This window comes from Chlorocebus sabaeus, chromosome 16, assembly GCF_047675955.1.
Source record: "Chlorocebus sabaeus isolate Y175 chromosome 16, mChlSab1.0.hap1, whole genome shotgun sequence".
Taxonomy (NCBI): Eukaryota; Metazoa; Chordata; class Mammalia; order Primates; family Cercopithecidae; genus Chlorocebus; species Chlorocebus sabaeus.
Genome location: NC_132919.1, coordinates 68143472 through 68214068, shown reverse-complemented (window position 1 = coordinate 68214068; position 70597 = coordinate 68143472). Strand labels below are relative to the sequence as shown.

Sequence of the window (70597 nt, the reverse complement as noted above, 5' to 3'; positions counted from 1 at the left end):
GACCTTGTTTCTACAAAAATTAAAAAAAAAAAAAAAAACTAGCCAGGTGTGGTGGCACATGCCAATAGTCCCAGATATTCCAGAGGCTTAGGCAAGATGATTGCTTGAGCCCAGGAGTTCAAAGCTGCAGTGAGCTATGGTTGCACCACTGCAATCCAACTTCGGTGACAGAATGAGACCCTTTCTTACAAAAAAAAAAAAAAAAAAGAAAAAAGGTTGGATGTCGTAGCTGATGTCTGGATTATACACACAAAATACTGCATACAATTCTGGGATTTCAGGATCTCCCAAAACTCATGCAGTGGAGAGCCCCTATCTTGGATCTTGTCTCTTTTTGGTTCTCACTTTTTTTTTAACCACTCTCATCGGTGTACTTCCTCTCACGCCACAGATTCCAGGGCTGAGGCCCCCACCCCTAACACTCAGGCCCCTCTAGTTCTACTCTGAGATGTGATACATACACTCCGGAGGGAATTTTCTGGACTGTCCTCAAAGGACCACTGGGCAACCCTGGCATTCTGCATTTGTACCAGTTCTCTCTCCCTCAGGATGATGCAGCAGTCCCAAGAGAATCAAAAGTCTCCTGCTACCCCCACTCCTCCCATCCCCACTGCTGAGAACCTGTCCTTCCCGATGATGTCATATCTGGCACATGGGCCTTAGCTAGAACTAGCAGATGCGGGTCACCCACTGCAGGCTGCTCCTGGCAGGGGAGCAGCAACAACTTGGTCCTGAGCCTGAGCTGCTGCAGGATTTACTACTACCTGCTTTTCTTGGATCTGACAACTGCAGAAAGGGTTGGAGAAAGGATTTTGAATTTGTCCCAAGAAAATAATTCAAAAGAAGAAAAGCACTACAGGCAAGAACGTGTCCACTAGTATGGTAGTGACACTAATCACCAACAACCTAGAAGTCCAGTAATGAGAATAACCAACATTTGCCCTGCATTTCACATTACTCCGCCTGACTCCTTACAATTACCCCGTGAGCTAGGTAGGCACTTGGTTCAAGTTTACACAATGAGTGAGTAGCCAAGCTAGACTTTAAGCCTGAGCTCTCTCAACCACACTACACTGATGATATTCTCTCCCTCTGATTTAACCACTTGTTTTATGCAAGTTAAGTTAGTTACAAATGTCTTCTACTGATTGCTGGCTTACTCTGTGCAGGGCATTGTACCAGATGTGCTACAGACGGGCTCTCATCAAGTCTTTATCCAAACCCTGTGAGATGGATATTATTTTAAAGATGAAGAAACTGAGGCTCAGAGTGGATAAATTATTTGCCCAGATCACAGATGTGTTTTAGGTTTTGTCTGATTATTTTAACTATTACAATGATGATTACATTTTGATTCCAGCTTTTTTTTCTTTCTTTTTTTTTTTTTTTTTGAGGTGGAGTCTCACTCTGTCGCCCAGGCTGGAGTGCAGTGGTGCAATCTTGGCTCACTGCAAGCTCTGCCTCCCAGGTTCACGCCATTCTCCTGCCTCAGCCTCCCAAGTAACTGGGACTACAGGCATCCACCACCACGCCCGGCTAATTTTTTGTATTTTTAGTGGAGATGGGGTTTCACCGTGTTAGCCAGGATGGTCTCAATCTCCCAACCTTGTGATCTGCCCGCCTCGGCCTCCCAAAGTGCTGGGATCACAAGTGTGAGCCACCAAGCTGGACCCTTTTTTTTTTTTTTTTTTTTTTGAGACAGAGTTTCGCTCTTGTTGCCCAGGCTGGAGTGCAACAGCATGATCTCGGTTCACAGCAACCTCCGCCTCCCGGGTTCAAGCAATTCTCCTGCCTCAGCTTCCCGAGTAGCTGGGATTACAGGCATGTCCCATCACACCCAACTAATTTTGTATGTTTAGTAGAAATGAGGCTTCTGCATGTTGGTCAGGCTGGTCTTGAACTCCAGACCTCAGGTGATCCACCCGCCTCAGCCTCCCAAAGTGCTGAGATTACAAGCATGAGCCACTGCACCCCACCTCCAGCTTTTGTTTCTTTTCTTTTCTTTTCTTTTCTTTCTTTTCTCTTCTTTTCTTTTCTTTCTTTTCTTTTCTTTTCTTTCTTTTTCTTTTTTTTTTTTTTTGAGATGGACTCTCACTCTGTCGCCCAGGCTAGAGTGCGGTGTTGTGATCTCAGCTCACTGCAACCTCTACCTCGCGGGTTCAAGTGATTCTCCTGCCTTCCAAGTAGCTGGGATTACAGGCACGCGCCACCACGCCCAGCTAATTTTTGTATTTTTAGTAGAGACCAGGTTTCACCATGTTGGTCAGGCTGGTCTTGAACTCCTGACCTCAACTGATCTGCCCGTCTTGGCTTCCCAAAGTGCTGGGATTACAGATGTGAGCCACCGCAACTGGCTGGCTTTTTTTCTTTTTAAAAATTATTTCTTTGGAATAAATGAAAATTATTTCTCCTCTCTAAGCCTCAGTCTATCTGCAAATCGTGACTACTCTGTAGGATTATAGTGAGAATGAGGTGAGGTACCCTATATAAAAGGACCAGGCAAAGATTGGCATTTAATGAGTCTCCATCAGTGCGGGGTTCCTGCCTTCCTTTTGGGACCCTTGAGAGCAGCTTCTGTATTTGCTCATCATGTCAGTCAACAGGATAGTTCAGGGCTGGGTGGATGCTTGACCACGTATGCAGATGGCTCAGAGTTGGGGGAGTAAATGAATACAGCAGATGCAAAATAGCGTCTGCAGGGTCCTCACTTGGCCAGGACAGGCAGAATGACTGTTTTCTAGAGCTACTGTAAAGTCCTACATTTGGGTTTTGAAAATCAGTGGCACTGCTGGGCAAGGTGGCTCACCCCTGTAATCCCAACATTTTGGGAGGCCAAGGCAGGAGAATCACTTGAGGCCAAGAGTTTGAGACCAGCCTGGCCAACATGGTGAAACCCCATCTCTACTAAAAATACAAAAATTAGCTAGGTATGGTGGTGCACACCTGTAGTCCCAGCTACTGGGGAGGCTGAGGCAGGAGGATTGCTTGAACCTGGGAGGCGGAGGTTGCAGTGAGCTGAGATGGTGCCACCGCACTCCAGCCTGGGTAACAGAGAGAGACTGTCTTAAAAAAAAAATGGCACAATTATGCAATGGTGGGTGACTAGGCTTTCCTTACAGTTCATGGGGCATAGACTTAGGGGTTTTAGTCAACTACAAGATCAAAAGAAAATCATCTGTGAGATACATCCATTAAAATGCTAATGGCATCTTGGGCAGGAATCAGGGGCAATGTCCATCATACAGGCGGAAACAGTCCTGCTGCACAACCACATCTAGAGTGTTGTGACCCATTCTAGGGCCCATATTTTAGGAAGGACACTGATATATTGGAGTATATACAGAGAAAGGATGGGAAAGGTGACAGAGCAGGAGCACCGTCATCTCAGACAAACATCATCACTTTAAGTTCTAGCTCCCTTTCTAGCCTCATGCATTTCAAGGAAATCACTTCTTTTCTAACTACAAACAGCCAGAAAGAGCAGACAGTAAAACAGATAAGACAGCTCGGGCACAGAGGGAGGTGGGGGAAAGAAAGTCTCTTGGGTAACTGCCAAACTTCACCCTCATACAATGGGACCCCAGTAAAACAGTGGGCCTTAATAAGCACATTCCTTTCCCTTCAGGTGTACTAAGATAGGGAAACTAAAAGCAGACTCGGGGGTATGCCTGCAGCTGCAGAAAGATGTATGGGAACAGACACACAACTCTCCATCTGAGATAAGCACAACGAGACACAGAAGCAGTCCAAGCCTCTGATAAACTCTCCCACCCTGAATTCTTAAAAACTCTTAGTCTGTAAGACAGTGTGTCTCCAACCTAACTCAGCCAGAAGCTCCTCTCAGGTTTGTTTTCTCTAAAATAAACCTGTCTTGACTGGTGAGCCACCTTTCATGTTGCCTTCCTCTTTCTTTAATTCTTACAGAAGGGTCTGGAAATAAATGGAGGCTGAAGGAACTGAGATGCTGAGCTGTGTATTAGTTATTAATTGCTGTGTAATGGATTATCCCCAAACTTAGTGGCTTAAGAAACCATACACATTTATTATCTCACAATGTCTGTGGGTCAGGAATCTGGTATGAGAGCTCTGCTCAGCGTCTCACAAGGCTGCAGTCAGGGCTTTGGTCAGGGCTTTGGTTCAGGGGAGGAGGATTCGCTTCGAAGCTCATTCTCATGGCTGTTGACCAGAGACATTAGTTCCTGCCCTGTGCTCTCCATAGGGCAGCTCGACATGACAGTTGACTTCTCCCAGAGTGATGGCTCAAGGGACAGGAAGAGAGAGTGAGCAAGATGGAAATCACAGACTTCTGGTCATCTAATCTTGGAAGTGACAGCCCACCACTTTTACCCTGTTGTTTGTCAGAAGTGAGTCACTATGTCCAGCCCACACTCAAGAGGAGGGGGTACAAGAGGTTGGACTCCTTGGAGGAGGGGGTACAAGAGGTTGGACTCCTTGGAAGCCACCTTAGAGGCTGCCTACCATAGGGGAGGAGGGAATACGAGGTGGGAGGGGAGAACAGAGAATAGACATGCTCTTTATTAAGAAGGGGTGCCTGTTGAATTGAATGTGGTTTGTGGACATAGAGGGGAGAACTCATGAGTGAGAAATGGCAAGGAGGCCTATTCAGCTTGTGTGTCAGTTAGAACTGCCCGATAATGGAAAGGACTGCCTAGGTAGATAGTGAGCTCCCTGTTACTGGTTGTATCCAAGCAGAAGCTGATGCCCTGTCAGGGAAGTGGTGCAGAAGGCTCTGCTTTGGGTGGCAGGCCAGACTGTCAGGCAGGCCTTTGAATCAGGCAGGCCTCTGATTTTCTGCCGTTTGAACTTTCAGCTATTTGGAATTTAGGAATGATTACTGAAGCAATCTCTACCTAATCGTAGCAGAAGCTACTTAAATGGTAAGCTCTTTAACATTTTAAAAGTAGGATTTTCTACAAAGTGGTAGAAAGTGGGTGGGACTATCTTTTGAGCTTCTGTAATAGACCAGGTACTGTGTCACTTACTCCTGCTAACAACTCTCCCATCTCACAGTCAAGCTCCTGGGATTAACATGGTGGCTCCAGAGCGATGGGGCCCCAGGCTCCTTCTTTCTTGTTGCTCAGTCAGCCTTAGAGCATTGCCTTTGTCTGCATGGCCCAGGACAGCTCTCCACCACTTCTGTATTCCCAAGCAAGGATAAAAGAAGGGTGTAGGCCGGGCGCGGTGGCTCAAGCCTGTAATCCCAGCACTTTGGGAGGCCGAGACGGGTGGATCACGAGGTCAGGAGATCACGACCATCCTGGCTAATATGGTGAAACCCCATCTCTACTAAAAAATACAAAAAACTAGCTGGGCGAGGTGGCAGGCGCCTGTAGTCCCAGCTACTCGGGAGGCTGAGGCAGGAGAATGGCGTAAACCTGGGAGTCAGAGCTTGCAGTGAGCTGAGATCCGCCACTGCACTCCAGCCTGGGCAACAGAGCGAGACTCCGTCTCAAAAAGAAAAAAAAAAAAAAAAAAAAAAAGAAGGGTGTAGGAAAAAGTCTGACTCTATTTTTTATATTTGACTGCTGACAGCTCTTTTTTCTTTGAGATGAAGTCTCACTTTGTCACCTAGGCTGAAGTGCAGTGGCACGATCTCGGCTCACTGCAACCTCCACCCCACAAGTTCAAGTGATTCTCCTGCCTCAGCCTCCCAAGTAATTGGGATTACAGGCCCCTGCCACTGTACCCAGCTAATTTTTTCATATTTTTAGTAGAGATGGGGTTTCATCATCTAGGCCAGGCTGGTCTTGAACTCCTGACCTCGTGATCCACCTGCCTCAGCCTCCCAAAGTGCTGGGATTACAGGCGTGAGCCACCGTGCCCGGCAACTGCTGACAGCTTTTAAGCCCTACCCCTCTCTCTTCCCTTTGTGCCTCATGTCTAGCAAGCTGAAAAAGCCCAGGAAAATTAGCATGGTGGTACACTGGAGGCTGAGGATTGCTTGAGCCCAGGAGTTTGAATCCAGCCTGGCCAACATAGGGAGACCCCATTTCAAAACAAAGAAATCCCAGGAGTTCCTTTCTTTGGTGTTAGCAGGAAGTTCGAGTCACGAACTTGATCCCTCACACCAGCCCCACCCCCACCACCATTTTACGTCCACCATAAAAATGCAGCACAGGTGAGCCCCCAAATTGGGGCTTAGACCAGGATGGTGCTTAGCTTCACCAAAGAAAATTCAAGGGTGAGCCAGTGGTGTAGCATAGCAACTTCTTTTTATTTTTATTTTTTTTTGAGACAGAGTTTCACTCTTGTTGCCCAGGCTGGAGTGCAATGGCATGATCTCGGCTCACTGCAACCTCTGCCTCCTGGGGTTCAAACTATTCTCCTGCCTCAGCCTCCCGAGTAGCTGGGATTACAGACGTGTGCCACCACACTTGGCTAATTTATTTATTTATTTATTTATTTATTTATTTTCTTGAGACGGAATCTCGCTCTATCGCCCAGGCTGGAGTGCAGTGGCGCAATCTCGGTTCACTGCAAGTTCCGCCTCCCAGATTCACGCCATTCTCCTGACTCAGCCTCCCGAGTAGCTGGGACTACAGGCACCTGCCACCATGCCCGGCTTTTTTTTTTTTTTTTTTTTTTTTTTTTTTGTATTTTTGGTAGAGACAGGGTTTCACCGTCTTAGCCAGGATAGTCTCGATCTCCTGACCTCGTGATCCACCCACCTCGGCCTCCTAAAGTGTCAGGATTACAGGCATGAGCCTCCGCGCCTGGCCAAATTTGTATTTTTAATAGAAACTGGGTTTCTCCCTGTTGGTCAGGCTGGTTTTGAACTCCCGATCTCAGAGGATCCACCCATCTCGGCCTCCCAAAGTGCTGGGATTACAGGCGTGAGCCACCGTGCCAGACCAATTTTTTGTATTTTTAGTAGAGATGGGGTTTCACCATGTTGGCCAGGCTGGTCTTGAACTCCTGATCTCAGGTGATCCACCCTCCTCAGCCTCCCAAAGTGCTGAGATTACAGGCGTGAGCCATTGCACCCAGCCTTGGATAGCAACTTTTATTGAAGTGGTGGTGTACAGCAGCGGCAGAGACTGCTCCTTGCAGAGTAAGGCTACCCCGTAGGCAGTGTGCCCAGAGTGACAGCTCAGAGGCAGTTCTGCAGTCATATTTATACCCACCTTAGTCATATGCAAATTAAGGGGCAGATTATGCAGAAATTTCTGGAAAATGGGTGGTAACTTCTAAGTTGTCAGGTTGTTACCATGGAAAGGGGCAGTAACTTCTGGGTGTTGCCATGGCAATGGTAAAGTAACATGGCACAGTGGAGGCCATATCTTAAAAGAGAGGTACTTTCCCCTCCTTCCCTGTTTTAGCTAAATATTACTCAGTCTGATCCATCGCTGAGCCCCACCTCTGGAGTCAAGTCCCACCTCCTACCTCAACATGACCAAACCTAACTGCAAGCAAGGCTGAAAAATGTAGTCTCTCTTGGGCAGCCACGTGCTCAGCTGAAATTCTAGTCTGTCGTTAATGGAAGAAGGGGAGGATGGATATTTAGGGGCCACATCACCCTTCTGTTTAGGCAGATACTGAGACACAGAAAGGCTAAATAAGCTGGGCGCAGTGGCTCACACCTGTAATCCCAGCACTTTGGGAGGTGGAAGTGGACAGATCACTTGAGGCCAGGAGTTCAAGACCAGCACAGCCAACATGGTGAAATCCCATCTCTATAAAAATACAGAAATTAGATGGGTGCGGTGATGTGCACCTGTAGTCCCAGCTACTCAGGAGACTGAGGCACAAGAATTTCTTGAACCTGGGAAGTGGAGGTTGCACTGAGCTGAGATCACCCCAGCCTGGGTGACAGAGCAAGACTCTGTCTCCAGAAAAAAGAAAAGAAAAGAAAAGAAAAAGCCAGGTGTGGTGGCTCATGCCTGTAACTCCAGCACTTTGGGAGGCCAAGGTGGGTGGATCAGCTGAGATCAGGAGTTCGAAACCAGCCTGGCCTACATGGTGAAACCTCATCTCTACTAAGAATACAAAAAAAGGTAGCCAGGCGTGGTGGCACATGCCTGTAGTCCCAGCTACTTGGGAGGCTGATGCAGAAGAATCACTTGAACCGGGGAGGCGGAGGTTGCAGTGAGCCGAGATGGTATCGCTGCACTCTAGCCTGGGTAACAGAGTGTGACTTTGTCTCAAAAAAAAAGCTAAATGAATTGCCCAAGGTCACAGAGTCAGAACTCCATGCCGTCAGCCCTGGTGCCATTGCAGAGAGAAGTGCCAGTGTTACCAAAACACCGGGCATTTTGTCTCGGTCCTGCTGTTCGCCACACAGAAAGCCCATGACTGAGATGATGAGTATTACCAAGGAAGAAAGCTACAATCCAATCAAGTGCTACAGCTGAGAAGTTGGGCGCTCAGTCTCAAATCCATCTCCCTGGTGGACTAAAACTAGGGGTTTACATAGCAGGGAAGAAATGTAACAATGTGCAAGATAACAGGAACTAGCAGGAACTAGGGAGGAGCAAGGAAGCAATCATAATGAATAAGGGATAAGTATCTATCTCAATGTCTGGATGTGGCAATCTGGTGAGTTTCAGTTCCTTGATACTTTTTCTTTAGAGGCCTGAAGGTCTTTTCCTGAGGAAGGAACTCCAATAAAAACAAATGTAAGTTTCAGGCTTTAAGACCAGAAGGGGCAATTTCTATGTTTATCCAGAAAAACTGTTTATTGGGTAGGTCTCATCCCTTTTTCTCCTGAATGTCTCCCCCAGGAGACTCTGATCTCCTTGAGGACGGGGCATGTACCTTTCCTTTCTGGAAGGCACCTAGTAAATGCCCAATAAGCATTGATGGTTATTGTGAAAGAGCAGTAACTGATTCACAGCTGCTTCCATAGCACTTCCTGGAGTCCCGCACTCACTTGGAACCAGACTCAAGTTTCTTGATGGGTAGGAGGGCTGGCTGGGAACAAAAGAAAACAAAGGAAAGCTGATTTGGTTCTTTGTTCTGTGTAGCCCTGTGCTAAGCTTCCCCCTCCCCCAGCAGCTTGCACGACCCTGGTTCCAGCATTTGCTGTGTTAGAGTGTTACTATGCATTTCCATGTCTGTCCCTCCCCCTAGACTGGAAATGCTTCAAGGTTTCTTTAGTCCCAGCACCTAGATCAGTGCCTGGCACATACCAGGTGTCTTGTAAATGACCATTGACTTTATGAGTGGGTATTTTATCTTATTTTTATTTTATTTTATTTTATTTTATTTTTTTATTTTATATTTTATTTTATTTATTTTATTTTATTTTTGAGACAGCCTCACTCTGTCACCCAGGCTGGAGTGCAGTGGCATGATCTGAGCTCACTGCAACCTCCACCTCCCAGGTTTAAGTGATTCTTGTGCCTCAGCTTCCCAACATAGCTGGGATTACAGGCGTGCACCACCACGCCCAGCTAATTTTTGTAAGTTTAGTAGAGATGGGGTTTCACCATGTTGGCCAGGCTGGTCTTGAACTCCTGGCCTCAAGCAATCTGTCCGCCTCAGCCTCCCAAAGTGCTGGGATTGCAGGCATGAGCCACCACGCCCAGCCAAATTTTTGCGTTTTTATAGAGATGGGGTTTTGCCATGTTGACAAGGCTGGGCTTGAACTCCTGGCCTGAAATGATCCACCGGCCTCAGCTTCCCAGAGTGCTGTGATTACAGGCATGAGCCACTGCACCTGGCCTGCATGAGTGAAGAACTGAAGAAGTGAGGACAGGAGGAAGGATGGGGACAGGATCGAGGTTTAGCAGGGTATCAGAACCACCGTACTAGCCAGTTTTACTGCAATAATGCTCCATGACGAGCCCTCCCAAAACACTGGCTTACATCAACCAGTGTTTATTCACATATTTTCCCCACTCATGAGTCTGTGAGTGGGGAGTCGCCACTTACAAGGCTGACTCTGCTGGGGCTCAGCTGTATTTGGCTCTGGGCTTAAGCTCAGGTATGCTCCGTGTGTTTCTTCCCTTTCTTGGGCAAGTTGCTCTTTGGCATGTGCCCTTCTCATGGTGAATGGCAGGAGTGGAAACAGAGTGCCGCTTCAGGCTTTACCTTGTAACTGGCATGCTATTGCTTCTCACATCCCATTGGCCCAAACCGGTCACATGGCCAAGCCCAGTGCTGCTGGGTGGGGAAATATATTCCACCCACTCTCCTGCCCCAAGGTCATAAGGTAAGTCACAAAGAGCTGAAGAACAATCTACCACAGCTTCCCTGAAACAAAACCCAGAACCTCTTCTGTTCCTCCAGTGAGAATCTCTAGAAGAGTGGCTGCTGGTCCCTGAGTGCCACTTGTCCTGATAGCCCTTTCCTCCTGGGGTTTATGGCAGAAAATGACAATTGTCCCCATTGCCCATTGCCCCTTTCTTCTTTTTAGTAATAGAACACCCCAGGTTTTAGTTGGGTATGTGGTGCCCACTAGGGGTCACATTTCCCAGCTTCCTTTGCAGCTAGATGTGATCATGTGACTAAGCTGTGGCCAATGGGATGATGCACAAATGCCACAGGCACCTCCTGATGACAATTGTATGAGGAAGCTGCATGTCTTCCTCTCCTCTGTCCTCCTTGCCTTGGGCTGGAATGTGGGCTCACATGGATGGTGAGGTAGCCTCAGCCATGAAGACAAGGACAACACTCTAGGATGACAGAGTAACACAGCAGAAGGAATCTGGGTGTCCACACAAGCTCTTGGTGTTTGCCCTGGTTGCCTGCCTAACTCTGGTCCCTAATGTGAGAGGAAAATAAAATTCTCTTCTGTTATATTTTTGTTTGTTTCAGCATCTTAGCCTGTATCTTAACTCACATAAAGTCCCTCACTTGTCATCCCTTTGCCACCCCTGCTCTGGCACCCTTGCCTACCTTTTATCTCCTATTCACCAAAGTGTGGACCAAAATCCCTTTTCTTGATTTTCCTTAGCAAAATGGGGAAAGCATGGAGTTTTTAAAAAGTCGTGACTACAAAGAGTAGTCAACGGAGAGATAGAACCCAAGAAATGAAGCAGAAAGCAATCAAATTTCCATCACAGAGATACCTAGCCCCATCATGGCCATTACCCAGGGCAGTCTGATTGGGCTTTGCCCAGGGGGCTGGAAATTTAGAGGATATGGAATTTAAAACAATAATTGCAGAAAGTGATGAAAGTGAAATTGTTATGACATTTTTAACATTTTGACAGCACATGCACCCCTGCATGACATAGAAACAAAGGGATTTGGCCCTTCCATAGGAAGCTTCCAGAAGGCCTGTGGTTAATAACACCTCCTTTGTGATTCCTAGATGGAAAACCAAAGTTGGCTTGAGGGTGTGTTTCAGACCCTTGCCTGAGGCAGCCAAAGTGCCAGTTAGAGCTCTATGTCTTACCACAGGTGACTCACCCCATGGACTCTGCACCTTTTCACTCACACCTTTCAGAATTTCCAACTATTCCGACTTCATGGTCACCTTATGGAGCTTCTTGATCCCCAAACTTCAGGCTACTTCCCTCCAACCCGCATCATCTTATTTCCTGCCCTCTCTGACCTGGGCTTCTGGCCATGCCATTTCTTTCTTGGCCAAGACCAAGAAAGTTCCCCCTAAGTCTCTGGAACCCTTCTTCATCATTCTGGGTTTCATTCACAGTGACTTATGTCATTCCTAGGCCATTGCCAGGAATCTGATGATGAGTCCAGGAAATAACCTGTGACCCATATTTTCCAGAGTCCTGCAGGAATTTGACATTTGTAGATCCCAGAGTCTCACAAATTTTTTTTCTTTTTCTTTTTTTTTTTTTTTTGTCTTTTTGAGACGGTCTTGCTCTGTCACCCAGGCTGGAGTGCAGTGGTGCAATCTTGGTTTACTGCAGTCTTGAGTCTTAACCTCTTAAGCTCAAATGATCCTCCTGCCCCAGCCTCCCAAAGTGCTGGGATTGCATGCATGAGCCCTCATGCCCAGTCCAACAATTTCTTAATTATACTATAGCCTTTGCTTCCACAGGAAGGAAAGGAGGAAGAAATATTAAGGGAACATCTATCATGTGCTAGATATTTTCCTATTTTCTTTCTCATCTAGCTGCAAGATCATATAGTAACGTGAGACAGCAGAGAGGAGAAGATCCCTGTCTCACAGCCAGTAAGTGGTGAGGCTGAGATTTGAACTCTGGTTTCTCCAACCTCAAAGCCTGGGCTCTTTCCTTCATGCAGTCTCCACACAAGAACTTGCACAGGTGCTCAAGGGTGCTGAGGGGGAGTGTTTCGTTGGAGATGCAAGAAGAGAGAGGGATTAAATGGGAGTGAGCTCAGATGAGGGAGGAAGGAGATGATGGGGAAGGAAGGTGGCAGACGGACTGGCTGATGGAGAGGGGAGGTGGGGGAGGGAAGGGTCACAGGGTTCTGCTTTGACAGGGATTTGGGATCCCAAGAATGGAGCTTTTTTTTCCACACTGTGCCTTGCTGGAATCACCTCATGTCCCCGCATGCGATGAGCTCATCCTTCTCTTGGCACCAACTGCCTCTCATCTTGGCCCTGGCTGGGACGCACCAACATTTCTGCAGGAGGAATAAAGCAATAACAGGAATCTCATTTTTCTCCTTAAAATAATATCTCTCTGTTCTGCCAGCAAGCAGGGAGCTACTCCTGCCAGCACTCCAGTGGGAAGCCTGTTCCCAGTCCGATAGAATTAGTGTGATACTGGCTTCCCAGGAGCCCACAGCAGCCAAGGCAGCCCTCAGGTGACCTTGAGCTCCTGGCTACAGATCCCCTGATGTCCTTCTTGGCCCCTGGATAGTCACTCACCTGCATGTCTCCATCCCAGGCTCTTCAGGGCAAAGGGATGCTGTTCTCACCAGTCCCAGGCTCCCCTAGCTGGTGGCTCCTTCAGCATCTCTCTAGGACCTAACCAATTTCCTACAAGGAAAGGATCACTGGAAAAACCATTTTGAACAGGAGGAATTTCATTTTTTTGCAATAGGCTTTCCCCTCTTTAAAGAAAAGAAAGAAAAAAGAGTCCTCATTTACCTAAAGGTTTGAGTGCCTGGACATTTCTTCCCTGTGTGCACATTACCCACTTCCTGGCTGCAGGGATGGAAGGACTCGGAGAATTCGAAGGCTATTAAACAGATTCATAATGGACTCAGCAGTATAAACATGTCTCAAGTGCAGACAGAAATGCCACAAGCTCCTACTTAGTTTAATGAAAACATACACCAGTTGTGTCTGTGTCCCCATTTTACAAATAAACAAGGTGCGGAGATGGACTCAGAAATTGTCCCTGGGGAGCCAGGTGCCTCTGTTCATTGCAATTTCAATGGCTTCTCCTGCCCGCAAACAACTCGGAAAAGAACGCTTAATGTAGCCTTGCAGATCAGTGCCAAAAGGCACAGCAAATGGGAGACGCCCGGCCAAATGGTCCGCAGCCATTCCCGTTCTTTGTGGTGATGCCCCGAGTGGCTGGGGGCTCAGGGGCCCCGAAGAGGGTGTTACCAATAGAACGGCTCTGGGCAGCAGGATGTACACAGGATGGTGCCTTGGGAGGCCTGGGTTCAAATCCAGCTTCTGTTCCCGCTGCCAGAAGGCTATGCCATCCCAGGCACCTGACTCCACCCCTCTGCCTCCAGCCGAGTTTTCCTCATCTGTGAAACAGGGTAACAACCCCAGACCTGTGTCGCCTCATGATTGCGAGGGCTCTCTGAGACAAGGTGGGCCAATGTCCTGGGTTAAGATGTAAATGACTTCGGGAATGGCCATTTTTCCCATTTTAATTCAAAATCAGTATTTCCTATTACTGGTTCTTTCAAATCTAGAGCAGGAGGGACTGTGTCACTGTCAGAAAGCCTAAACAAGTCAAGGCAGGATCATTGACTCAAAGGCCAGCATGACTAATCTGGCCCCATAACTAGTTAGTTCGGTGCTAGGAACATCCACTAAACCAGAGAGCTGGCTGGGTTGACCCGTGGGTTTGGTCAAAACGGCTGCCCGGTTGTTCCAGCAGGAGCACGGCCCACATCTGGACAGGGAAGGAAGATAGACGTGGACATTGGAACCGGAGGCAAATTCTTGAACCCTCCTGTGTCCTGGGTTCCTCATCTGCCAAATAGGGACTAATAGAAGGCCCTCAAAGGGAACTTGGAGTATGAAATGGTGGAATTGTGTGAAGCGCTCTGGATGGTACCGGCCCCCAGCAAGTGCTCTGCAAGTGTTAGGTAATATTTGTGTCGGGGAATTCTAGGCATTAACAGCAAGATGTTTCTAAAGAATAAAAGAAATTCTCAGATAAGGAAACCGAGGCTCCTAAGTGGGGCACGATCTGAGGAAGTTCATACAAGTTCAGCTTGCATTCAACCGATATTTACCAGGCACTGTGATCACAGTAATCATCGCACGGTTAATATTCAGGGATCCCTTTCTCCATTCCAGGAACAGTGCAAAAAGTATCTTGTGCTTTAAAGAATCAAATCCTCATCTCTACTCTGTAGGGAAAACACCATTATCCCCATTTTACAGTTGAGGATATTGAGGCCCAGAGAAGGAAAGGACTTGTCCTGACCTCAGGCAGCTGGTAGCTGGGATTAGTCCACTTTTCTACCCCAGAATGCTCGCCAGGCCCTCTTTGGCCAGCCTTGGGCACCTGGTTCTTTATTCTTGGCTTCTATACTTCTATACTTCAGGCTTCCCAGGGCCTGGGTGTGCAGTCTCACCCAGTATGGGGACATGGGACGGGACGAGTTTGAGCTCAGCCTGGGGCCTGGATCTGTGTCCAGGTGGGCGTCACTGTGTCTCCCTTACTCTCCTTGTCCAGCACTCCATTTTTCATTGTGCTTGGTGAGTGCTTGCAGCATTCCCACCCCCAGGTTTTTGGCCATGCTCATGTCCAGGGCTCTAAGGATTCTCTGTTCTCAGATAATAAATAACAAGTTCCTAAGACTTCCAGAGAGGTGGGAAGGCAGATGCTCAGCAGCTCCAAGGCCTGAAGAGGCCTTGGATCTAACCCAAGAGTTCCTGGCATCCTGGTTCATTTGTCCCCAAAGAAACCTACTTTCCCACCTCTCTGACTGGCTGGTGTGTACATTATCCCCAAATTCTCCCTGAGGAAAATAAAAAAGAAGAGTGGAGAATCAGAGAGAGAGAGAGAGAGAGAGGAAAGAAATACCAAACCCTTGGGAAGAGAATAACTATTCCTCCTACTCATCATCACTTGATAGTGTAGAGCAGAACCTACTGTCCTAGACCTGAAAAGAGAGGCCCCTGGCCTGAGTCTTCACTTTATAACTGCTCTTGCTTTTGCCAGTCACGTCCCTCTCCATGGTGCGAGGAGTCCTCGGGGAAGGGATGTGCCCATCTGGAGCCAGCACCCACTGATACACCGTGCTGGATGTGCCTGAACCCTGGAATGTCCTGCCCCAATGGCCCTGAGCCCACTTCCAGGATCTGCATGGGCTTCTTCCCAGAATCCATCCTCCCCAGGCCCCCGCTACCCCACCCCCAGTGTGTGCACCTCTGGGCTGAGGGTGTGTGTGTGTGTGTGTGTGTGTGTGTGTGTTAGACATTAGGGCTAGGGCATCCTCACACATCTGCCTGAAGCCCTTGTGTGCAGTTCGGAGCTGAAAGGAGGAAGGCAAGGGGAGAATGGGCCGTGAGTAAGGGCCAAAGGCTGGCTTCTCCCCATGCTGGAATTCATGTTCTACATTGAATTCAATGTAGAACATGAATTCCAAAGAGTCCAGGAACTCCAGATTCAAACCTGGCCTTCCAGGGTGTTGTGATAGAATATTTGTGAGAGTTGGAGGATAAGACATTTCATTTACGAGTTTACTAAAGTTGATTTTTTTTTTTTAGCTCTTTAAGTGTTTAGACATATGTAGCTGAACTTCATCTACACTTTTGCCCCAGGCCCTGCAGTTGTTAGGAGTTAGTCTGGTTTCCACATCCCTTTTCATCTCCCTACAGACACAATCTCCTTTAGTCACCATAGCTGGGTATAATCACTTGCACTTACAAATGAAGAAGGCTCTGAGGCTCAGGGAGGTTAAGAACTTGCCTGACTTTGCATAGGTGAGAAGTGGCAGAAATTGGACCCAAAACCAAACCCCCCAACCCCACATCTGGTTCTTTTCACCCCCCGACCCCCGCCTCCTGCTTTGGAGACTCTTTCCCCTCTAGGAGGTGGTACCTTCCTCCTCTGTGGGTGCCCAGGCCGAGTGACCAGTCAAGTGGAAGGGGCACATGAAGGCTTGGGGTGGATATAATAAAACACACTCACTCCAGCCTGGGGGGAGAGAAACAAGGCTCTTGTTTTTCTTTCTTCTAACTAGGTGCTCTTCCCCTGTCTTAATTGGGGGCAACCGAGAAGAGCACCTACTTAGAAGAAAGAAAAACGACAGCCTGTTGCTCCTTAGACTGGTGATTCCTGACAGCTCCTGTTTCAAAACCATAACCTCATCAGGCCCCCCTTCCCAAAGCTCCCCTCTCCCAACAAACAGAGTTTTCCATTGTAGAGAAGGGAAGAAATGCGGCTCTAATCCCCTTCGTTCCATGATTTCATCTCTTTCTCTCTGTCTTCCCTGGGGACTCCAGGCAATCACTTGGAGGAGGGAAGGTGGGGCAAGGAGGGGAGCCAACACTTTCTTCGCATGATCTGGGGGGTCATCTGGGGCTTTGGGCAGAAGTGGGGAGCTGGAAGATATAATCCATCCCCTCCCCAGCAGCCAAGAGAGCTGGAAAACTGGGAGGCTTCCATGAGGCCACCCTCCTCTTCCCTCCCCACTGGCCCACATGCCACTGATTTCACCTCCTTGCCTCTGTCCCCAGTCATGTATCATGAGTACATGTGTCATGGATACTCTTGCTGCCTGAGCGCAGACCTCATCACTTCTCACTGAATTTTGCAACAGCTGCCTCAGTGGGCCTCTCAGACTTCAGTGCTGTCTGCCTTGGGCCCGTCCTCCACCCAGCTGTCTCTGTGATTCTCCAGGTCATGCCTCAGGAGTTCTGCAGCACCCGCAGGGTGAAGCCCACACTCCAAATGGTGCCCAAGGCCATCCTTGTCCTCTCCTCACCTTCTCTCCAACTCAGTCATCACAATCTCCTCTTGCCACTTTCTTTTTTTGAAACAGGTTCTCACTTTGTCACCCAGGCTGGAGTGCAGTGGCATGATCATGGCTCACTACAGCCTCAACCTCTACATGGAGGGTTCAAGCAATCCTCCATCCTCATCCTCCCACATAGCTGGGATTACAGGCGCATGACACCATGGCCAGCTAATGTTTAAAATTTTTTGTAGAAATGGAGTTTTGCAATGTTGCCCCAGGCTGGTCTCAAACTCCTGGGCTCAAGTAATCCGCCCACCTTGGCCTCCCAAAGTGCTGGAATTACAGGTGTGAGCCACCGTGCCTGGCCTTCCTTTTGGCATTTTATGATCAGTAACCCCAGATTCCATAAGGTGCTGTCCTGGTCTCTACAAGGCTGCTCCTGTTGCTTTCTCTTCTCCAGGAAACCTTCATACACACATGCACACACACATGCACACACACATGCACACATACACATGTATGCACAAGGGGGACCACCACTTCTCCTTGGGGCTTCTGTAGAGTCCCCTGTGCTTCTCTCTCTCGTGTGCACTGACCACGTTTTCCTCCAATCATCCTCTTGTCTTTCACCCACTAAACTCCTTGAGGGATACATGGTTTCTGCATTTTTACATTTTTGCTTTCCCAGGTTCTAGCAAAGCTCTTGACCGATCAGCCTTACCCCATGCTCCCACACACTTCAGGGAGGCAGCCAGGCTCTCTGCTTTTAACCCTGTGCTTCCTATCCACACCTCCCTGCCTATCCTGCTGCCTGGCATGACCCCATTTGCAGAGCCCTTCATTTCTTCCATCTAAAGATGACTCTGACCCTACCCCTTCCCTGGCCCCACCTCTTTCTGCCCCGTTCTGCCTGGGGCCTCCTCCAGCCCGATGCCCGCCAACCCTGGCTCTGCTGACACAGGGCTGCTATGTGTTTTACAGACTTGCAGTCCTGGTTTGAGGTAATATAGAGTTTCCAGGAAAGAGCCACATAGAATTGAATCTCATACACACACACACACACACACACACACACACACACACACATATATTATTTTTTATTTTTTATTTTTTGAGACAAGGTCTCACTTTGTCACCCAGGCTGGAGTTTTGCAGTGGCACGATCTTGGCTCACAGCAGCCTCTAGCTCCTGGGCTCAAGCGATCCTCCCACCTCAGTTCCCAAGTAGCTGGGACTCCAGGCGCATGCTACCACACCCAGCTAATTTTTTTTTTTTTTTGTATTTTTGGTAGAGATGGGGTTTCACCATGTTATCTAGGCTGGTCTCGATCTCCTGAGTTCAAGGAATCCACCCACCTCAACCTCCCAAACTGTTGGAATTACAGGCATGAGCCACCATGCCCGGCCTGAATACTATCTATTATTAGACCGAGAGTCAACAAACTCTTTCTGGAAAGGGCCAAATAGTAAATATTTTAGGCTTTGTAGGTCAAGAGCAAAATTAAGACTTATATAACAATAGAGAAAATACATTTTCACAAGTCTTTTATTAACAATTCAAAACAATAATAATAATAGAAAGACAGAGTTATTTTGGGGAAATGACATTTGGCTTAACTGGGGTTCAAAGTTGGTGTTCCTTCTCATCAAATTGCTTGCAAATGTTCATCTGTAAAAAACATTCTTAGCTCACAGACCCTACAGAAACGGGTGTGGGTCGGATTTGGCTGGTGAACCATAGTTTGTTGAGTTTCATAGTTTCTTCAGCCATCCCCAGCCTCTCTAACCCTCCAGTGCTGGCCTTGGCCTTTCCTCTCATTGCCTCTCCAGACCTTTCCTCTCATCTGCTGTCCACCTGTCCTCTCACTCCACCCCCAGGCTTCCCCGCAGACTCTAGAACTGTTTGTTTTGTTTTGTTTTGTTTTCTGAGTACCGAGTATTTAAATCCTGTTAGGCTAAGTTTCCTATTTAGGCCAGCAGTCAGCAAGCTACAGTTTGTGAGCCAAATCTTAGTCTCCTATCTGTGTATATTTGGTGAGCTTAGAATCTTTTTTTTTTTTTTTTTTTTTGAGACGGAGTTTCGCTCGTGTTGCCTAGGCTGGAGTGCAGTGGCACGATCTAGGCTCACCACAACCTCTGCCTCCCGGGTTCAAGCGATTCTCCTGCCTCAGCCTCCTGAGTAGCTGGGATTACAGGCATGTGCCACCATGCCCAGCTAATTTTGTATTTTTAGTAGGGACGAGGGTTCTCCATGTTGGTCAGGCTGATCTTGAACTCCCGACCTCAGGTGATCTGCCCGCCTTAGCTTCCCAAAGTGCTGGGATTACAGGTGTGAGCCACCGCACCCGACCTTCTTTTTAGTCTTTTATTTATTTATTTATTTATTTGAGTTGGAGTTTCGCTCTTTTGCCCAGGCTGGAGTGCAGTGGTGTGATCGCGGCTCACTGCAACCTCTGCCCGCCCGGTTCAAGTGATTCTCCTGCCTCAGCCTCCAAAGTAGCTGAGATTATAGGCAACCCCTCACCATGCCTGGCTAATTTTTTTTTTTTTTTTTTTTTTTTTTGAGACGGAGTCTCTCTCTGTCGCCCAGGCTGGAGTGCAGTGGCACAGTCTCGGCTCACTGCAGCCTCTGCCTCCCGGGTTCAAGTGATTCTCCTGCCTCAGCCTCCCGAATAGCTGGGACTACAGGCACGTGCCACCACACCCGGCTAATTTTTTTTTTTGTATTTTCAGTAGAGACAGGGTTTCACCATACTAAGCCAGGATGGTCTTAAACTCCTGACCTCGTGATCCGCCTGCCTCGGCCTCCCAAAGTACTGGGATTACAGGCGTGAGCCACTGTAATTTTTGTATTTTTAGTAGAGACAGGGTTTCACCATGTTGGTCAGGCTGGTCTTGAACTCCTGGCCTCAGGTGTTCTTACCTCAGATTACATCCTGTGTGGGATTAGGGAGGACAGAGGAGGAAGTTTTTCTTTCCTAGCCGAATATACCCATTAGTAGGGCACTTCTCATCTGTGAGCCAGTGTCTTAGACCCCAGTCCAGGGAGCTTGGCTCTAATGCTGATTCCTGGGCCTCATTCCCAGAGAGTCTGGTTTAGATGGGTCCCCAGTGCACATTAAGCACTGTCCTCTGCCAAGGTGCTCAGACTGCAGCTTCTGTCATGGGGATGAGGATGTCTTCTTCCTGTTCCAGAGTCAGTGACCTCATGGTGTGACAGATGCCACAGGGCCACATGTGTGCTGTGGAATGGGAGCCCAGAGGAGAGGTACCAAGTGGTTCTGAAGGAGTCCTGTGTGAGCATCGCCAGGAAACGGGGGTTTCTGAAGTGACCCGTCTGGTTTCCAGAATGAATGTGTCAGAGGTAAGGACCAGCAATGCCCAGAGTTTCCTGTGAGCCTGCAACCAGGCAGGTGAAGGTGGTAGAAGGATCTGGTCAGATGCTAGCAACGTGACTGAGCGCTGACCCGGAAAGCACTTTGTCAATCCTGTGGGCCACGGATGTGAGGGTGGGAGATCACACCTACTTGGGTCTCTGACAGAACGGCTGCCTTCCTCTATGCTCCCAAGGGAGAGGGGCTAGCGTTTCTGAGGGCCACACAGAGCCAGACTGACCCTTCAGGAGCAATTCTCCTCCGTCTTTGCATTATGAAAAATGTCAAATGTACAGAAAAGCAGAAAGATGAGTATGCCATATACCCACAGCTTAGACCCAACAAGAGGCTACATTTTGACATTCACTTCTCTCTCTCTGTCTTTAAAATCACATATTAAGATGGGCGCAGTGGCTCATGCCTGTAATCCAAGCACTTTGGGAGGCTGAGGCGGGCAGAACACTTGAGCTCAGGAATTTGAGACCAGCTTGGCCAACATGGCAAAACCCTGACCCTACTAAAAATACAAAAATTAGCCGGGTGTGGTGGCTCATGCCTGTAATCCCAGCTATTTGGGAGACTGAGGCAGGAAAATTGCTTGAACCCAGGAGGTGGAGATTGCAGTGAGCCAAGATCTTGCTACTACACTCTAGCCTCGGTGACAGAGTGAGACTGTCTCAATAAAATAAAATAAAATAAAACAATATATTAAGTTGGTTATTTTTTCTTTTGGCATACAGTTCTATGAATTTTAATGCATGTACTGATTTGCAGAACCACACCATAATCAGGATTCAGAACATTTCCATTGCTGCCCCAACAACTCCCTGGTGCTATCTCTTTATAGACATGCCCTGCTCACATTGGTAATTCCTGGCAGCCACCGATCTGTTCACCATCCCTACAGTTCCCCACTCACACCCCTTTTTTTGATACAGGGTCTCATTCTGTCACCCAGACTGGAGTGTAGTGGCACAATCATGGTTCACTGCAGCCTCAACTATCATGGCTCACTGCAGCCTCGACTTCCCCATCTCAGGTGATCCTCTCACCTCAGCCTCCCAATTAGCTGGGATTACAGGTGCACACCACCATGTCCCACCAATTTTTTTGTAGAGATGAGTTTTCACCATTTTTCCCAGGCAGGTCTCAAACTTCTTGGCTCAAGCGATCCACTACCTTGGCTTCCCACAGTGCTGGGATTACAGGCGTGAGCCACCGTGCCCAGCCAGTTTTCTCTTTTGGAGAGTGTCATATAAATGGAACCATACAGTATGTAAATTTTTAACACTGGCTTCTTGTACTCAGCATGATACCCTTGCCCTTTATCCAAGTGATTGCTTGTATCAATAGCCTTTTCCTTTTTGTTGCCAAGTAGTATTTCATTATATGGATGTACCACAGTTTCTTTGCTCATTCACCTCCTGAAGGACATTTGGGTTGTTTCCAGTTTTTGATAATTATGAATAGAGTTGTTATAAACATTTGTGTACAGGTTTTCATGTGAACATAAGATTTCAATTCTTTAGGGTAGAAACCCAAGCATGCAATTGCTGGTTCATATGGTGTGTGCATGTTTAACTTCATAAGAAATTGCCAAATCATTTCAACCATTTCAAATAATTACAGACATCATGACATGTCCCTCCTAAATGTTTGGACATACATTTCCAAACACGAGAATTTCTCTCCTCAAATCACAATGCTATTATCATAAGCTAACAAGGGTTTCTGAAACCTATTTAAAAACAAAAGGTCGGGTGTGGTGGTTTGGCTGGGTGTGGTGGCTCACGCCTGTAATCCCAGCACTTTGGGAGGCTAAGGTAGGTGGATCACCTGAGGTCAGGGGTTCAAGACCAGCCTGCCAACATGGTGAAACCCCATCTCTACTAAAAATACAAAAATTAGCTGGGCATGGTGGCGCATACCTATAATCTCAGCTACTCAGCAGGCTGAGGCAGGAGGCAGGAGAATCGCTTGAATCTGGGAAGCAGAGGTTGCAGTGAGCTGAGATTGTGCCATTGTACTCCAGCCTGGGCAACAAGAACAAAATTCTGTCTTTTAAAAAAAAAAAAAAAAAAGGGCCGGGCACGGTAGCTCATGCCTGTAATCCCAGCACTTTGGGAGGCCAAGGCAGGCGGATCACGAGGTCAGGAGATCGAGATCATCCTGGCTAACACAGTGAAACCCCATCTCTACTAAAAAATGCAAAAAATTAGCCGAGCATGGTGGTGGGCACCTGTAGTCCCAGCTACTTGGGAGGCTGAGGCAGGAGAATGGCGTGAACCCAGGAGGTGGAGCTTGCAGTGAGCCGAGATCGCGCCACTGCACTCCAGCCTGGGAGACAGAGCGAGAGTCCGTCTCAAAAATCAAAAAACAAACAAACAAAAAACATGGAATTATAATTTAGCAAAGTTTCAGGGTATAAGATCAGCAAAAATCAGTTGTGTTTCTGTACTCCAGCAATGCATAGTCATAAATTTAACCCAGGAGATGAAAAACGTGTACATTGAAAACTGCAGTACATTGCTGAAGGAAATTAAAGACCTAATTAAATGGAAAGACATCTCATGTTCATGGATTGGGAGCCTTAATATTGTTACGACGGCAATACTTCTCAAAATGATCTACTAACTTATGATGATTACTTTTAGTTGTCAACTTGACTGGGTTAAAGGACACCCAGAGAGCTGATAAAGCATTATTTCTGGGTATGTTTGTGATAGTGTCTCTGGAAGAGAATGGCATTTGAATCAAGTGGATTGAGGAAGCAACATCTCCCCTCACCTAATGTGGGCAGGCACCATCCAATTGGCTAAGGACCCAGATAGAACAAAAAGGCAGAGGAAAGGTGGATTTGCTTTCTCTCTTCTGGAGCTTTTTGTCCTGCCCTTGAACATCAGAATTCCAGATTTTTAGGCTTTTTGGCTTTCCTGGTTCTAAGACCTTCAGACTTGGACTAAGTCATGCTACTGAGTTCCTTGGTTTTGCAGTTGCAGATGGCGTATTCTCAGCCTCTTATCCTAATAAATCCCCTCTCATCCATCTCTCTCTCTCTCTTCTGTTTATTATCTATCTCTGGAGAACCTGACTAATACTAGATTCATTGTAGTCTCTATCAACATTCTAATTTTTTTTTTTGTAGAAATGCAAAATTCCATTCTCAAATTCATATGGAATTGCAATGGGCCTGAATAGTCAAAACAACATTGAAAAAGAGAAAGTTAAAAGACTTACACTTGGCCGAGCACAGTGGCTCTCGCCTGTAATCCCGGCACTTTGGGAGGCCAAGGCAGGCGGATTACCTGAGGTCAGGAGTTCGAGACCAGCCTGGCCAACATGGTGAAACCCCATCTGTACTAAAAATACAAAAATTAGCTGGGCGTGGTGGCACACACCTGTAGTCCCAGCTACTCGGGAGGCTGAGGCAAGAGAATCGCTCGAATCTAGGAGGCGGAGGTTGCAGTGAGCTGAAATTGCACCATTGCACTCCAGCCTGGGCAACAAGAGCAAAATTCTGTCTCAAAGAAAACACAACAACAACAACAACAACCCACAATGAGGTACCACTTCACACCCACTAGGATGGCTATAATTTAAAACAATGGAAAGTGGCAAAAGTTGGCAAGGCTAGGAAGAAATAAGAACCTTCATACATTGCAGGTGGGAAAGTAAATGTAGCAGCTGCTTTGGAAAACATTTTGATGGTTCCTCAAAAAGTTAAACATAGACTTAGCGTGTGACTCAACAATTCCTCTTCTAGGCATATACCCAAGAGAAATGAAAATATGCCCACACAGAAACTTGTACACAAATGCTTATAGCAGCATTATTCATATTAGACAAAAGGTGGAAAAAACTCAAATGTGCATTAATGAATGAATGGATAAACAAACTGTGGTGTACAAATGCAATGGAATATTATTTTCCACAAAATGGAATGAAGTAGCAGAACATGCCCAAGTGGATGAACCTCAGAAACATGCTAAGCCAAAGAAGCTAAGTACAAAATGTCACACATTTTATGATTCCTTTTATATGAATATTTAGAATAGGCAAATGTATAAAGATAAGAAACAGATTCGTGATTGCTAGAGGGTGGGGGAAGGGAGTAATGGGTGTGATTACTTAAATAGTATGGGATTTTTTTTTTTTTTTTTTTCCAAGTAGAAATAGGATCTCACTCTGTCACCCAGGCTGGAGTGCAGTGACGCAATCATAGCTCACTGCAGCCTCCACCTCCTGGGCTCAAGTGATCCTCCCACCTCAACCTCCAAAGAATCCGAGACCACAGGTGCATGCCGCCATGATCAGCTAATTTATTTTTATTTTTTGTAGAGATGGGGGTCTCACTATGTTGCCTAGGTTGGTCTCAAACGCCTGGGCTCAAGTGATCTCCCTTGGTCTCCCAGAGTGTTGGGATTACAGGCTTGAGCCACTGTGCCCAGCCTTTTATTTTCTTGACATTAACTTTTTCAAGTGACCAAGCTAGTCATCCTGTAGGAATTGTCTATTGTTTCCTCGCCTTGTTTAGCTCGTTCCCCCATTCTCCGCCCTTGTAAACTGGAAGGTAGAGCTAAAGACCTGAGTTAGGTTCCTTACCACTTTTGTCAAGCACACTTCTGAGCCATGTAGGGTACATAAGGAGGCAGATCACATGGCTACCCTGCCATTTGTGATGCTAAATTAATCACTGGATTAAGACTGGAAAAGCCAGATTTTTCCATGGGCAATTTACTTCTTTCTTTCTTTCTTTCTTTCTTTCTTTCTTTCTTTCTTTCTTTCTTTCTTTCTTTCTTTCTTTCTTTTTCTTTTTCTCTTTCTTTCTTTCTTTCTTTCTTTCTTTCTTTCTTTCTTTCTTTCTTTCTTTTTCTTTCTTTCTTCCTTTCTTTCCTTTCTTTCTTTCTTTCTTTCTTCTCTTTCTCTCTTTCTTCTTTCTTTCTTTTTTTTTTTAGACCGAGTCTCACTCTGTCACCCAGGCTGGAGGGCAATGGTGTAGTCTCAGCTCACTGCAACTTCCACCTCCCGGGTTCAAGCAATTCTCCTGCCTCAGCCTCCTGAGTAGCTGGGACTACAGATGCATGTCACCACACTCGGCTAATTTTTGTATTTTTAGTAGAGACGGGGTTTCACTATGTTGGCCAGGCTGGTCTTGAACTCCTGACCTCGTGATCCGCCCACCTCAGCCTCCCAAAGTGCTAGGATTACACAGCATGAGCCACCATGCCCAGCCAGCAATGTTCTTTTTTACCCTTTGTCGCTGACCAACCTTCTAGGGTGAAACTGGCAGTATAGGTGAATATCTAGTTTCCTGAATATCTAGTTCCCTGAATAATCCTCTTTGAGTCTCCCCAACATCCCTGCCATGTAAATTATTATACCTCATTTTATGAATAAAGAAACTGGTTGGGCACAGTGGCTCACGCCTGTAATCTCAGCACTTTGGGAGGCTGAGGCGGGTGGATCACCTGAGGCTAGGAGTTCAGGATCAGCCTGGGCAACATGGCGAAGCCCCATCTCTACTGAAAATACAAAAAATTAGCTGGGCATGGTGGTTCACGCCTGTAATCCCAGCTACTGAGGAGGCTAAAGCATGAGAATCACTTGAACCCGGGAGGCAGAAGTTGCAGTGAGCCAAGATCATGAGCCACTGCACTCCAGCCTGGGGGACAGAGTGAGACCGTCTCAAAAGGGAAAAGAAAGAAGAAAGAGAGAGAGAGAGAGAGAGAGAGAGTTTCAGGGAGACTCAATAATTTGCCCAAAGCATAGAGAGATATTTTGAGATTTTCACTTGTATTGTTTTCCTTCCCTTTAGTCTGCCCTTTCACGTGCTGCCCAATGCCAGCAGACAGCCTAGTGTACTTAGGTACCCTCACAGGGTGGACAGATTCCACCTTCCCAAATGCAAGCAGCTCTGACTGCTGGTGCCTATTAGCACGGTCCTGTGAAGGCTGAGGACACAGCTTGAGACCCTGAGGACAATGGTAGCTGGAGAGAAATGGGCACGATGGGAAGAATGCCCCCGCCCCCCTCCCCCTATCTCTCCCCAACCCTCCACTACCTAAGCCTTTTGTAAGCAAGAGGAGCAGACCAGATCTCCTGGAAAGGAGGGGAAAAAAAAAAAAAAAGGAAAAAATTCTCCCATCTGTTGAGTATTAACCTCTGAACCATTTAACCAAACATTGGCTTCTCCTGTCATTTGATAAGGTGTATCCAGCAAAGGGAGATGAGAAAATTGGGAGGTTATTCTTTTAAATTACATCAGCAGGGGGTTTGTTCCTGCCGCAGAGCTCGGAGGGTCCCGTCTGGGACATCACATCACCACCAGCACACTCAAGGACAGGCTTGAGTGCTTTCCTCTGCCTGGGAGTTCAAGCATTCACAGGGATATACACACACACATATATATATAAAACAAAAGGGTTTTGAAAATAAAGTCCATGCACGGCAGACTGTCTGCCCTGAGCCAGCACTGTAGCAAGGGGTGATTATGGAGGAAGGAATGGTTTGTGTCACCGTCACACAGAAATGTCCGACGGTTTTTCTGCAGAGACAACACCTCTCAGTCTTCCAGAGACTCTCTGCTCAGATTTCCGGAGTTGTCGGGGACCTCCAGGGCCATTCTGCCTGTCCCAGCCCCCCTTTGAGTTGGGTTTCTCGGCAGGATGGGCCAGCGAGCAGTCTAGACAGATAGGGACCTTCAGTGCTGGCCAGCTGGCTTCCGCTGGCAGGTCGGACCCGCTGTGAGGACATTAAGCCCTGAACAGAGGGCAGGAGCCCAGACTTTGGCTGCTGTCTTTGGTCCAGCCCTCCCTCCTGTCCCTCTTCTGACCTCCAACTGATAAGAGCAGCTTATCTCCCTAGGCTCAGGTCTTTCCTGAACTCGTCCTGTCTCTCTGGGCCTCAGTTTCCCCATGAGTGCAAGGAGCTGGATGGGAGGGTCTCCAAGGGCCTATCAACTCTGCTACATAGTGGTGTTTGTTCATAAGATTCCTTTGGCCGGGCGTGGTGGCTCACACCTGTAATCCCAGCACTTTGGGAGGCTGAGGCAGGCAGATTGCCTGAGGTCAGTAGTTCGAGACCAGCCTGGACAACATGGTGAAACCCCATCTCTACTGAAAACACAAAAATTAGCTGGGCGTGGTGGCGGGCACCTGTAATCCTGGCTACTTTGGAGGCTCAGGCAGGAGAACCGCTTGAACCCGGGAGGTGGAGGTTGCAGTGAGCTGAGATTGTGCCCCTGCACTCCAGCCTGGTTGACAGAGTGAGACTCCATCTCAAACAAACAAACAAACAAACAAAAACAGTAACTAGGCCCAGTGGTTCATGCCTGTAATCCCAGCACTCTGGGAGGCTGCAGCGGGCGGATCACGAGGTCAGGAGATTGACACCATCCTGGCTAACACGGTGAAAATTCATCCCTACTAAAAAATACAAAAAATTAGCCAGACGTGGTGGTGGGTGTCTGTAGTCCCAGCTACTTGGGAGGCTGAGGCAGGAGAATGGCGTGAATCTGGTAGGTGGAGCTTGCAGTGAGCCGAGATCACGCCACTGCACTCCAGCCTGGGAAACAGAGCAAGACTCTGTCTCAAAAAAAAAAAAAAAAAAAAAAAAAAAAATTTTATTTGGTAGGGGGAAACACCTATTCTCTACCTTTCCCAGTGACTCACAGCCCATTTGTTGAAAGTCTTCCCTGCCATCTTTTCTAGCCTCATTTCACTGAAACTTTACTCCTTTTTTTTTGTTTTTTTTTGAGATGGAGTCTTGCTCTGTCGCCCAGGCTGGAGTGCAGTGGAGCAATATCAGCTTACTGCAAGCTTAGCCTCCCAGGTTCATGCCATTCTCCTGCTTCTGCCCAGCCAAAACTTCACTCCTTTTATCTGGTCCTTGGTTTCCAGAGCCAGTGAGGTGTAGTGGTGAGCACCTGTAGCCACAGCTATTTGGGAGGCTGAGGTGGGAGGATCACTTGAGCCCAGGAGGTTGGGGCTACAGTGAGCTGTGGTCGTGCCACTGCACTCCAGCCTGGATGACAGAGGGAGATCCTGTCTCATAAAATAAAAAAATGGTTCTTTTTCTTATTCTCTCATAGTGCCCATCCCAAGTCTTACCTGTAGCAGACACTTGGCAGATGTTTATTGGATGTATACCAGCCACTAAACTTTGGACCGCCCTTGAGAGCTTACTGAATCTTCTTCTTCTTCTTCCTTCTTCTTCTTTCTTCTTCCTTCTTCTTCTTCTTCTTCCTCCTCCTCCTCCTCCTCCTCCTCCTCGTCTTCTTCTTCTTCTTCTCTCCTCGTTCTCCTCCTTTTCCGTCTCCTTCTCCTCCTTCTCCTCCTCCTCTTCCTCCTCTTCCTCCTTCTCCTCCTCCTTCTTCTTCAGATGGAGTCTCACTCTGTTGCCCAGACTGGAGTGCAGTGGCACAATCTCAGCTCACTGCAACATCCACTCACGGGTTCAAGCAATTCTCCTGCCTCAGCCTCCTGAGTAGCTGAGACTATAGGTGTGCACCACCATGCCCAGCTAAGTTTTGTATTTTTACAAAACAGATGGGGTTTCACCATGTTGACCAGGCTGGTCTCAAACTCCTGACCTCAGGTGATCCACCCGCCTCGGCCTCCCAGTGTGCTGGGATTACAGGCGTGAGCCACCGCACCCGGCCCGTATATTCTTTAATTATCCCAACACCCTTTCAGAAGGCAGGTTGCTCTTGCTGTCATTTACAGATGTGGAAACTGAGGCTGATCCTTTGTGACTTCCAACTTGCTGAGGGGTTAAGGTGCTTTTCGGAGCCCTCTGCTGACAGTTCTCTGTCTTCTTGTTCTTTGGAGAGAGCAGCCAGCTGCAGCCCAGATGTGGAGACCCGGCTGGCCGCAAAGGAGTTAGGTGGGTGGGAATAGCCTACCATTTCCTCTCTTGAAGACAAATGGTTCAGGGGCCACTGGAGGCTCTGCAAGCTATGCTGTGGCTGGATTAGGAGCCTCTGTGGCGCGGGAGATGTGCTTGTCTTGAAAACAGTTCCTGCCTTGTGAGGTGGCCACTTGGAGGATGGAATCAGCAGACAGCGTGCTCAGTAAGCTCCCTCCCCTTCCCCTCACACCACCAGTCTCTAAATAGCTTTGTTTAGGCCCTAGGCCCCAAAAGTCCTCATCCTGGCCTGTGAAAAGTAAGGGATGCTAAAGAGGGTGCCATCTTGGCCAACATTTTGTTTGTTTGGCCAGCATTTTGAGCCCTCTCCTCTGGCCATGGAGTGAGCAGATACACACACACAAACTCAGAAAACACCCACACAATGCGCACACCCACAGGCTCATAGATGTGTGCACACACAGGTACACACACGCATATACACATGTGTACACACATGCGCATACATTCACATCTCCAAGGAGCAGCCATGAGCTTCCCCAGGCTCTCAGAGCTGCGTTAAGCCCCTCAGGAGAGGAGGGAAGGAAGCTGGGTGTCATATATCATTTCTCTCCAAACAGGCAGTGTCCTCTCTGCCCAAAGCAGGGGTGGGGGTGGTCGGCAGCCATGAACTGGTCTCTGGAAGGAGCCCCTCTGGCCCATATTTCACAGACACCCCAGACAGAGCCTGCTGTCAGGAGCACTGTCTAATTTCCTCCCGACTGCCGGCCTGGCTCCCCCCAACAAAGAGGGGCATTGTGTCCTCCCCCAGCCCCTGGCATCTGCTCCACAGAGATCCGTCAGGGGATGCACAGAGGGGATTTGTGGGATGAAGGCCCCGCATCCTGTGCCACAGCCCCCAGAAGGGCCACAAATTCTTGAGTAGAAAGAGCCTGGTCCTGGCTGAGGGGTCCCCCCAGGCTCATGGGCCTCGGCCACTCCAGCGACCCCACCAGCAGTCCTCTCGAGTAATAGCTTCTCCTCATGCTTGTCAGGGAAGAGGTGCGTGAACGGGAGCAGCTGAGAGTGAAAAGGCGTTTGAAGCGGACCAGGTCTTCCCCACCTTCTCTTAGAAGAAACACAGCCTTCAGCGCTTGGTTCCCGCTTCTGGAGGGGGACTTGCCCGCTTGACAGGCCATCTGCAGGGCACCTTGCTGTGGGGAAGAGACAGTTATGCCTGGTTTTTCTGTACTCTGGATCTTTCATGGGCTGGTAATGCTGGGAAGGAAAAGTGGGCTCCTAGGGGGCAGAGCCCCGGGAAGACAGGATGAAGGGAGGGTGGATCGGCAAGCTTGACAATGGGCTGAGCACCCTGGGGACTTCCTGGGAGAACACAGCCGAGGAGTGCCCTGGGCTTTCACTTTCTGGTTCCTTCCTGAAGAGGCTGCTCCTCCCCAGCTGCCCCTGGGTGAAGATCTGAGCAATGCCTCCCATGGAGGGGGTGTGGGTGTGAGGGGGTTGACGCAGTGGCCGAATCGGTATTATAAGATGTGCTTAGGGGCTGTCACGTGTGGCCACAGTGTGAAAAGTTCTGGTCTGGGTTAATGCATCAGAAGCAAATCTGGATCTGGCATCCTCCAAGCCCTTGACTTTCCCCACGATCCCCTACTGCCTCTCAGCAGCGCTTCTTTTTTGGTATAGCTGGGAGCTTTGAAAACATTTTGCCCATAGTGTCTGTTTAACCTTTGTACTCAAGGTAGAACAAGGTATTAGAATGCTCAGTTTTTTGCAGTTGGGAAATCAGTCCAGGGAAGATGGTTGGTTTGCTAAAAGCCATGCAGCAAATGAGTAAAAAAGCAGGTACCAAAACCTAGGCCCACTCCTCCGGGCTCCATGCTTGTGCTGACACTGTGTCGCAGCCTCCCTGAAGAAGGGGAAGAGCACTCTGACTGGAATCTGGAGTGCGTGTGTGTGTGTGAGAGAGAGAGAGAGACAGAGAGAGAGAGACAGAGTGACAGGGGGTGGTCACCTCCACTTGGAGGGCCCACTCTGAGCCAGGCACCGTGCAAGGTATTCTGTAGACCTTACCCCATTTTCCTGGGGACAGTCTGACCATCTCCACTCACCCTACCTAGGACTTAACACATAGTTGGCACTCAAGTAATATTTTTGTGGAGTGAATGAATGAATCTAATCCTCCTATCAGCCTGTGAGTAAAATATGATCTGTGCTTTGTAGGAGCATTTTTCAACAAGTGTTTATCAAGCACCACTACTTCTGCAGGACACTGGATGAGGAAACTGAGGCTCAGAGAAGATGCATGACTCCACGCAGGTCACACAACTAATCTGTGGCACAGCCTGTGTAGGAACTGGAATCTGCTAGTGTCCAAAGCTGGTGTGTGTGTGTGTGTGTGTGTGTACGTGGGGGTAGGGTGAGAGCCATGGGGAGGGAAGGTGATAAGAAACACAGGATTTCTCCTTCTGCAAACAGATACTTTTTTTTTTTAAGAGACCGAGTCTTGCTCTGTCGCCCAGGCTGGAGTGCAGTGGCACCATCTTGGTTCACTGAAACCTCCGCCTCCTGGGTTCAAGCAGTTCTCCTGCCTCAGCCTCCTGAGTAGCTGGGACTACAGGCACACACCATCACGCCCAGCTAACTTTTTGTATTTTAGTAGAGACAGGGTTTTACCGTGTTGCCCAGGTTGGTCACGATCTCCTGAGCTCAGGCAATCCACCCCCCTCAGCCTCCCAAAGTGCTAGGATTACAGGCGTGAGCCACCGTGCCTGGCCAATACAGAGAATATCTTAAAGGAAAATAACCTGAAGATAGCATGGTCCCACCAGGCAGTCAGCCAGCTCAGACACAGGCCTGCAGCTCCCTAGCCAGGTGCACCGGGTGCTTTAGACAGGATTTGTGTTCCTGGAAAACTGGTTTTAAATCATTTTTTAAAACACAAATAAAACCATCTTTCACAGCCACTGGGGAAGCCTGCAGCTTGCTGGGAGGCTGCAGCAAGGTTTTTTGTACCAGGAGGAATTTTTTAGAGCCTTTGGATCTGCCCTACTGGATTTTCTCAAAGCAGGGTAAATCTGCTGGATGGTGGAGAAAGCCGACCACGAGGCTCTTGCCAAGATGAGCGCAGACTCAGTGGACGTTCATCCTGGGGGTTCTCAGACCCTGGCTGAGCCTGTTCCCTTCCCACTAACGCTGGATTGAAGCCCAGCCGTGGGCCCCAGCTCTGGGGACAGGCTGGAGTCCTGAGCCAGCAACTCCAGTTAGGAAATTAATAAAGAAAGAGAAGCTCTCGCAGCCAGGCCCATGGCGAGAGACGAGTTAGGTCATGTCTCTTTTTGTTCAATCGGATATTAGTCCCAACCCTGATGTCACCTTGAAGTTATTAAGCATCACCCTCAGAGACGTGTGAGTGGCTCACAAACCTCTTATCAGGCACGCCTCTGAGTCTCGCTGTTGTCAGGCTTTAGAAACTGTTTCTTTGCCAACCACAGGTCAAAGAGGAGAGGCTTGTCCAGACTTCAGACAGAGCTCAGAGAGTGGGGGAGGGATTTGCAGAGAACCTTGGTCCCAGAGAGTTCCCTGGGGCTGTAGAAACAGGGTGACTACCAGACCTGGTGGTCTCTGAAGCCCTGACTGCATCAAGCCACCTAACCAGCTTCTGGACCGAGCTTCTCCTACACTGTCAACGTGTCCAGCAATGGGCAGTTTTGAACTGAGAAGTCAGTGATGTCAGTAATTTAATGGCTCCCCCATCCATCCATCCATCCATCCATCCATCCATCCTTCCATCCATGTGTCCACTCATTCAATACTATCTATTGAGCATTTATGATGTGCCAGGCATCATGCTGGTAGCTGGGAATAAAATGGTCAGAGAAACATATCCCTTTCTCTTTCTTCCAGCCTATAAAGCAGACCATAAATGAATAAGGAAACAAAAAGTAGAAGAATGACAAATTGTGGTAGAGGCCATAAAGGAACACACACAAGGTGGGAAGATAGAGAATAAAGGGACAGTCGTGGCCACAGGTAGCATTCGAGAAGGGCTTTTTTTTTTTTTTTTTTTTTTTAAGACGGAGTCTCGCTCTGTTGCCTGGGCTGGAGTGCAGAGGCACGATCTCAGCTCACTGAAACCTCTGCTTCCCGGCTTCGAGTGATTTTCATGCCTCAGCCTCCCAAGTAGCTGGGATTACAGATAGGTGCCACCACACCGAGCTAATTTTTGTATTTTTAGTAGAGACAGGGTTTCACCATGTTGGCCAGGCTGGTCTCGAACTCCCAACCTCAGGTGATCTGCCTGCCTCAGCCTCCTAAAGTTCTGGGATTACCTGTGTGACCCACTGCGCCCAGCAGGATTTGAGATATTTTTCATGTGACCCACTGCGCCCAGCAGGATTTGAGATATTTTTCAAAGTGTTTCAAAAATATTCAGGTAGCCAGGGTTGGCAGCAAATGGGACTGAGAAGCGGCAGCTGGTAAGAGAAGGAACATGGAGACAGCCCAGCACCGTGGTGGCCAAGAGATGACATGACTGACTAGTGCCTCACCGGTGGTTGTGAGGGATTAGTAGGCACAGGCTCCTCTGTCTGGTCGAAGAATATATAACTCTTAAGGGCAATCATTTCCACTCAATGGAAGGAAAGAAAGCCACCCACCACGGGCTTACCCAGTTACTGAGAATTGTGGTGCTTTGGAGGTCTGGACAGAAAAGAGTAAATCTCTCCCTGACACTGATTCTCATCTTTGAATAGAAGAACTATCAGAAATGCACACATCCATCTCAGGACCTGGCCCAGGCAGGTGAGCAGATTTCTGAAGGCCTGAGCCCCTCCAGGCCTTTTCATTTGGAAATGGATTCCCTACTCGCTTGCTTCATCTCTCTCTTTTTTTCATATCTCCTCACCTCTCTCAGCAGGTCAGCCACACACTCGTTCGTCCCTGATGCTGTCTCAAGGATGGAGAAAACCATTACTGAAAAGTTACCGTCTGGGAATTCTCAGTTGTTTGGATTTCTACCAAGCCACCATCTCTGGTCACACTCACTGGTTCCCATCAGGGAGTTGCCAGTGGGTGGCCTTGCTTCCTTCATGCAGCTTTGCCCTCGGGAGAAAGTAGAGGATTTTTACCTAACTTGAAGAACAGCTGGTCCCAGCTACTGCTCACCCAGCACTGGTCAATCACACACCAACGCTGAAGAGGGAGAGCAGTGCAGGGAGCGTTCAAAAGAAACCAGAAACCTCTTGATTGATGTGTGCATGTACTTTTAATGTCATGATCAAACTCTCCTCAGTGGGCTTATTAACTGGGTTTATTGGGGAAAGGAAAATTCTCACACTGAGGTTTTTTTCTGATGGTTTTAGAAATTGGTGAATGTTGCTGCCTCATGTTAGGCATTGATCTACTATTGAAAATTAGTTTGGGCTGGGTGCAGTGACTCATGCCTGTAACCCCAGGGCTTTGGGAGGTGAAGCAGGAGGATCCCTTGAGGCCAGAAGTTCAAGGCCAGCCTGGGCAACATAGTGAGACACCCATCTCTACAAAGCAATTTAAAAATTAGCTGGGCATGGTTTTTCACACCTGTAGTCCCAGCTAGCTACTCAGGAGGCTGAGGTGGGAGGATTGCTTGAGGCTATGAGTTTGAGGCTGCAGTGAGCCGTGATCATACCTTTGTACTCCACGTTGGGAAATGAAGTCTCTTAAAAAAAAAAAAAAAAAAAAAAACCTGGCCATATTTATATTGAAACTTCCTGCGTGTTCCTTTAGAGTGCTCCTAGAATGCATAAGTCCTTGGGGCTCCAGGTGCGGGAGGGCACTCCAGGCAGAAGGGAATGAGCCAAGGAATGGAGAAGAGAAATCACATGGCCTGTGGCTGTGGAATGGAAGGTGCCTTGGTCTTGCTAGAGCCCAGGATTTGTGGCGGAGGTGGTAGGTTGCGGCTGTGGAGATGGTCAGGGGCTGGATCATGGAGACCTGTGAAGGCCCTTGGACTTTATTTTGTGGGTGAGGGAAGCTGCGGATAGGTTTTAAACAGGGGGTGACAGGGTTGAATTTTTTTGGTGATCACTCTACAGGCTGAGAGGGGATGGGATTTGAGCAGCCTCAGACCAGGAGGGAGGGCTCTCAGAGGCTCTAATTCAAGTGAGACGTCAACAGCCAGAAGGAAGGCAGTGGTGGTGGGAAGACAATGCCGTGGGTGGGAGAAATATCTATATGGGAAGTAAAATGAGCAGGAGCAGGTAGTGGATTGGTTCGGAAAAGCAGAGGTCAGTATCAAGGATGTGCCCCAGGCTTCCAGTGTGAATGAACAGGTAGTGTTGCCAGCTACAGTAGAGAAATCAGAATGCGGGCAGTGGTGCTCACCCAGTTCCAGGAATGGTGATTTCCCCTTCAGATATGGGAGTTTGAGATGCTTATAGTCATCCTAGGTGGCAAAGGGCAGTAGGCAGCAGAATATAAAAGCTTAGGGACCCAGATCAGGCATAGGAAGTGGTGGCCTGGGGCCAGAATGACTCAATTCCAAACCCAGCTTCATCTCTGGAGTGGTCAGTTTTTACGAGCTGGTGTGGCAGTGACAAATGACCCACAAATCCCAGTGGCTTACAACAACAAATGTTTATATCCTCACTGACATCTATGAAGGCTGTGGGGTCAGCTCTAGCTTTGTTCTACATTTTTCTCCTTCTGGAGCCCAGTTCCACGTTTTTCTCCTTCTGGAACCCAGGGAACCTCCATTTCAGCCTTGTACAGAGGGAAAACAGCAGGAGCACAGCAGTGCGATGACCTGTAAAGCTTCTGCTTGGATACAACACATGTCCTTCTGCTCACATTCTATCGGCCAAAGCAGGCCACAAGGACAAGCTGATGTCAATTAGGTGAGGAAGTGTGCCCTTACCACGGCAGGTGTATCATATGGCAATGATCAGGGAGGCATTTCCCCAGTGGAGAGGGAAGAAGATACCTGGGCCAAATAATACAATCCACCCCAAACACGAACCACATAAAACCTCGGGAATTTACTCAGCTTCTCTCCGCCTTGGTTACCTCATGTGTGAAATGGGAATTACAGTAGTACTACCTCTTAGGATGGCTAAGAGAATTCACTTAGTTTGTACATGTAAAGCAGAACAGTGCTCAATACGGCACAAATGCTGTGTAAATGTAGGTGAATGGAGGCAAGGGGATGGGGTTAGTAGTCCACAGGCACAGGGTTTCAGTTTGGGAAGATGAAAACGTTCTGGAGAGGATAGTGGCAGTGGTTGCACAACAGTGAGAAAATGCTTAATGCCACGGAACTGTGCACTTCAAAATGGTTAACATGATAACTTTTATTTTATGTTAGTGTATTTTACAACAATTTAAAAAAATGTAGGCCAGGTGCGGTGGCTCATGCCTGTAATCCCAGCACTTTGGGAGGCCAAGGCGGGAGGATCACCTGAGGTCAGGAGTTTGAGACAAACCTGACCAACATGGTGAAACACTGTCTCTACTAAAAATACAAAAATTAGCCAGATCCCAGCTACTCAGGAGGCTGAGGCAGGAGAATCGCTTGAACCCAGGAGGCAGAGTTTGCGGTGAGCTGAGATCGTGTCACTGCACTCCAGCCTGGGCGACAGAGTGAGACTGTTTCAAAAGACAAAAACGAACAAAAAAAGTAGGTGGATGGGATCATCTGGGGAGAGACTGAAAAATAGGGAAGGTGGTGGTAGAAAGAGAAAACCTTGAGAACCAGCCGTGAGAGCAGAAGCGTCGAGAAAGGGGCCTGCATGAGGGACAGAGAAGGAACATATAGGACAGATGAGGAAAGCCAGAAGATGATGATGTCCCCTGAAGCCACAGAGTTGAGTTTCCAGCAGGAGGGTGGACAGGGGTGACTGAGCGTGTCCATGTTGCTTGGCTGTGAACCTGAACCTGAGCCACTGAACCCACCTCTGTTTGGCACCTTGATTTTGGTAGGTCTGCCTGATTTCAGCTCCTGCTGATGTCACTTCCAGGCACTGCCCACACCTGGCCCAGGCTACATCAATGCAAGATCCTGGCCAGGTCTCCTCTACTGCCTCTCTCTCTCACCTCGCCATAGCCAGTCCTGTTATGTCCATTGTTGATATCTTGGTGAGACAAAGACATAGGGCCGGGTGCAGCGGCTCATGCCTGTAATCTCAGCATTTTGGGAGGCCAAGGCAGGTGGATCACAAGGTCAGAAGATCAAGACCATCCTGGCTAACATGGCGAAACCCAGTCTCTACTAAAAATACAAAAAAATTAGCCGGGCATGGTGGCGGGCGCCTGTAGTCCCAGCTACTCAGGAGGCTGAGGCAGAGCTTGAAGTGACAGTGAGCTGAGATGGCACTACATTCCAGCCCGGGCGACAGAGTAAGACTCCGTCTCAAAAAAAGAAAAGAAATAAAAAAAGGACATAGAGGCCAGGTGTGGTGGCTCACGCCTGTAATCCCAGCACTTTGGGACGCCGAGGCGGGTGGATCACCTGAGGTCAGGAGCTGGAGACCAGACTGGCCAACATGGAGAAACCCCATCTCTACTAAAAATACAAAAATTAGCTGGACATGATGGCGTATGCCTGTAATTCTAGCTACTCAGGAGGCTGAGGCAGGAGAATCACTTGAACCCAGGAGGTGGAGGTTGCAGTGAGCCAAGATGGTGACATTGCGTCCCAACCTGAGCAACAAGAGCGAAACTGTCTCAAAAAAAAAAAAAAAAAAAAAAAAAAAAAGACAGAATATGGGATATTTTTTCTTACATCATTTTTTACTACTATTAATACACACTTTTCTACCTTGAAAAATAAAATCTCTAAACTTTGAATTTAAACATTAGGAATGGTTACTTTGTGGTCAAGATTAGTCTATTAACAAAAGAGTTCATCTTTTGTTTACAAAACATTGACTATTTGATAGGTCATAGTTTAGGGAAACTGAAAGCTAAACTTTTACAATGAGAAATGAAGACCATGCATTTGCATGGGAGAAAAAAAAAATTTTTGGCAACAATTATATTTGGTACCTACCTTTTGAAAAACTAAAGGGGGACAGCTCTGTCTAGATCATTTCTTCCCGTTTTCTCTTGCTTCTAGACATTGTCTGGTCAATCAGAAGGTTGCACACAAGAGCTGTGGTTGTTCGCTCTGCAAAGAAAAAGGCCTGGGAACTTTGCTTTTTATTGACTTTATTTCTCCAAGAGTTTTCTTACAAAGTGAATTGACCTTGCACAATTAGTTTGATGTAATCTTAAGAAAATATATGAAGTATGCTTTAGAAAAAATCATGCTCTAACCAGCCATCTCATTTGGCAATCATTTTCCACAGCTCTTGCCCTTTTTGGGGTGGAGAGGTGGGGTTACATGTGAATGATTACATCTGCGTACAAGAGATCCAAACTCGCGTTGACCTCCCTCTGCAACACCAGCTGGTGTTGGGAGACAGAGCGCTGAGGCAGCCAGGGCTTCAGTCCCTCATGCTCTTTGGCCGCAGTCCTCAAGTGGCATCTCCAGAAGACCTGGCTGAGGTCTGGGCAGTCCACACACAAAAACCTAGCATTTCCTCCCACAATAACAGCATTTGTAGAACACACAGCAAGAGCGTAAATCCATGCCATGGAGGAAGAGGGATTTTCTTGTCCCCTTTTGCAGTCACAGGACACTGTAGCTAGAGAACCTTCTACGCCAGGGTTCCGCATCTCCAGGCCCTCATCCGAGCCTTCCTTATTATCTCCCCTCCCCTCCATAATGTAGGGGACACTTTTCAGCCTCTACGTTGTTTCCAGCCCATAGTTGTTAAGCCCAGCAACTGGGCATCTGGAGAGGTTTTCAATCCACAAATCGTGGATTTAAAGGGAGTAGCTGCTCCTTTTCTCTGGAGCACAGCCCAACAGCCCCTGCTATATCCCTAAATTGATTTTGATTTTGAAGCAGCAGGTGCTGTCATAGGTTCATTCTTGTCCACCCAGTCAAGCCTGTGTGGACGGGCCTATATGGGGACACAGAAACCTACATGAGGCTATTTTTCTGTCTTCTCTAGTCAGTGCTTAGAAGTGTCCCCACTTAGCCAACAAATTTAGAGATAGGGATGGGTTTCTGGCTTGCAGCAGCTGAGTTGCTGTCCTTGACTCTCCACATTCTGATTTTTCTTGGGGTTTGGGGACAACTAAGGGGCCCCAAAGCCTCAGATGTACAGCCCATAGAGGAAGGTGGGCAAGGGCGTGTGTCTCCGTCATTTCCTTCCTTTTGAAGCATTTACTATCCAAGTCGCCAGCTGGTTCCAAAGCGTCTCTCCCACCAGGCCAGGTGGTGTCCAGACCAGAAGGAGGCCTGGCTGACACAGGAGAACAGCAGTAGGAGGAGGCATGGGTGGCAGCCAAGAGACCCTGAGAAGCAGTGTCTCTGAAGCTGTTTCCAGATTCATCTGGCCTGGTAGGATCTCTGTCTGATTCCATGAGAGTGTGGGAGCAAAGGCCCTAGGGAAGAGGCTGCTAAGAGGTTGGATAGAACTTCCTGGACAACTCTAAGACTCCCAGGAATGCTGGGCAGTTTCATATCCAAGAGTCAGTGAAAGATGTGGAGAGGCTGCCCTGGCTGGGGAAGGAAGAGGGTAAAGGTGGGATTGGGGTGGGGGTAGTTGGGTAGGGGGCTCAGTCCTTAGTCATTTTTCCTCCACGAAGAATCTCACTCTGAACTTGGAGAGGCTGCAGAGTCCCCATCCTCGGGGTCCTGCCCATTGGGGGAGATGGGCTGACCTCCCTTCACACGCTTCCACTTCATCCTTCGGTTCTGGAACCACACTTTGACCTAGGGGAGGAAGCAAAGGAGCCTGGGCACTCCAGGGCTGGTGTGACCTCCTCCCCATGTCAATGCTCAGGCTAGCCAGGGTGTAACTCCAGGGACCCCAGCTTGAAACCATCACTTACCACTCTCTACTCCCTCAAACGCCCCAGGAACTAAGACCAAAGAGAGGACACACCAATCTGCCCAGAGGTCTGTCTTGTGTCTTGGGATAAAGCCCCAGACAGGGGAACATGTTCTAAAAGCACTCTGCATTGGCCCCACCCTCTTCACATGCCCTGCCCCGCCTGTGCCAGGTCCCCCTGCGCCCTGCCTCCATTCCCCAAGGGTCTGGGAGCAGAGGTCATCAGCCTTATCCTTAGGCACATTTATAGAGAACTTTTTGGTTTAGATAGCTCTGGTCAGCACATTTTCTCATCTGAGCTTGAGTATTACCTGCAGGATTATGATCCCATTTTACAGATAGAGACCCAGAGGTCCCAGGGCTAGAATAAGTGATAGAGGCAGGACTTGAATCTAAGTCTTCTGATTCAAAATCCAGCCCTCTAGCAGAGTGCTCTATCAACTGAAATCTGCTATCAAATATTACTGTTATTATTACTATTATTCCATATCAGAGCCTGGGTGTGGGGGTGTGGGGGTGTGGGGTGGCTGAAGGGAAAGTCCAAAACAAAGGGCCAGGGAAGGTTTTCTCAAAGTGTGCCCAGGAACCAGCTGCATATCCAGATCGCCTAGAGAACGTACTAGAAATACAGATTCTCAGGCCCACTCATTATGGTAAAATCTCTCTCCAGACCTCCGGAATCCATATTTTGAACAAGTGCCTTAGAGGATTCCAACATATACTCAAGTTTGGGAATAGCCAGACCAGAGCTCCCAACCTAGCTGCATATGAGAATCACCTAGGGGGCCTTTGAAAAATTCTGAGGCCTGTATCCCATCCCAGGCCAATTAAAATCATCCCTAGGGGTACAGCCCAGACATCAGCACTATTAAAATCTCCCCAGGGGTTGGGCATGGTGGCTCACGCCTGTAATCCCAGCACTTTAGGAGGCCGAGGAGGGCGGATCACCTGAGGTCAGGAGTTTGAGACCATCCTGGTTAACATTGTGAAACCCCACCTCTACTAAAAAAAAAAGACAAAAATTAGCCAGGTGTGATGGCACATGCCAGTAGTCCCAGCTACTCAGGAGGCTAAGGCAGGAGAATTTCTTGAAGCCAGGAGGTGGAGGTTACAGTGAGCTGAGAACGCACCACTGCACTCCAGCCTGGGTGACAGAGCGAGACTCCGAGACTCCGTCTCAAAAGACAAAAAACAAAAAACAAAAAAACCCAAAACTCCCCAGGCTATTCTCAGGTACGACCACAGTTGAAAACCACTGGACTGGCTGGAGGAAGAAAAAGAAGGTGAAGGGAGTGGTGGTGGGAAAGGAGGGAAGGGAGGGAGATGGGAGAGCAAATAAGAGGAGGGGCCGCTGGGGGCGCACCTGGCGCTCAGAGAGGTCCAGGTTTACCGCGATCTCGTATCTGCGGAGCCGAGTCAGGTAGTTATGATGGGCAAATTCCGCCTCCAGCTCTCGCAGCTGCTCCTTGGTGAAGGCCGTCCTCTCCTTGCGGGCCTTGCTGCTGCCCTCCGGCTTCCCTCTGTTCTCTTGGTTGTCTGGGGAGAGAGGACCCCAAAACAGGAAGACATGGGCTGAAGGAGATTCCATTCCCTTTCTTTTGCCCTTGAGCAACTAGGCAGTCTTTCCCAGTCTCCCTTAATTTTACAGGATGCTGAGAAAAAAGCTATACTGTTCTTTTTATTCCTTCTGGTGTCTTACCCATATTAGAACTGGGAAGATTTTTTTTTTTTTTTTTTGGCTGTCCCCCGCCCCTCCTCCCGGAACTTTCTTTTATTTCCAAAGCACAAGAAGCTACTCTTGGCTGTTTAATGATCTCTACTCCCTAGCCCACCCCCCAGTATGACATTACTTGTGGTCATAGGCTTGAGGGGTGAGATGCTCTAAAACAAAGCCTCAAACTATGGTCCTCAGATCAGCAGCATCAGCATTACTTGAGAGATTGTTAGGAATGCAAATCCTACTCTCACTCCAGATCTACTAAGTCAGAAACTCTGGGGATGGCGCTCAACAGTCTGTTTTTGCAGACCCTCCAGATGCCTCTGGTGCTGTTCAAGTCCGCTGCTCTAAGACCTCATCACTCAAAGGAGTGCCTGGGTGCCAGCAGCATCAGCAGCACCAGGGAGCTGTTCAGATCTGAAGGATCTCAGGCCTGCCCCATACCTACCTACCGAATCGGAATCTGCCCCAGAGGGCCAAATCTGGAAAACCATCTGGACCCCTCTGAGGGAGGCTGCATGTTAGATTCAGTGGGGCTCAGTCATAACTGCCAACAGGGTCAGGGAACACACTCTGTGCCAGGTGCTGTACCTGACATATATTAGCCTCTTAATTCTCAATAGCCCAACCAAGTGGTTCTAGTATTAGTCTCACTATGGACCAGAAAATGAACACAGAGAAGTTAAGCAAATTGTCCAAGTTTATTCAGCCAGGGGGTGTGGGAGACAAGAATCAAATTCAGGCGATTTGACACACACATATTGTTCAAATGAAAAATATGTAGGGGCCGGGCGCGGTGGCTCACACTTGTAATCCTAGCACTTTGGGAGGCCAAGATGGGCGGATCACGAGGTCAGGAGTTCGAGACCAGCCTGGTCAACATGGTGAAACCCCGTCTCTACTAAAAACACAAAAAGTTAACTGGGCATGGTGGCACACGCCTGTAATCCCAGCTTCTTGGGAGGCTGAGGCAGGAGAATCGCTTGAACCCAGGAGGCGGAGGCTGCAGTGAGCCGAGATCACGCCATTGCACTCCAGCCTGGGCGACAGAGCAAGGCTCCGTCTTGGGAAAAATAAAATATATAGGAAGGGCTTACAAATGATAAAGTCCTGAACAAATAAAAGGGGTTGCATGGTTATCTCTTGAGCAGACGGGTGGGAGGCAGCTCTGCCTTCACTTTAATCAATTGAGGTGGTGGGTGGAGAGGAGGTGGGAAGAAGACCACACACCTACACAATTAACTCGCGATGCATGCCACATGGCCAGGGAATGGCTGCAGGAGCCATGCGTGCGCGGCTTTAACATTTAAAAGTCGTTCGCTTTATTGTCCTCCTTTTTCTTTTGTTTTTGAGACGGAGTCTCGCTCGGCTCACTGCAATCTCCGCCTCCCGGGTTCACGTCATACTCCTGCCTCAGCCTCCCGAGTAGCTGGGACTACAGGTGCTTGCCACCACGCCCAGCTAATTTTTTGTTTGTTTGTTTGTTTTGTATTTTTAGTAGAGACGGGGTTTCACCGTGTTAGCTAGGATGGTGTCTATCTCCTGACCTCGTGATCCGCCCACCTCGGCCTCCCAAAATGCTGGGATTACAGGCGTAAGCCACCGCGCCCGGCCCATTGTCATTTTATAGACACGGAGACCGTGGCTCCGAGTGAGGTGCTTTACCGAAACCTGCGCCCCAACTTCCTGCTCCCTGAAAGACCCATCTCTGCCTTGCTGGCGAAGAGTGTTGGAAGGAGGGATCCGGTGTTTTCAGAGGCCGGGTCTAAGCTACCTGGGCGGCTGGGCTGGGGTAATGCAGCTAGTGTAATGCAGAGAAGCCGCCTACGCAGTCGGCTAAGCAGCTGCATTGGGAGTGGGTGGCGAGGCAGAAACCCCACATTAACCCGGCGATCCGCTTTGGAGCTTTGAGCCTAGCTGGTTCCCCTCCCAGCACCTCCCTCTATTGCTTTCCACTCAATCCCTTTGTATTTCAGTTTCCGCGTCCTCCGCCTCCGCGCCCGTCTGCCTCGGGCTGGGCGGCTCTCTAGCAGTAGGCGCGCGGTAAAGTGATTTGGGCACTTGGCCCGGCCCACCTCGCGTTGCGCGTCCCCGGCCCCCGCCGAGGGATGGAAGGGGAGTGGGTGCCGCCGTTCCGGGAACCCGAGAAAGCGGGGGAGGGGCCTGATAGTCCCGGTGCCCGGGTCAGGGGTGTCTTGGCGCCCTGGCCCGGGGGTCCGCGTCCGAACCGGGTTGGCCGCCCGCGGGGCGCGCCCGGGAAGCAGGGCAGGGGGCCGAGTTCCTGGCGCGGGCTGCCTGCCCGGCGGCCTCTAGCTCCAGGCCGGAGAAGGCAGGTCCAGACCCCCCCGGAAGCGGGAGCGTGGGCTGGAGGCAAGGACGCGCAGCCCCAGGCCGGGGTCCCCGAGGAGCCCTCCGGTCTTGGCCGCCGCCAGTCCCGCGCCCCCTCCTGGCAGCAGGCCCGGGAGGGTCGTTCACGAGCGGATGACGGGCTTCCTGTAGCACAGCCCGGCCCGCGGGCCCGGAGAGAGGCAGGAAACCCGGGCTTAGACGACGGGCGCGGTCGGGGACTGGTTTCCCAATCTCCTCCTGTCCCGAGGCTCAGTGTTTCCCAGCCCTTCCTTTCCACGGTTGCGGGGAGTGGATGGCCCAGAGGACTTGCTCAGAGGCTTGAATCCTGAATCTCCATGCTGAAGACTTTGAGGAAATCACTTAACCTCTCTGGGTGTCGGTCTCCTCATTAAGAAATTGAGGAAACCAATTTCACCTACCTCCTAGGGTTATTAGAAGACTGAACGAGTTAATATGTGTGTGCAAAATGATATTAAAATTGAAAAGTGGCCAGGCACTGTGGCTCACGCCTGTAATCCAAGCATTTTGGGAGGCTGAGGCAGGCGGATCACCTGAGGTCAGGAGTTCAAGACCAGCCTGGGCAACATGGTGAAACCCCGTCTCTACTAAAAATACAAAAATTAGCCGGGCGTGGTGACGGGCGCCTGTAATCCCGACTACTCTGGAGGCTGAGGCAGGAGAATCACTTGAACCCGGAAGGCGGAGGTTGCAGTGAGCCAAGATGGCGCCACTGCACTCCAGCCTGGGTGACAGAGTGAGAATCTGTCTTAAAAAAAAAAAAAAAAAAGAGCCAGGCGCCGTGGCTCACGCCTGTAATCCCAGCACTTTGGGAAGCCGAGGCGCGCGGATCACCTGAGGTCGGGAGTTCGCGACCAGCCTGACCAACACAGAGAAACACCGTCTCTACTAAAAATACAAACAAACAAAAAAATTAGCCCGGCGTGGTGGCACATGCCTGTAATCCCAGCTACTTGGGAGGCTGAGGCAGGAGAATCGCTAGAACCTGGAAGCCGGAGGTTGCAGTGAGCCGAGATTGCACCATTGCTCTCCAGTCTGGGCAACAAGAACAAAACTCCCTCTCAAAAAAAAAAAAAACAAAAAACTAAAAATGCTAGACAAATACATTCTCCAATTTATCAGCTCCACGAGATGACACTGAAGGGCTGGGATAGAAACAGCTGCACTTCTTGAAGGCTTCTGAGTGTGCCCAGAGGCATCCGCAGCTTTAACCTCACCACATGGCAGCCTATGAGTGAATACTGTTCTTACCCCTTTTAGCACTCTTACCTGGGTTTGTGTGATAATTTGATTAATAGCTGTCTCCCAGGGAAACACTTTTTCTCACTCTAGCGTCTAGCCATAGTTACTTCTGTATCTGGCACAACTGCCCCCCCACCCCGCCCCCAACCAGTTCTGCACATAATTCTCCTAGAGAGAAGAGGAAAAAGTACTTGCTAAGTATTTGCTGAATCATCCTGTTATACAGAGGAGGCAGCCTCAGACAGGCCCAGGAACTTGCCCAGTGTGCCTGGCAGCTTTTAGGTGACAGAAGGGAGATTTGAACCCAGATCCATCTGATTAGAGGCAAGGCTCTCCACTGTCTCCTGGCTGGCTGGCCCAGGTTGGGGCCTGGAGCTGGACCATGGCTGCTCAGCTTGTCACCACTTCCAGAGGTCCTGGGGGCACTTCCTGTTTGCTACCCACACCTACAAGCCTCCAAGGTCTGCTTAGGTGTGTACAGGTGCCCCATGGTGTCCCCCAAAACTTTCCCTGCTCCAGTTCTGCACATAGTCCTCCCTAGAGAGAAAAGGGAAAAGCAGGAGAGGACCCTTTTGGAGCTGGTCTTGGCCTGGTTGTGTGGGCAGGGCAGCTGACCACTGCCAGCCAAGCTATGCCCCATTCCTGGCCACCTCTCCTTTCCTGTCTGTCATTGTCCTGATTTAGCCTCTGGGGCAGAGGAAACAGGAAGAAGCAGCCAGGGTGGGAACTGAGGGTCTCAGCTAACCCCCTGTGTGAACCTGGGGGCAATACCTACTAACGGTGGGTGGGATGGATATTGGCTCTGGGAGAGCGATTGTCCCTTGTCAGCTTCCCAGAGTGGTATCAATGTTCACCACTGTTGGAAATGATGAAGGGACCAGAAGTATGGGAAGCAAGCTATGAAAGTTGAAGTGGAAGTTATGGCTCTCTTTGTTCTGCAACAGTATTACAAATTGCAACATATTCATCAAGATGGAAACACTAAGAGCACTTGCATGCAGTTTCTGGGAGCTGTTCGGTCACCCTGCTCATGGGCACAGTTCCTGTGCACCCTCCACATGAAAGTAACTCTTGCTAGGCCAGGCGTGGTGGCTCACACTTGGAATCCCAGCACTTTGGGAGGCCGAGGCGGGCGGATCACAAGGTCAGGAGATAGAGACCATCCTGGCTAACACTGTGAAACTCCGTCTCTACTAAAAATACAAAAAATTAGCTGGGCATGGCGGTGGGCGCCTGTAGTCCCAGCTACTCAGGAGGCTGAGGCAGGAGAATGGCATGAACCTGGGAGGCGGAGCTTGCAGTGAGCCGAGATCATGCCACTACACTCCAGCCTGGGCAATAGAGTGAGACTCCGTCTCAAAAAAAAAAAAAAAAAGAAGGAAAGTAACTCATGCTTCCCAGGATGGTCTGTTCCCAGGATAGTAGGATAGTACAGCTTTGTTAGGGAGCCTTCCTCGCCTCTGTGGGTCTCAGTTTCCCCATGTGGAGAAGTATGGGATTGGACTGGATTCTATTTTGGCCAGGGAGCTGGTGTCAGAGTTCCTTCCCAGGACATAAGCCCTGATGCCCTACACTCCCTACTCTTTCTTCTGTTGGGAACCCCTAGCCTTGATGAAGTCTGAGGCTCTTCCAGCTTCACATATTCTTGTCTCAGCTCCTAGTTCCTTCCTTCGGTCAGATCTGAGGTCTTACTGTATGCTCTGTCCCAAAGCCCTCCCCAGCCTTCCCGTGGCTCAACAATCAGGGCTCTGCTGGGCCGTTTCTCTTGCCCTGCCTGGAGCTGTGTGGAGGGAAGTTATATATGCAGAAGTGTCGGAGGACCTGTTGGTGAACCTGGGCCTTAGCACTCGTAGGTGAGTGAGGCACTGAGGAAGAGCTTTTGGACCTTGGGCAAGTCCTTTAGGTTCCTAGAGCTTCAATTTCCTCATTTGCAAAGCAAGAACAGCTACACCTGCTGTGCTTATCAGGCTGAGAAGTAACATGAGCTGGATAGCAGGCGTTAACACCTAGCGCAGTGCCTGGCATGTCATTGAGGCTCTGTTCATGAGAACCATCAGAAGGAGTTCTACTGGAGATTATATCTGACATGACCCATGGGCAGAGTTAGAGCACTATGCTCCTTAAGGCACCACATCTCCAGACCTGTGTGAAAGGGTTATCTTTTAAATGTCTGGCCTTTCAGCTGCTGCTGCTTCTTTTTCCTTCTTCTTCTTTTCTTTTCTTCTTCCTTCTTCTTCTTTCTTCTTTCACTGAGTCTCACTCTGGTCACCCAGGCTGGAGTACAATGGCATGATCTCGGCTCACCACAACTTCTACCTCCTGGGTTCAAGCGATTCTCCTGCCTCAGCCTCCAGAGTAGCTGGGATTATGGGCGCCTGCCACCATGCCAGGGTAATTTTTGTATTTTTAGTAGAGATGGAGTTTCGCCATGTTGGCCAGGCTGGTCTTGAACTCTTGACCTCAGGTGATCCACCCGCCTCAGCCTCCCAGAGTGCTGAGATGACAGGCATGAGCCACTGCACCCAGCCTAGGCCACTATTGCTGCAGCCTTCGGAGTCCCACGATTCCAGGCACAACACCTAGATGTGTCACATGGCAATTCACATCACTCCTCCCGCACTGCTTCTCTCTTGGGGGCCACAGCTGCCTCTTCCAGGATTGCGGAGGGAGGATGCTGGCCCTCAGTGGGCTGCCTCTGTGGTTAGGGAGGAACTGCCCTGCCCCAGCCCCTGTGTGACCCTCACCCTCTGCTGGAGCAGGGCTGTGAGGGAACAGTCAACTGCCCAGAGAAATGCAAACAGTGTATGTGTGATTGCAGTTTCCACCATGAGCTTCCACACCATCCACGGCAAATTATTTCATACGTAGCTGCCACATTTGGCAGGCCTTCCTAGAGTGAGCAGACAGCTTTATCAGAGCTACGGGGAGGTTCAGACAGACCCAGTGGAACATGCCTTTCTGGAGTTCTGTACTCTACAGTCCAACTCTGAGGGCACTGATTTACATAAATTCATATCCAAACCAGACAGGAGGCCAAATGCCTCATATTCAAATAGCACTGTGCAGTTGACAAGGGATTTCTTTCCTCCAAAGAGAACTTCTTTTAGGCTTTCACAGATACTACAGAATCATAGAAAGTAGAGGTGGGAGGGACTTAGAGATGATCAATGTCACCTTTTCATTTTATAGGTGAGCCTAGAGAAGGTAAGGAACTCATGTAAGGACACACAGCAAGTTGGGGGAAGAATTGGGCCTAGAACCCAGATTTTCTTGATAGGAAGCTGTTTCCACCCTATTGGGCTGTCTCCTATTGTACCCTCTTAATTATTCCATTAGGTAGGTAAGGTACACATTAGCCCATTGAACATACGAGCAATTAAGACTCAGAGACTAAATGACTTGCCCAAGGCCCCTGAGACCAGTCTAGGGCTATAGCCTCGTGTCACACTGCCCTCGGGAGAGGATGAGTATGGAAGCTGTGCCTATCCTAGGGACATTGTCTGGGTCTGGGTTCAGATCTGTCTCCCTGGGACTCCCCAGAGAGGGAAGAAGAAGGGAATATTTGGAGCATGATATCAGTAGGTGAAACCTTGGCAAATCCTCTGAAAATGGTGTCTGTAGTTTCCTGCACTGTCACAGCATAGACACTTTGATGTCCTCGTAAGCTCTCCTACTTTCAACCTCAGAAGGAGCAGTCAAAGTCCATGGAAATAGACAAGACTTGGATGGAGCCAGCCCAAGACTGCTTGGATGTTCACATCCAGGATCTCCCTGGCTTCCTGGGGTTGGCCTGACTTTCTCACTGAGCCCTGCCCCACCCCAGTGTCCAGGCCCTTTTCCTCTCCTGTAGGTGCCTAAAGAGACATGGGCAGGGCTCCCAGCCTCTCTGAGGAGCCCAGGAGTGGGGCCAGGGAATTCAGGGGATGTTTCATGGGAGAGAGGCAGGTTCTTCTGGAACGAAAATGCCTAACGCTGGCTGGGTGCAGTGGCTCACGCCTGTAATCCCAGCACTTTGGGAGGCTGAGGCGGATGGATCATGAAGTCAGGAGATCGAGACCATCCTGGCTAATACGGTGAAACCCCATCTCCACTAAAAATACAAAAAATTTGCTGGGCGTGGTGGCGGGTGCCTGTAGTCCCAGCTACTTGGGAAGGTGAGGCAGGAGAATGGTATGAACCCAGGAGGCAGAGCTTGTAGTGAGCCAAGATCATGCCACTGCACTCCAGCCTGGGTGACAGAGTGAGACTCCGTCAAAAAAAGAAAAAAAAAAAAGCAAAAAAACCCTGGTGCTATAGTCTTTGCTGAGAGTCCCAGGTGGGGTGGGTTGGTGAGGGTTTCAAGAGGGGATGGGGAGGTTTCAAGAGGGGATGGGGAGGTTTCAAGAGGGGATGGGGAGGTTTCAGGAGGGGATGGGGAGGTTTCAGGAGGGGATGGGGAGGTTTCAGGAGGGGATGGGGCGGTTTCAGGAGGGGATGGGGAGGTTTCAGGAGGGGATGGGGAGAGGCATCGGTAGTTCTGGGTTTTGTTTATGTTTATAAGTTCCATATGTCACCCTCAGCTGTCACCAAAGGAAGTGTGGGCTTGAGACCCAGGCCCACTGCTCACACTGTTCCTCTACCTTTGCATGCAAAAAAAAAACCTGAAAAGGATGGGGGTGGGTCCTGGCCAGAGGCCAGCGAACCAAACTGGGTGAGAAGCCCAAGTTATGGGCAGACAGGGAGTTGGGGAAAAGGGCCAGTTCTGGAGGTCTGCAGGGGCTGTGAGTCCTGCCTCTCAGGCAGAAAGGATTCTCTGCCTCTGAGTTATCCCCCCTCCCTGGGCCCAAGTGCCCCTGATTTATTCAAGCCAGAGAAATAGGTGAGTGGGCAGGACTCCTGAGTCCCTAGCATGGGAGAGTGGCGGAGCAGAGCTGAGGCAACTCCTGGGCTGACCTTCTTACAGCTCACGGGCTCACTGGACCTTTCTCTCTTCGATGTTGGTCAGGATCCTGCTGCCTCAGCAGAAATGGACTTTCTCCAGAGCTTCCGACTGTACCTAATCAGGGGCCTGAGCAAGCCCAGGCATGGGATTTGTGCTGGAGCCTCTGAGTTCAGATGGTGGCCAAGGCCTGAGTCCTGCTTTGGGCTCTGAGCTTTCTTTGCTTGTCAGAAGAGGAGGTCAGGAGCTCTAACCAAGAGGCCGGGGATCAGAGGGATACTGGCTGAGTGTGGAATTGCTGTCTCCCCTCCCACGCTGGCCACTCTGGACCATAAGACTTCTTCCTCACTGGGGGTTCTGGATATGGACTCGGGACAAAAGGGGCTGCTGCAGCTGTGCACCCCTCAAACCACACCTCACCCAGCACTGCCACAACCCTAGGCCAGTAGCATCATCAGTATCAGGCAGGCCTGGCTGACGGGAGGGGGCAAAGACTCCAGCAGAGCTCGGGATACTCTGGCCTGTCTTTGAACGTGGGAAACCTGGTGCAGCCAGCTAGCATCAGGGGAGGACTTTAAAGAGAGAGGAGTGCTCATTTGCAGGTTTGGGAAAACTGGACCTAGGGGTTACCAAGTGTTGGCTGTGGACTCTGTATCTCTGATGTCATTTAGTCCCACAGCCACCTACCTTATGAAGTAGGTACTGCTATCCTCATTCCTCAGAGGAGACTGGGACTCAGGGAGGGTTAGGATTTACCCACGTCCACACAGCCAGGAAGTTGTGGATCAGGGACCTGAACCAGGGCTACCTGGTTAATGCACTTGACCTTAGTCTCTGACCACCCTTCCTCCTATTACTGTGCCGTGTGGCCCACCAAGGGGGTGAGCGTGGGCATGAGGTCACTTGTATGGGACTTGGCATCACTCTGGTGACCCAGGTGACACTTATTGGGGTTGTTCATTTATTTCATTCTCATCTCTACCATTGCATTCTTTTCTTTTCTTTTTTTTTTTTTTTTTTTTGAGACGGAGTCTCACTCTGTGGCCCAGGCTGGAGTGCAGTAGTGTGATCTCGGCTCACTGCAAGCTCCGCCTCCCAGGTTTACTCCATTCTCCTGCCTCAGCCTCGTGAGTAGCTGGGACTACAGGCGTGAGCCACCATGCCCGGCTAATTTTTGTATTTTCAGTAGAGACAGGGTTTCACCATGTTGGTCAGGCGGGTCTCAAACTCCTGAACCTCAAGTGATCCACCCACCTCAACCTCCCAAAGAGCCGGGATTACAGGCATGAGCCATCGCACCCGGCCCCATTTGCCTCTTTTCTCCCTTCCTCTGTCAAACATCCCCCTTCTTTAGAGATTCACTCCTAAAACTGCCTCCAAGTTTTTTTTCTTTTTTGAGATGGAGTCTGGCTCTGTCACCCAGGCTGGAGTGCAATGGCGCGATCCTGGCTCACTGCAACCTCCACCTCCCAGGTTCAAGTGATTCTCCTGCCTCAGCTTCCCAAGTAGCTGGGACTACAGGCACATGCCACCACGACCAGTTAATTTTTGTATTTTTAGTAAAGACAGGGTTTCACCATTTTGGCCAGGATGGTTTTGATCTCTTGAGCTCGTGATCCTTCCACCTCGGCCTCCCAAAGTGCTGGGATTACAGGTGTGAGCCACCGTGCCTGGCCAACTGCCTCCACTTTTTATGTCTGTACTTGTTGGTGTAAGATAGGAATTCAGGGATCTGCTTGTGGCTAGAAACAACTTCCTGTCTCAGTGGAAAATCTCTACCAGCTGACAGGACCCTGAGCTAGGAAAGCTCTGGGGTCGGGCACACATCTGAGGTACTGCTTTCACTAAGGGGGTTTTCAACTGAAAGGTCTGTGCCACAGCTTGAACCTTGTCCCTTGTTCCTGTCCCCATACAGTCCCTGTATGGACTGAATTGTGCTTCCCTCCCCAATTCCTATGTTGAAGCCCTAACCCCAGTACCTTAGAATGTGTCTGTATTTGGACACAGGGCCTTTAAAGAGGGGATTAAGTTAAAATGAGGCTGTTGGGGTGGGTCCCAATCCAATCTGCCTGATGTCCTTATAAGAAGAGGAGATTAGGGGCCCATACCTGTAATCCCAGCACTTTGGGAGGCCAAGGTGAGCAGATCTCCTGAGGTCAGGAGTTCGAGACCAGCCTGGCCAACATGGTAAAACCCCTCTCTACTAAAAATACAAACATTAGCCAGGCATGGTGGTGCACGCCTGTAATCCCAGCTGCTTGGGAGGCTGTGGCAAGATAATCACTTGAACCCAGGAGGCAGACGTTGCAGTGAGCCGTGATCGTGCGCCATTGCACTCCAGCTGGAGCGACAGCAAGACTCCGTCTCAAAAAAAAGAAAGGCCGGGCGCGGTGGCTCACGCCTGTAATCCCAGCACTTTGGGAGGCCGAGGCGGGTGGATCACGAGGTCAGGAGATCGAGACCATCCTGGCTAACACAGTGAAACCCCGTCTCTACTAAAAATGCAAAAAATTAGCCAGGCGTGGTGGTAGGCGCCTGTAGTCCCAGCTACTTGGGAGGCTGAGGCAGGAGAATGGCGTGAACCCGGGAGGTGGAGCTTGCAGTGAGCCGAGATCGTGCCACTGCACTCCAGCCTGGGCGACAGAGGGAGACTCCGTCTCAAGAAGAAAAAAAAAAGAAAAAGAAAAAGGAAAAATTTTAAATATGGCCAGGTGTAGTGGTTCACACCGGTAATTCTAGCACTTTGGGAGACTGAGGCAGGAGGATTGTTTGAAGCCAAGAGTTCAAGACCAATCTCGCCAACGTAGCGAGACCCCGTCTCTATTTTTTGTTTTAATAACAAATATTTTTTTGAAAAACTAAAAATATGATTACTACATGATGTAGCAATTTCCCTTCTGGGTATACACTCAAAAGAACTGAAAAGACACTCTCCGGCTGGGCGTGGTAACTCACGCCTGTAATCCCAGCACTTTGGGAGGCTGAGGTCAGCGGATCACGAGGTCAGGAGATTAAGACCATCCTGGGTAACACGGTGAAACCCCGTCTCTACTGAAAATACAAAAAATTAGCCAGGCATGGTGGCAGGTGCCTGTAGTCCCAGCTACCCGGGAGGCTGAGGCAGGAGAATCACTTGAACACGGGAGGCGGAGGTTGCAGTGAGCTGAGATCACGCCACTGCACTCCAGCCTGGGCAACAGAGCGAGACTCGGTCTCAAAAAAAGAAAGGGAAAGAAAATACACTCTCCAGGAGGTATTTGCACACTCATGTTCATTGCAGCATTATTCACAATTGCCAAGAGGTGGAAGCAACCTAAATGTTCATCAACAGATGAATGGATAAGGAAATTGGGTGGCCGAGCACGGTGGCTCACGCCTGTAATCCCAGCACTTTGGGAGGCTGAGGCAGGCAGATCAGGAGGTCACGAGATTGAGGCCATCCTGGCCAACATGGTGAAACCCCGTGTCTACTAAAAATACAAAAACTAGCTGGGCATGGTGGCATGCGCCTATAGTCCCAGCAACTTGGGAGGCTGAGGCAGGAGAATCACTTGAACACGGGAGGCAGAGGTTGCAGTGAGCTGAGATCGCACCACTGCACTCTCAGCCTGGCAACAGAGTGAGACTCCGTTTCAAAAGAAAGAAAGAAAGGAAGGAAGGAAGGGAGGGAGGGAGGGAGGGAGGGAAAGAAAGAGAGAAAGAGAGAGAGAGAGAGAGGAAGAAAGAAAGGAAGAAACGAAGAAAGGAAGAAAGAGAGAGAGAGAGAGAGAAAGAGAGAGAAAGAAAGAAAGAAAGGAAGGAAGGAAGGAAGGAAGGAAGGAAGGAAGGAAGGAAGGAAGGAAGGAAGGAAGGAAGGAAGGAAGGAAGGAAGGAAGGAAGGAAGGAAGGAAGGAAGGAAGGAAGGAAGGAAGGAAGGAAGGAAGGAATTTGGTATATCCATACAATGGAATGTTATTGTCTTCAAAAAGGAGGAGGTCAGGCGTGGTGGTTCACACCTATAATTCCAACACTTTGGGAGGCCACGGTGGGAGGATTGCTAGAAGCCCAGAGTTGATCACCTGCCTGGGCAGCATAGCAAGGCCCCATCTTTCTAAAAAAAAAAAAAAAAGAAGAAGAAAATCCTGTCACTTGCTACAACCTGGATGAAACTTGAGGACATCATGCCAGGTGAAATAAGCCAGTCGCAAAAATGACAAATATTGCATGATTTCACTTATATAAGGTATCTGAAATAGTCAAACGCTTCGAAACAGAAAGTAGAATGGTGATTGCTAGGGGGTGGGGGAAGGGAAAAAGGGGCGTTGTTTAATGGATATAGAGGTTCAGTTTTACAAGATTAAAAGTTCTAGAAATCGATTGCACAACTCCTGTACTGTATCACTTAAAAACTGTTAAGACGGTAACTTTTATGTTATGTATATTTGACCACGATTTCTTAAAAAGGAGATTTCAAATATAAGATGTCCCAGGTAAGAAACATCAGAAGAGTTGCTTTATGAAACAACTGCAAGCTAAAGTGAGAAAATCAACACAGACTCTAGCAGATACTAGACTTTGAAACTTCTTAACTGTAGCTTTCTTTGATACCATGTTATATACAAGTGTGGCTATAAATATTTGAAAAAGAAGGATAAAAATATTATTGGAAGGGGTTGTTTTTGAGCTGGTGATTTTTAAGTAGGATTTCAACAGGCAGAAGTATGAGGAAGGGGAGGGTACTCTAAGCAAGGAGAAACCACCAGAGCACAGTCCGAGAGGGGGAAGAAAATGCAGGATGTGTTTGCAAGGTCAGTCCCCTGGTGTAACTTCGTGGCAGGGGTAGTGGAGGGGAACTGGGGTGGGGAGGTGGCCGGTAAAGAGGCATCAGGAGGGAAGAGGAGAGAGAGGCCTATTTGTGGAGTTTTATACCTTAGGCAAATTTGTGGTTAGGCGGGGGGCAGGCAGAGAGCAGGTCTTGCAAAGAGAAATTGGGGCAGGACAGCGCTGGGAACACACGTGTTGGAGCTGAAGAAGGATGAGACAAATCACATCTGATTAAAGGCACGTCTCAGCAGAGTGAGGACATGAGAGCAGGAGGGAGCAGTGCTGAGTTCTAGCACCACAGCTTTCCCAGGCGGGCGATCGAATTCACCTGTAGCCACTCTAATCACATGCAACCTTCCCTTGAACCCCATCAGGAAACCACCGCAAAATCTCTCATTCCCGTAAATTAAAGACAACCACAGTAGCAAGGACAGTTTGGGGGAAAACAACAGTGGCCTCACAGCTGTCCCTGCCAGCAGGGGTCTTTAACCCCATTGGCCTAGGGCTGGGAGTGGTTTGGGTAAGATAACACCATGCTTGTCTCCAGGGTGAAGAAGTGCCAAGGGCCAGGGACCCTGCTTTCTTTCTTTCCTTCTTTCTTTTTTTTTTGAGATGGAGTCCCGCTCTGTCACCCAAGCTGAATGAAGTGCAGTGGCATGATCTCTGCTCACTGCAACCTCCACCTCCTGAGTTCAAGCTATTTTCCTGCCTCAGCCTCCCAAGTAGCGGGGATTACAGGTGCCTGCCACCATGCCTGGCTAATTTTTTCTTTTTTTTTTGTATTTTTAGTAGGAATGGGGTTTCACCATGTTGGCCAGGCCGGTCTTGAACTCCTGGCCTCAGGTGATCCGCCCAGCTCAGCCTCTCAAAGTGCTGGGATTTCAGGCCACTGTGCCGGGCCATCCCTTGCTTTCTTGATAATTTCTTTGAGTAGATCAGCTCCAGATTCCACTGGGAGTGAGCAGGGAGCAGTTGAAGGAGATGGCAGAGGAGGAAGGAAGAGCAGAGAACGTTCCTTTTGCAACAAACTTTCCATTTCTGGGGGCTTCTCAGCCTCTCAATATGGGGTGCATTTGCCAGGCCCAACTCACCCCACAACCTCTCCAGCAGGTCTCTGAGCTCCATGCTCCTGATGACAACTGGACCAAAATGATTGCCAGAAGTCCCCTAGACTCAGGGATTTCTGAGACAGCATAATTGAAATATTCAATTCCACCATCCCCATAAATATAGAAATATTTGTCAGACCTTATCTTCTGAAGGCTGGTTCAGGAAATATGGGCCTAATACCATTCACAGCTGCTATTTATTGAACTCTCAGTATGGGCCAGGCACAGAGTTAATCTCATGGATCACTGCATCTAACCTTCACAGAGAGACTCTCTATGGAAGGTGCCACTGCTATATTCCCATTTTACAGCTAGGGAAACAAAGGCTGGAAGAAGTTAAGAACTTTTCCAAAGTCATGCAGCCAAAAGTTGCCGTGATGACACTGTAGCCTGTCTGTCTGGCCAGGAAGAACTATGGAAAACACGTTTCTGATCAATGATAGTTAACCTTCCAGGGACCACTCAGCCTGGACTTGGGGAGGCCCAAATGCAAGGGCACTCCCAAACCCTCTGTAATCAAGAACAATCATATTTTAAGGCAGGCTGGGCTCGGTAGCTCATGTCTGTAATCCCAGCACTTTAAGAGGCTGAGGCGGGCTGATCACGAGGTCAGGAGTTGAAGACCGTCCTGACCAACATGGTGAAACCCCGACTCTACTAAAAATGCAAAAATTAGCCGGGAGTGGTGGCACACGCCTGTAATCCCAGCTACTCAGGAGGCTGAGGCAGGAGAATCGCTTGAACCCAGGAGGCAGAGGTTGCAGTGAGCTGAGATTATACCACTACACTCCAGCCTGGGAGTTAGATGGAGACTCCATCTCAACAACAACAAAATGTATTTTAAGGCAATATTTGTAAAAATCAAAATTAATGCCAAAAATTGATAATGAACAAAATATCACAATTTTAGAGAAAGGATCCGATTACAGACTCAGGATTGGTAGGGTTGGGTGGGGAGCTCTCTGTGGGTTTGCCTTTTCTGAGCTAAATTCCAAATTCCTGAAGTAGGTCGTGAGGCTTGGGTCGCTTTCCCCCTTCTTTGGGCTCTTATGAAGCTGATATTTCTTGCCTCCTTCCTCCCCTTCAGTTAAATTCCAAAGGAGGACTCAAGCATCTGAGCAATAAAGATTTCCATGCTGAACAGCGAGTTTGTCTGGAATCACAGAGGGATGAGTGAGAGTCAGCTCTCTGGGCCCTGCCTCACCTGCTGCTGGTGCTCCCGAGGGGACCCTTAGGGAAGCCCAGGGCCTCTGCGGATGGGAACCTCCCTCCACCAAAGTCTGACTCTGAAGTGTGCAGGCTGTTCAGCAGAGGGTGTCCCTGTACTCCTGGGTGGCCAGCTGCTTAGCGTGAATGCTCTCTCTGCATTGCAGGGCCATCGGTCACTTGCCAAAAAGAGAGCTGGTGCATTTGGGTTTTGCTGAGACTCGGAATGCTGGAAGATTCTGCCTGAGCCCAGCAGGCTCTTGGCTTTGCTATCCCTTTTCAGTGCCCTTGGCTCTCAGTTCCCTGGAAAGTGGCAGAGAGGAAGGAGCCACAGTGCCGGGTGCCGCCACCAAGGGGAAAGCTCTTCAACCCAGCTCAGAGTCAAGTCGCTGAGAGTTCCTTCTCATCCTTAGCACATTTCCTACCTGGGGTAGGATGAGTTAGTTTGCGGGATGGGGATCTAACTGGCTGGAGGTTTAAAGGGCCCTTCTATTTAGCAGCCGCAAGGGCTGCTAGGGTTCCTATTACCCATTGTGAGCTCACTGAGGGGCTTCTTCAAGCAGGGAAACCAAACATCATTTCAAAATGAGGATTGAAATCAACTGAAGGGTGTGACATCGGGGGCCTGAAGCCTGGGGTTTGAGCTCACTTCTAGGGTGACCAATTCTCCTGTTTGCCTGGGACCGTGGGGTTTCCCAGGACACAGGATTTTCAGTGCTAAAACTGGAAAAGTCCTGGGCAAATGGAGATGAGTTGCTCACTCTATTTTGACCCCATTCTTTCTGTGTCCTCATAAATTTTCAGTCTTTCATTTTGCAGATTGAGAGAATCGAGATACTAATAAAACCTGCTGTCCCTATCTCCCAAACCCGTGGGACTCAAAAGAGCTGACGTCAGTATCCCATGGCACCTTAAGCCTCCCCATCAGGGCACATCCCACTGCTGACACACCTCTGCCGGCCTCTTCTTCCTCTCAGCTTGAGCTTTTCTGGGTAAGACCCCTTTATTCACTCAGAGCATTCCTGGGCTTGGCTAAGAGCAGAAACTCGGGAAAGCTGTGCTGATAAAGCAAAGCACAAAGCATTCCCACCTGTTCATTGGTGCCCTTCTTTTCTGGCCTGTCCTTCTTAGCCCCATGGGAAGGTCCTCTACAGGCTCCGACAGACAGGCGTGCCCCTGAGGGCAGCTGTCAGGAGGAAAACAGGGCAGTGCGGGCAGGAGGCTTGGGCACTGCCCTGTTCTGAACAAGGCCGGGACGAGGAACCAGACAAAAGGTGAACAGGCAGCGTGAGAAACCAGGGAGGGCCTGGTGGGGAGGTGAGGAAACAGCAGGTCCCCACCCTAGGGAAGAGAAGGGTTTTAGCTGGAATCTTAACAAATAGGCCAACCTCATCCTCCAGCCTCTGGGACTCCAGCACGGATTCCCTTGGCTGCCTGACTCTCCTGGAGGCTGCCCATCCCTCACAGCTCCTTGCGAGGCTGCCTTCCCAGGGGCTCAGCCAGATCTCAGCATGCTAAGTTGTCCCCTTGGCCTGGACATGGCCCAGCTCCACAGGGTGATACCCCAAACCTCAGTTCTCCATCCCCCCCTCACCCCTGGACTCTCCTATCCAGCTGCGCGCCTGCTTCTCTGCCTCTAGGCTCCTGGACACATAGGGTCTTGGCTGTGGGTGGCCACCCAGGGTCCCAGCTTCAGTCTTAGCTCTCAGAGCCTGAATCTCAGCTGACTTCCCTGGTAAACGAGCCCTGTGGCTCTAGCACCACTTGGGGCTGGCCAAAGCATGGTGGGGAGGAGCATGACTCAATGGCAGCCTGATGCAGGAAAGCCCCTCACCAGTCCTCGCCAGTCTGCACCCAGAGGATCCATTTCACGTGTCTTCCAAATCCTTGCGGATCCTGTTTCATTCTCTCGCTGGGACACCCTTCCTGGGGCCCAGGAGTGCTGGGACACAGACACGGTCCCCATCACCAGAGAATCCTAGAACTCTCAGTGGAAGAAACCCCAAAGGTAACTGGTCCAGTCTCCTGCATTTGGATAGGCTGGACAGAAATTCATGGACAGAGCACCTAGGCACAGAGAGGGTGAGTAACTTCCCCAAGGTCACACAGTAAAGGAATGATCAGCTGCTCCTGAGCCACCTACCTGAACTCTCCTTTCTCCGCCTGGATGATTTCTTCTCTGTCTCATTGGCAGTGCTCCCAAACACCCCGTAGTCCTCGCCTGGGCCTCCTGTGGTGTCCACCAGGCCCAGGCTGCTGGTCCCCGTTTCCTTGGAACCCCCTGCCAGGCCTGAGTTGGGCCTGCGCCGGGCCTCTGAGACAGGGAAGTGCCAGTTGGGGGACTGTGGGAAAGCAGGGTGCTGCTCAGTGAAGATGCGTTCCTCCTGAGGCAGGCTGTGTGGGGTGGCCGCCAGGCAGGAGGCTGAGAAGTTGGGGTACGCTGCCGTCGCTGTCGCCGGGAAGTCTGGTTTCTGGTGGAAGGAGAACGGGGTGGGCGGGTAGTGGGGTAGCCCTGAGGCCCCATTGCCTTCTGAGTGGGGGTTTCGAAGGCAGCCCCAGACAGGGGCTGGGGGCTGGAGGCTCCTCATGCAGCTGCTGGCCGGGGGATCCATCTGCTGTCCGCTGCACGCCTCAGTCCTTTCAAAGATTTGATTCTTTATACTTTTTATGTTCAAATTTTTAAAAATGCAAAAGAAAAAAATTAAATAAGAGGGAAAAATGTTCAACAGAAAATTTACCCCAGGAACCAAAAAAAAAAAAACAAAAAACTAAAGTCTCTCCTTAAGGTACACACACATGTGGCCAGCTACTCCTATGTGTGTGCACACACCTATGTTGGACTTGCTCCTGCCCCTCCAATGCACCAGCCTGCCTACTGGGGTCCCCTGTACGTGTATTTGTCGCCAGTGACACTAAACATTTTCACTGTCCCAACCCAGAAGCACCAGCTGAGGAGGAGCTCGTCCTGGAGCCCAGAGCAAATGCCTGCAGAGGGCTGGACCAGGGCTGCTGGGACACACTTTAAATCCTGCGGTGGGGAGAGAGTGACAAATTTCTGAAGTGAAATGTGAGAGAGGAGAGGGAGGGGTTAACCCGCACACACAAGATCCCCTCCAACCAAAACCCTAGCAGGCAACTATTAATCATCAGAAACCTTATATGCACATCTAATGGGATTTGCAGATGGAGACTTTTAAAGAAACATTGTCTGTATTTTTTTTTTATTTTAAAGAAAGAGAGCAGCACTCACGCGCGCGCTCGCGCGCACACAGACACACACACACACACACACACCGTCTTTAATGTGCCTCCTGTAACACTATGAAGTTATTTTTATTGCACTGTTAACAAAATTCCCCAAGTCTTGGATTTAGAAAAAGCCTTAAGTCAGATCCAGAATCCATCAAATGCCAAATTCCAGGGAGTGAAGTGAGGAATAAAAGCAAGAGACAAGCTTGGTGATTGCATTTGATTTAAAGGCCCTTCTACTGCTGCCTGCGAAAAAGGAAGGTGGATTAAAAGAAATCTTTTTTGCAAGTCTCAGCGGCCCACTATGGTCTGTAGTATAAAGAAAGGCACACTCTAGAAAAAAAGAATTTCTCTCTGCCCAGAGTGACATTCTCACTTTCTCAGTAACTTAAAAAAACAATCAGATTCTTCCTTCCGCTCTTTAACCTCCAACTTACATGCCAATTAGCCACAGTCTTCTCTAGAGAGGTTTCAAGTCATTTTTCTTCACAGCAATGGCAAGGCTCTTAAATAAGGTCCTTGAAGTTTCTTCGGGTCTCCTCCCACCTGCTCCCTGCCCCCTTCACCTCCACCCACCTGCTTCCCTTTCTCAACCCCTAGGGGCGGAGGCTTCCGAGGAATTTGGGGCAGGGAAATAGGCATCAGGGGCTCCTCATTCCCCAAAGGAGTCTCTTTGGCAAGCAGCAGGCACGTGGGTCTCCGGGCTGGTGCACATCACAGGGCAGCCGGCCCAAGTGCCATCTCGATGCCCAATCAGTCTTCCTCATGGCTGCGCCCTGCTGGTCTCTCAGAGGGTTAATGCAATTTCTTGGAGGACAACATTCCTAACACCCAGGGGCCAGAACTCCTTCCCCACTGGTTATTGCCACAACCCAGGGCAGCAGGATTGGAGCAGAAACAGGCATGGACCTTAACAGCAGCGTCTCTGCTGGCTGCTTCCGAAGACCGCCAGGGTTCCCTGAGGAGGGGCCCCTGGGTCTTAGCTCTGCAGCCTGGAGGTGGGGCCCTGGGGGGTAGGTGCAGGAGATGCTCCTAGGAAGAGTAGAAGGGCACCCAGGGATGTGGAATGAAGCCACGACTTGCCTTTAATATAGAAACTCCAGTCAGATACACATCCCGGGAGCAGGAACAGCTGTAAAAGATGGGGAGGGGTGTGCATATGAAAAGATGTGCCATCTTCTGAAACAAGTGATCAGGTTGTTGTAGTCCAGTAAAGGGGATGGGGTCATAGCTGCCAACCAGACTCATCTCTCTGCTTTGCCCAGGGCTTAGCTGTGGCACACACAATTCTCTGAGCCTTACAACTTTCCTAGGATGGGTAAGATCCATTTTGCAGATGACAAAACTGAGGTTCAGATGGATGACTGGGCTGCCCAGACTCTCACAGCTAAGAAATGGTGGAATCAGCATTTGGCCTCAGGTGTCCTGCTGTTCAGTCTGGAGCAGGCCAGATGCAGAGGAAGAGACATGGGGTTTGAGGTTAGACGGGTCTGAGTTCAAATCCCAGGTCTGCCACTTCCTGACTGTGTGCCCTGGAACAAGTCACCTTATCTCTCTGTTTTTTTTTTTTTTTTTTTTTTGAGACGGAGTCTCACTCTGTTGTCCAGGCTAGAGTGCAGCGGCATGATCTGGGCTCACTGCAAGCTCCGCCTCCCAGGTTCACACCATTCTCCTGCCTCAGCCTCCCAAGTAACTGGGACTACAGGCGCCTGCCACCACGCCCGGCTAATTTTTTGTATTTTTTAGTAGAGACGGGGTTTCACCGTGTTAGCCAGGATGGTCTCAATCTCCTGACCTCGTGATCCACCCGCCTCGGCCTCCCAAAGTGCTGGGATTCCAAGCGTGAGCCACCGCACCCGGCCATCTCTCTGAATTTCTGTTTCCTCATCTGAGATGATAGTCAGAGTGGGATCTGTGTAAAGCACTTTGCACCTTACACATTTTTACACCCATGGATTCCCACAAAAGCCTTCTGAGGCAAGAGTCATTCTCATCAGTTCGGTTTTTCAGAAGACTCCAGTGCACAGAGAGACTGTGTAACCTGCACAAGGTCACACAGCAGGGAAGCGGAGGACCCAGGATTCAAATCCAGGCAGCCCAGCCCACAGACATTTGTAAATTTTCAATGAAATCCTTTATGTAGGCCAGGTGCAGTGGCTCAGGCCTATAACCCCAGCACTTTGGGAGGCCGAGGCGGGCAGATCGTTTGAGGTCAGGAGTTCAAGACCAGCCTGGCCAACGTGGTGAAACCCTGTCTCTAATAGAAATACAAAAATTAGCCGGGTGTGGTGGCACACGCCTGTAATCCCAGCTACCCGGGAGGCTGAGGGCAGGAGAATTGCTTCAGCCTGGGAAGCGGAGGTTGTGGTAAGCCAAGATTGCACAACTGCACTCCAGCCTGGGCGACAGAGTGAGATACTGTCTCAAAAAAAAAGAAAAAGAAAAGAAAAAAAGAAAGAAATCCTTTATGCAAAAGGCAGAGTAAGTAATGGACAAATGTGGCTCCCTTCCTGGCACATCTATTTCTGGTTAACCTCCATGATCCCAAAGGGTGAACCTGCGAATGGGGAGTTCTAAGGAAATTCTACAGAAACAGCCTTGTGAGGTCCTTGGGTGGGGGGGCACTCTGTGCTGTGGGGGTTCTGGAAGGAATCTGTGGGAGGCTGGGAGGAAGATCTGGCTTGTCAACTTCCCTAGGAAAACCTTCCCCTGGGCCGGCCGCAGGCTGTAACCGGATTCCTGCTCCGCCTCTGCATCTGGCCCGGGGACCTCATGGCAGGGAGGCCCAGTGCCTGGCCCTTTGCCCCGGATGGGGTGGGCCCTGGGTCATGGCGGGGTGGGCGGGGTGGGCGGGGAGGTCAGGAGGGCCATGGGGAGGGGACGCGGTGGGGTGCTTTGCCCTGAGAACATAGGCCCCTGGCACCCCGGAGCCCCCGGCAGCTGCTGGCGTCTGTCAGCCACCTCGAGGGCGCGGCCGGGGGCCTGCTGGCCGCTACATCTTCCTGACAGGCCCCTCTTCTGAGGCCAGGAAAAAACAACAACAGTTCCTCCCCTCACGGCAACCCATTTGTTAGAGGAAGGCCGGGGACCAGCACCTTTAACCTCCTCAAAGTCAGCATTTCCCTGTCAAGGCCCCGCAGGGCAAGAGACAGAGATGGATGGAAGGAGCTGTGTGTGGAAAAAGCCCTGTGGCCTCGCGAGGAGAGCCCTGTTTTCAGGAAGGGAGGGGACCCCGGTTTCTGATTGTTGTGGGGGAGAATAAGGGGAGGAAGAGGAAAAGTATGAGTCACGAGGAGGTCCCCCAGGAGCGTGGGGGCGCCCAGGAGGGCTTTCAGCCTGGCTACACCTGAGCCATCACTCGGAACTTGTGGAATGTCCCCCATTGTGTGTGGCAGGCAGGCGTGTACTTGGCGGGACAGGGCTGCTTCTGTTCGTGGCCACCCCACCCACCTGTGCTTGGAGAGGCAGGGGGTCCGGGAAGGGCCCTGGACCTGGAGGCAGAAGACATGGGTTCAAGGTGTGACCTTGGCCGGGCGTGGTGGCTCAAGCTTGTAATCCCAGCACTTTGGGAGGCCAAGACGGGTGGATCACGAGGTCAGGAGATCGAGACCATCCTGGCTAACACGATGAAACCCCGTATCTACTAAAAAATACAAAAAACTAGCCGGGCGAGGTGGCGGGCGCCTGTAGTCCCAGCTACTCGGGAGGCTGAGGCAGGAGAATGGGGTAAACTCGGGAGGCGGAGCTTGCAGTGAGCTGAGATCCGACCACTGCACTCCAGCCCACCGCACTCCAGCCTGGGCAACAGAGGGAGACTCCGTCTCAAAAAAAAACAAAAAAGGTGTGACCTTGCCTGATACCGGCTGTGTGTGGTCTCAGGCAAATCACACCCCTTCTCTGAGCCTCATTTTTTCTCACTGGCGAAATGGAGTTGACAGTTCTGGCCTCACCTGGTGGTTAGGAGGATAAATGAACTGCATCTGAGAACAGAGCTGGCTGACTATAAAGGGTGATGCACGTGAGGAATAGCTGCTTCTGTCCTTAACTATGCTGAACCACTGGGCAGGACACACTGCAATGTAGGTGAAGATGGCTCATCCCAGCCCCCAGATACCTTCTTCTATGGCAACATAACACAGGGGTCCAAATCATGGCCTTGGGAATTAGGGGCCTGTGGGTTCGAATCTCAGCTCTGTTTTTTTTGTTTTTTGTGTTCAGATGGAGTCTCACTCTGTTGCCCAGGCTGGAGTGCAGTGGTGCGATCTCAGCTCACTGTAATCTTCGCCTCCCAGGTTCAAGCGATTCTCCTGCCTCAGCGTCCCAAGTAGCTGGGATTATAGGTGCCTGGCACCATGCCTAGCTAACTTTTGTATTTTTAGTAGAGATGAGGTCTTGCCCTGTTGGCCAGACTGGTTTCCAACTTCCCACCTCAGGTGATCTGCCCGCCTTGGTCTCTCAAATTACTGGGATTATAGGCATGAGCCACTGTGCCTGACCTCAGCTCTGTTATTAATAAGCTAAATGGCTTCAAGCGACTTACTTTATCACTTGAGCCTTAGTTTCCTCATCTGTAAAATGGGGATAAACTTCTTCCTTCCGCATGGGGATGCTGAGAGACGTGAGTGAGGTGGTCTATGAAAGCTCTTGTCATAGCATGGCATGCAGGGGTAACATCTGGATGATGAGAGTGATGATACCCGAGATTTTTGCCTTACAGATAACTCCAGAAGAGCCCTGTGAAATATTCATATGCCACCGGACAGGGAACAAGATGAAGCCATTAGCCTGCGCTTACATAATAGAATGTGTGAATCAGATGAGACGCCTGGTCTCTAGCAAGACCTTAAGGGATAGACAAAAGACAGGCAGATTTTGGATACGGTGTACATGGCTGTGGGCTAGCGTGTTTACTACTGGGCCTGGGATTTATTTGTAATGTACACGTGTGTCCTTTGCTTCTCAGAAGACTTTGAGGCAGCAGTTACTACTGCCTGCCAGCCTGCCTGACAGGATTTTTGTTTGTTTTTTTGTTTTTGAGATGGAGTTTCACTTTTGTTGCCCAGGTTGGAGTGTAATGGTGTGATCTCGGCTCATCACAACCTCCATCTCCCAGGTTCAAGCGATTCTCCTGCCTCAGCCACCCGAGTAGCTGGGATTACAGGTGCATGCCACCATGCCCGACTAATATTTTTTATTTTTATTTTTATTTTTTATTATTTTGAGATGGAGTTTCGCTCTGTCACCAGGCTGGAGTGCAGTGGCGCAATCTCGGCTCACTGCAACCTCTGCCTCCCGAGTTCAAGCGATTCTCTTGCCTCAGCCTCCCAAGTAGCCGGGACTATAGGCACGCACCGCCATGCCCAGCCAATTTTTAATATTTTTAATAGAGACGAGGTTTCACCATATTGGCCAGGCTGGTCTTGAACTCCTGACCTCAGGTGATCTGCCCACCTTAACCTCCCAAAGTGCTGGGATTACAGGCATGAGCCACCACGCCCGGCCCTGACAGGGCTTTTGTAATGCTCAAATAATATGATCCAAGGGTCAGAGCTGAGTAAACTACAGAACACAGTCCTTGCATTCCACCCCAGGGGCCCAATAACGAGGTCTTTCTCTAAATCTCAGAAAACACTAAGCTAAGGGAGGTAGGTTCTGCAGATGGGTTTTCTCGTGTGTGTGTGTGTGTGTGTGTGTGTGTGTGTGTGTATACACACATATATATATATATTTAAACCTTTGGTGCTCTACTTGTCTGCTACCAAGATTGTGGGCAGATGACTGAAAAATGTAATACACAGAATGACCTGCATAGAAACCTGGCTTTTGGAGGTCACATGACTCAGTTTCCTCAACTCTAAAGTGGTGGCTCACTGTACAGACACTCAGTAAGCACCCAGCAAATGAACACCTTCCAGGGGTTCTGGATTGGAGTCAGCTGTATAGAATGAAAACAAATGACAAAAGGGGAAACACAGAGTTTATTATTCTCTCCCATAAAAAAGGCCAGAGGTGACAGTCCAAGCTGCGATGGCCTCTCCTCCAGGCACTGTCTCTCTACTTTGCCCCCCTGCGGCACCTTGTTCAACTAGCATGTCAGCATTCCAAGTAGCATGAAGGAGGAAGGACAAATGGACTCTCCCCATCTCTCTGCCCACCCCCACCCCCCAACTGTTTAAAAAATAGACATGCGGGCCAGGCACGGTGGCTCACGCCTGTAATCCTAGCACTTTGGGAGGCCAAGGCAGGCAGATCACGAGGTCAGGAGTTTGAGGCCAGCCTGGCCAGCATGGTAAAACTACGTCTCTCCTAAAACTATAAAAATTAGCCAGGCATGGTGGCGCGCGGCTGTAGTCCCAGCTACTCAGGAGGCTGAGGCAGGAGAATCACTTGAACCCGGGAGGCGGAGGCTGCAGTGAGTCGAGATCATACCACTGCACTCCAGCTTGAGTGACAGAGTGAGACTCCGTCTCAAAAAAAAAAAAAAAAAAAAAAGACATGGGGTCTTGCTATGTTGCCCAGGCTGGCCTCAAACTCCTTTCCTTGAGTGATCCTCCCACCTTGGCTTCCCAAAGTGCTGGGATTTATAGGAGTGAAACACAGTGCCCAGCCTCTCTACTTTTTTTATTTGTTTATTTGTTTGTTTGTTTTTTGAGACAGAATCTCACTCAGTCCCTCAGGCTGAAGTGCAGTGGTGTGATCTCAGCCCACTGCAGTCTCCACCTCCCAGGTTTAATTGATTCTGCCTCAGCCTCCCAAGTAGCTGGGACTATAGGTGCATGTCACCCGCCTGTCTAATTTTTGAATTTTTAGTAGAGACAAGGTTTCGTCATGTTGGCCAGGCTGGTCTCAAACTCCTGACCTCAAATGATCCACCCGCCTCAGCCTCCCAAAGTGCTGGCATTACAGGTATGAGCCATTGTGCCCAACCCTCCCTGCCCTGTTTTAAGGAGGGTCCTGTTCAACAGTTACTCTATAGACCAATTGCCCAGAACTATATACTTGGCAGTGAGGAACTGCTGGGGAGGCTGGGAGATTCAGGCTATAGGCACCTTGGTGGCCCTGATAACTCTTTTATCTTCTTCTTCTTCTTCCCCATCGGAACCTGTTCTCATGGAAAAGAACTAAGGTAGGGCTGCCAGATAAAATGCAGGGTGCCCAGGTAAGTCTGTTCCAGGAAATATTTGGGACATAGACTAAAACATTGTTGTTTGTTTATCTGAAACTCAAATTTAACTGAGTGTCTTTTTTCCCCCTAAATCTGGCAATCCTAATCCAAGACTAAACTCATTTTCAGGACACAGAAGGCTCTGGCCTTACCTTTTGAGTCAGGACATTGCACTTTGACAGAAGGTTCTGGAAGGAAACTTTAAAGGGAGCCTTCCAGAGGGAAATGAGGTGTTGGGTAGGTCTGCCTTTGGTTATGGGCTTTCTGGCTGCTAGAGGAGCCCAGGGTCCCCAGGAAAGCCTTCTGTGGAGGTCTTTTGAGAGAGACAAAGCAGAGGGGTGGAGGAAGGGCGGCCCAGGTGGAAGGAGTGAGGACAAAGGTGAGTGCCCCTGGGCAGGAAGTGCTGAAAGAGAGAAGGAGGGAGGCCACCAGGCCTGGGCCTGGAGCCAGCCTGGGAGACTCCCAGCCGCCCACCTCTCGGGGCCTCCCTTTTCCAGCCCCTTGCTTTCGAGGCAGCAGTGCCATTATTTGGGGAAACCAGCTAACCAGATAGGACAGCAAACCGGGGATTTATGTGGTGTGGGAACAGCTCAGGTTTCCCTCGCTGTTTACCCAGCAGTATTTTTTAAAACAGAAATCAGCGTGCGGGTAACCGCAGCTGTGAGTTACTAGCTCTGACTGTGAGGGCTGAGGTGGGGGGAGTCTCTTCAGAGCCCTCTGCCCACTGACCTGGGAGCTGCTGAAGGAATGTGCCTCTCCCCAACCCAGGCCAGGTGGAGAAGGTGGCCCTGGGGAAGGTCCCAGATCACTGCCCACCTCGCCCTTCCCCTCGCAATGAAGGCCAGCATCTCTGGGGCAGGTGTGATGATGGTTCAAGGTCTAAAGCTTTAGAGATCAGTCGGTTTAGGGGTCAGAACCCATGGAGCCAGGCAAGTAAACACAGGTTCCCCAAGCCAGCTGGGAGGGAGACACCTGGGTGTCTTTGATGGGAGAAAGAGGGGCCGACAGCTACTTGGCACTGACCGATTTTCCCTTGCATGAACATGGGCCCAGTGTAACCAACCATATCTGTCCATTTGTCAAAAAAAGCCGTATTTCCAGATTTTTTATAGGCAACCTGTCAACTTTTACATGTTGGCAATGAATTTAAAACACTGCCGTTCCATTAAAAGCAGCCCAGAACCAGCCCAGTGGCACGACTGGTTCTTGGAATGCCAATCTGCAATCTCTGATGTTGTCCAACTCTCTCTGCTCCCCATTTTACAGATCAGGAAGCTGAGGCCCAGAGAGGCCTCGGGACTTAGCCATGGCTGCATCAGTTGTTATTGGGAATGCCATGAGGCCAGGACGCCTGCTATGTGTTCTTTGCCCAGCCTAGCAGTTTGGCTGGCTTGGCTACGCCAGGGGTCTCACCAAGCAGTTCTCAAGTGCTTCCTGAGCGTCTCTCATTTGCATAGACATGACATTTACAAACACATCCATCATCTACTTGATTCTGGCAATGACCCTGAGGGAGCAGAACTGGCATTAATCCATTTTTTTAAACTGGTGAGAACACTGAGGTTTGGAGAGGCTGGTGACCTGCCAAAGTCACAGTCCTAGAAAGGGCTGGAGCCAGGGCCTCCAATTACAGATCAAGGGTTTTTCCACCCCCAAACTCAGTCATCTCATAAAAACGTCAGGCTCCTTGGGGAATACAGCTTGAGATGGATAATCAACTCCTCCTAAAAGGGAACCATAAATGGATGAGATACTTGGGTAAACTGAATATTCTTTGTAACTTAAAGTTAATTGAAAATCCATAGGTTATCAATTTTCCAAGCAGGAGAATAAAATAGAAGGTATTTCAAAGAGCAATTATAGTAGGCATGGCTTAATCTTTCTTTGATGATTCTGAAGGCATTTCAGGGGAATGTAATGCCTTAGGGCATCATTATGAACACCAATAATTACTGTGTAGGGCTGTGACGAAAATTCTCATCAATCCCCTCCTGGCTGTCGGGGTGTTTTGAGAGAGGATCACACAGGGAGTGTGAGCGTCTGCCTGTCTGTGTTCCTCGCTGCTCTCTCTGCCTTTGTCTATTTCAGGGTGCTGTTGTGGAAAATGCAGTGTCCCTGGAAGGGGGAGGTCACTTGACCTTAATGAGCTTCTGCTTCTTTAGTAAAATGGGGATAATACCGACTCCTATACTCACTGTCAAGGTTTTGTGGGGCTCAGATGTCAGTGTCAGAGCAGGAAGAAATTTTAGATCACGATGTGCACCAGCTTCATTCTGCCATGGAAAAATCTGAGGCCCAGAGAGGTTAGGGGCCTCGTCCAAGGTCACCCAGCAAGGGAGGGGGTGCTAGAACCTGGGTTTTCTGCTTCCTAACCTCTTTCCTGAATACAACACTAAGGAAGAAAAAGATCTGGAGGAATGGAAAGATGAACATATGATTACACATGCAAACAATACTGGGGTCTCTCCGGTCAGAGAAGAAAAAGTCTGATCTCCCAGCCTTGGGAGAGGGGCCATCCAAGTCCTGGAGGAGGTGAACCCCTTAGTTCAGGGCTGGGAGGAGCCTGGGGGCAGCAGAGACCCCTCTGTGAGGTTTATAGTTTCATGAATGTCAGAGCTTTTTAAAATGTGGTAATTTTAAGTGTGCAGCCTCCCAGGGTCTTTCT

General features: G+C 49.5%; 1 protein-coding gene across 3 annotated transcripts; it reads right to left on the bottom strand.

Annotated features, from left to right (window-relative positions):
- Window positions 1–38403: 38403 nt before the first annotated feature.
- On the bottom strand, window positions 38404–60515 carry MEOX1 (mesenchyme homeobox 1). Of its 3 annotated transcripts, XM_008012519.3 has the most exons (3): window positions 59662–60515; window positions 41520–41692; window positions 38426–40038 (listed from the first exon to the last, which is right to left on the bottom strand). In XM_008012519.3, the coding sequence occupies exons 1-3, from the start codon at window positions 60128–60130 to the stop codon at window positions 39916–39918; spliced, it is 765 nt and encodes a 254-aa protein (XP_008010710.3). In that variant the 5' UTR covers window positions 60131–60515; the 3' UTR covers window positions 38426–39915. The 3 variants fall into 3 exon arrangements, with proteins under 3 accessions (XP_008010711.3, XP_008010710.3, XP_072861678.1); XM_008012520.3 differs by lacking the exon at window positions 41520–41692 and having other exon boundaries at window positions 38404–40038; window positions 59662–60490; XM_073005577.1 differs by lacking the exon at window positions 38426–40038 and having other exon boundaries at window positions 41027–41692.
- Between the last annotated feature and the right edge of the window lie 10082 nt (window positions 60516–70597).

Excerpts from the sequence above, each read along its gene's own strand:
- MEOX1 (XM_073005577.1), bottom strand. The coding sequence starts at position 60,130 with ATGGATCCCCCGGCCAGCAGCTGCATGAGGAGCCTCCAGCCCCCAGCC. Across the intron at positions 41,693-59,661 it reads GCGGAGAAAGGAGAGTTCAG|ACAACCAAGAGAACAGAGGG; the intron begins GTAGGTGGCTCA and ends CTCTCTCCCCAG.